At 42.7% G+C, this 72,089-nt stretch overlaps 3 protein-coding genes across 4 annotated transcripts in view; 2 read left to right on the top strand and 1 right to left on the bottom strand.

Moving 5' to 3' along the window:
• The first annotated feature begins 38,896 nt into the window (after positions 1 to 38,896).
• On the top strand, positions 38,897 to 57,437 carry LOC110508789 (uncharacterized). The gene is made up of 23 exons (XM_036966783.2): positions 38,897 to 39,105; positions 39,594 to 39,634; positions 39,969 to 40,216; positions 42,241 to 42,793; positions 42,981 to 43,177; positions 43,324 to 43,704; positions 46,417 to 46,718; positions 46,896 to 47,161; positions 47,556 to 47,609; positions 47,727 to 47,864; positions 48,158 to 48,420; positions 48,532 to 48,616; positions 48,726 to 48,797; positions 48,909 to 49,046; positions 49,588 to 49,850; positions 50,032 to 50,116; positions 50,209 to 51,693; positions 51,909 to 52,117; positions 52,222 to 52,378; positions 52,605 to 52,984; positions 54,470 to 54,599; positions 56,238 to 56,398; positions 56,677 to 57,437. Exons 1-22 carry the CDS (start codon positions 39,029 to 39,031, stop codon positions 56,369 to 56,371), a joined length of 5,658 nt encoding a protein of 1,885 aa, XP_036822678.2. The 5' UTR covers positions 38,897 to 39,028; the 3' UTR covers positions 56,372 to 56,398; positions 56,677 to 57,437.
• Positions 57,438 to 57,660: 223 nt separating this feature from the next.
• LOC149970807 (uncharacterized) lies at positions 57,661 to 66,059 on the top strand. The gene is made up of 7 exons (XM_090224844.1): positions 57,661 to 57,841; positions 59,772 to 59,999; positions 60,151 to 60,285; positions 60,438 to 61,556; positions 62,418 to 62,612; positions 62,757 to 62,845; positions 63,025 to 66,059. The coding sequence occupies exons 1-7, from the start codon at positions 57,766 to 57,768 to the stop codon at positions 63,106 to 63,108; spliced, it is 1,926 nt and encodes a 641-aa protein (XP_090080970.1). The 5' UTR covers positions 57,661 to 57,765; the 3' UTR covers positions 63,109 to 66,059.
• Positions 66,060 to 69,718: 3,659 nt separating this feature from the next.
• LOC110508192 (paired box protein Pax-3) overlaps positions 69,719 to 72,089 on the bottom strand; it is a 44,663-nt gene continuing 42,292 nt past the window's right edge. For both annotated transcript variants that reach the window (XM_036966581.2, XM_036966582.2), the window contains exon 9: positions 69,719 to 72,089. This exon is cut by the window's right edge and continues 433 nt beyond it. The gene's annotated coding sequence lies outside the window, so the exon portion shown is untranslated.

Below are 72,089 nucleotides of genomic sequence, written 5' to 3'. Positions count from 1 at the left end.
GGTAATAAACAGATGATAAGTGAGTCCAGGTGAGTCCAATATCGCTGAAGCGCGTGACGATGGAAGGCAGGTGTGCGTAATTGACGGCAGGAGTGCATGATGCAGGGCAGCTTGGCGCCCTCAAGCTCCAGGGGAGGGAAGAGTGGGAGCAGACGTGACAATTGCAAGGCACATATTTCTTAAACAATTTCTCCAAAATTAAATATAATATTTGATATTTGTTGGTAGGGGTCTTTACATCCACATTATTGTGTTTTGATGTATTCCTGATACCTTTTAAGACTTTTCCTGGTATATGTTTTTCCAGAAATCAAAGCCTTTACTTATACCAAATTTTTAAGATTTAAAATGGTTGAAAAAAGTGTTCGGAAAGCATTCAAACCCCTTGACTTTTTCCACATTTGTTACGTTAAAGCCTTATTCGACAATTGATTCGATCGTTTTTTCCCCTCATCAATCTACACATAAAACCCCATAGTGACAACGCAAAACCGTGTTTTAATACATTTTTCAATAAAATAAATATATATATCACATTTAAGTAAGTACTCAGACCCTATACTCAGTACTTTATCTTCTTGGGTATGACGCTACAAGCTTGGCACACCTGTATTTGGGGAGTTTTTCCCATTCTTCTCTGCAGATCCTGTCAAGGTTGGATGGGAGCGCTGCTGCACAGCTATTTTCAGATCTCTCCAGAGTTAGATTGGGTTCAAGTCCGGGCTCTGGCTGGGCCACTCAGAGACTTGTCCCGAAGCCACTCCTGCGTTGTCTTGGCTGTGTGCTTACGGTTATTGTCCTGCTGGAAGGTGAACCTTCACCCCAGTCTGAGGTCCAGAGTGCTCTGGAGACGGTTTTCATCAAGCATCTCTCTGTACTTTGCTTTGTCAATATTTTCCTCAATCCTGACTAGTCTCCCAGTCTCTGCCACTGAAAAACATCCCCACAATATGATGCTGCCACCACCATGCTTCACCGTAAGGATGGTGCTATGTTTCCTCCAGACGTGACACTCGGCATTCAGGCCAAGGTGTTCAATGTTGGTTTCAGCAGACCAGAGAATCTTGTTTCTCATGGTCTGAGAGTCTTTAGGTGCCTATTGGCAAACTCCAAGCGGGCTGTCATGTGCCTTTTACTAAGGAGTGGCTTCCTTCTGGCCACTCTACCATAAAGGCCTAATTGGTGGGGTGCTGCAGAGATGGTTGTCTTTCTGGAATGTTTTCCCATCTTCACAGAGGAATTCTAGAGCTCTGTCAGAGTGACCATCGGGTTCTTGGTCACCTCCCGGACCAAGGTCCTTCTCCCCCGATTGCTCAGTTTGGGCTGGGCGGCCAGATCTGGCAAGAATCTTGGTGGTTCCACACTTCTTCCATTTAAGAATGATGGAGGCCACTCTCTTCTTGGGGACCTTCAATGCTGCATAATGTTTTTGGTAACCTTCCCCAGATCTGTGCCTCGACACAATCCTGTGTCAGAGCTCTACAGACAATTCCTTTGACCTCATGGCTTGGTTTTTGCTCTGACATGCACTGTCAACTGTGGGAACTTCAATAGGCAGGTGTGTCCCTTTCCAGATCATGCCCAATCAGCTGAATTCACCACAGGTGTACTCCAATCAAGTTCTAGAAACATCTCAAGGATGATCAATGGAAACAGGATGCACCTGAGCTCAGTACTTTCCGAATGCACTGTATGCCTTCATTGCCCAAAATATAAGTCCTTAGCATTCATTTGACACACAGTTTGGAATGCTCTTATGAACTTCACATGTTGGTGCTCATGGGTCCTTTTCGATTGAAATGCCCAACAGTTGGTCAACTAGGAGGATACACAAAAGTTCCTTCCAGTAGGGTTTTCATGAGAACAATCAAAAAGAAAGAAGTATATATGATGGCTATGGCATAGCCTTAGCACCTCGTTATCATATCTGAAAAATATTTCACATTCCCACACAAGTCTTGATTCCCAAAATTGATAGCTCCTTCCAGCAAAGGAATGCTAATGTTGTAAACATGAACATTCTTGTTGTTTAATATTTTACTGCCTACTGCTGGTGTAAATATGTTTAATAAAACATAGTGTCATTGCGGCACTGATTAGTGACACTAGAAAGTTAATAGATTCATTTTCAGTTTGCATAGCTACACAGACAGATATCCATGTCACCTTTTCATGAGGGGTTTCCTCACTTGATGACATGTTGTCAATAAAACATTGATTTAGATTACATTATTCATGACTCTTTTGGAGTAGGAATCATTACCAAGACTTTTTGCAAGCTTTGAGTACCACTCAATGGGATGGAAATGATTCCTTGTGAATATCTGATGAGTGTCGCAGCCTTTTCTCTGTCAGCCCATTCATATCCATATTGACGAATGGGAGTGGCCGAAAGTAGCCACAATAACAATCCGCTCTATAATCCACTCTATGGCTTCCACTAGACTAGAATTACACAATATATCTAAATACTGTATAGATCAATATACTGTATCTCCATCTATGTAGCTACAGTATGTATCTCATTTAGTTCACAGGGACAATTCACCATAAAATGCATACTGTACAAACTGCTAAATGCTGTAACTACCTATCCGTTGATCCTGAGCAGGCTAAGAGATAAACTAGCGTAGCATCAACAACAACTATCAGACAGGGAGAAGACACCGACGTCAAAAACAATACCTGTGCCAGTAGGAGGCCCAAATCCTCTCAGATGTAAAACTGCTTTCATCCAGAAGCCTGAAAGTCTTTGTAGAAAGTGGGTCAGGAAAAAATTCTCAACCTACTGATGCCAAGAAGTTATAATTGGGGCTTGGCGCATCGAACATTTCTTGACATTTTGACAGGGAACAATGTAAAGGCATTATATATAAGCCTACATTTTTCTATAGGTATTTTTTGCAGTGTCTAATGCTAGTACATGGTCATACAATGTTGAAATAACTTATCCTATGGTCTCTTCCATCATGTCACTAAACCAGGTTACTGTACCTGTACTTCGAACTGAAAGAGAACATATTATTACTCAGTAATGTGCTTCTCTTGCCTGTGTGCATGTGTGTATGTTTTCCCATGGCCTCAGCCCACTGCAATAATCCTGGCTGAGACTGTTGTACAGCAGCCCCGTCCTCTGCCTCTCTCTGTCCTGGGGTGGCATCTGTCTGAGGCTGATATGCTGCACAGAGAAGGAGCCTCTCAGGCTGTTTTCATTCGCACTCTGGACACTACTCCCTCTTGTCTGCCTGCCTCCCTGCCTGCCTGGGTTTCTAGCTGAGATGTAGAGTGGGTAGAGAGAGAGAGAGAGAAAGAGAGAGAGAGAGAGAGAGAGAGAGAGAGACAGACAGAGAGAGAGAGAGAGAGAGAGAGAGAAGCTGTGATCGTGTATGCATAAATGAAGGGTAGGCTTTTACTGTTATATACAGTAGTACTATAATGTGTGTGTGTATGCATGTTTATTTGTATTAATTGCTATCCCGCACCAACCTTTGAAGTCAACATAAGTGGATATTTAAAACATCTAACATGACGTGTGCCAATTGTGCAATCAGAAACATTTCATACCAAATAGCTGTATGAATATTCAAACATATTACCTCTGAACATGTCCCCATCCAATTTGATTTGCATAGTCTTTCTGCATTGAGCCACGTGTGGGTATGTTTCCAAGTAATAACAATAACAGATGATGTTCAGTATCCCTATCGGGTGATTACATCTACAATGATGAGCATTTAAAGGGCAAATGGCTTTATGCAACACTGGGCTCTGTGGACACACTGGGGCTCTGAGCATCCACTCAAAAGTGGTTTGGCACGCAGCTGCAGGCAGTACTGTGCTGATTGTCTGTTTATGTGTGTGTGAAAGCCAGTGTTTAAATTAGTTGCTGTTGTCAATAGGTCTGTGATCAGGGAAATAGTCAAATAAAACGTAAACATAACATAAATCAAACCATTGTTTAGCTTTGAGTTATAATTCAGCCCTTGAGGGCCTCCCGAGTGGTGCGGGGTTCTAAGGCATTGCATCGCAGTGCTAGCTGTGCCTCTAGAGATTCTAGGTTCGAGCTCTGTTGCAGCAGGCCGTGACCGGGTGACCCATGGGGCAGCGCACATTTGGCCCAGCGTCGTCTGTGTTAGGGGAGAATTTGGCCGGCATGGATGTCCTTGTCCCATTGCGCACTAGCGACTCCTGTGGTGGGCCGGGTGCAGTGCATGCTGACACAGTCGCCAGGTGTACAGTGTTTCCTCCAACACAATTGGTGCAGCTGGCTTCCGGGTTAAGTGGGCATTGTGTCAAGAAGCAGTGCGGCTTGGTTGGGTTGTGTTTCGGAGAACGCACGGCTCTCGACCTTCGCCTCTCCCGAGTCCGTATGGGAGTTGCAGCAATGAGACAAGATTATAACTACCAATTGGATACCACGAAAAAGGGGTAATTTAGCCCTTGTGTTTTACTATAGACTGAGCAAGTACAGAACGATTCCTTGTGATTTTTTTTAACATAATAATTCACAACTCTGAATTATATTTAGAGCCAGAATCAAAACATTTGAAAGGTCTTTCAAGATAATTATAAACCACATTAAAAATATGTTAATCTAATAACCATTGTGTCCACACTCATACCTGGCACTGTGTTTATTCAAGTGTCGTCTCCAGCCTCCATTTCCATTCAACAGTGCGACCCAACCACTTCTTTGTTTTGGATTTTAAGGACCATGGGGGTAGATCGTGCAAATCAGAAAGAGGTAAAGGCCACCTCATTGTGAATCGAAGGACGGTTTTTGTGTGTTTGTTTTGTTTGAGATGTGATTGCATATGTGCATCATAATGTTCTCACAAAGGAACAAAATCTAACTTTCCATCCCTCACTCCCCTGCATTTGACCCCTGACCTTGGCTCACCGCCTGTCAACACCAACTCTCCCTCAACCGATACCAGCTTGGCTCGTTCTCTCTCTCCATTGATTATGGTCATTTTGTACCTGAAAACATTCATTAATCTGATTAGCATAGCGCCTGGGTCCAGTTCATTAGCCCTGGCCAGCTGACACCCACACAGGCAGGCAGACGTCTGGCCGCCCATAAGGATCCATCACAGAGCCACTGAGCCCTGAAGAGCACCGGGGCAGGCAGGGAGGGAGGGAGGGAGAGTAGACAGGTAAAAAGGTATGTTGGCAGGCAGGCAAGGCCAGACAGGAAGGAATCACCAGCCACAAACACAAGAGTGCATGGATGTAGGAGCAGGTGCATACACACCGTACACACATACACACACACACACGCACGCACACACACATAGTCCAACATAAAAGTTCTGAAAGACTGAGGATCTATGAGGCTCAAAAGAGAACACTCTTGGGGGGGGGGGGGAGATGAAGGGATAGTGGGTGGAGAAGGAGGAGAAGAAGGCCACCCTACAAATAAAAGGCTGTGGCCTGATCAGTCAGAAGGGCTCCCTGGAGACCAGCACCACAGAAGGAGTCAGATTAAACGTGATTGAATTCACAGTCATACAGTCTTCAAAGGCCCAGGTTCATATGAAACACACTGCGCCGAGGACACATGCACTCTCTTTATCTTTCCTTCTCTCTCTCTCTCTCTCTCTCTCTCTTCTCTGCCCTCTCTGTGTCAAATTCAGAGCCTGGATATCAAAGTCAAAACCCAAATATAAAATGGAGAATGAGACACTCACAGACAGTTTTAAGGCATTTATTTGGTCATGAAAACTACAAACTAGAGTTTAGGGTCTTTGTGTTGCTTCTCATCCTTATTTGGATGCTTTTCACACGTTGTGACATTTTCAAACATTTATTTTATTTTAGAGTCCTTGGACTCTGTTTAACACAACCCATAATTTGTGCCTCACTTTTTTTGTATCCGGAACAGAAGGGAACCATCAACAGACCGTTGTGGTCAAATGAGCACATCCTTGAGTCAATAGAACACCACACGCTCTTAATAGCGTTTTATTTGACATTTTTAAAGGGACATGTTTGCTTGGCAAGCAATAGAATGGGGCCTATAGATTGTTTATTGACTCTGGGTTGTGTAACGTCTGCGCCCAACTCACACTCCCAAACACTTAGATCCTCAGAAAGCAGCCCACTTTCCAGCTCACTCTTCAGATCCCAATCATCGGAATTCTAATCACCTGTTCACACACCTGCATGTCATACTCCCACTCTATTCATTTCAGTTCCTTGCACCCCATCACTGTGAGATATTGTTTGTTTTGAGACACACTTTTTCAGGGCTCTGTTTATGCCTCTCCTTTTCTCCTCCTGTGTATGATAGTTTTTGTCTGCCTCACTCACTGCGCTTTTTGCCTATTCCCTGCCTGTACTGTTGCCATTTCTGGACCTACCGTGTATGACCTTCTACCTGCACCTGGACCCAGCTACCTGCCTCGTCCTATAGTCCCTGTCATTAAACATCTGCTGCGCTCTGCGCTTGAAATCAGCTCTCTGTCTCCCTCGTGTTCATTACAGAATATCTCAACCAGAAACGACAGATGGATTCAGCAGAGCTGCAGCTACGTCTAGCCCGACAGGAGGAATGGATTGATAAACTCTGCGACCTCCTTCGCCAGTCCGTTCCTGCTTCACCGATAACAGGTGCCACAGCCTCCTCTCGTTCATCCTCCCCTATATCCATGCCTAATAAATGCGACGGATCCCCAGGGAAATGTAAAGGATTTCTCATGCAGTGTAACCTGTACATAGACCATCACCCCGCTAACTTCACCTCTGACAAAGACAGGGTGGACTGGGTGGATAAAGCAATGCTTTATCTTGGCCAGGTCGCAGTTGTAAATGAGAACTTGTTCTCAACTAGCCTACCTGGTTAAATAAAGGTGAAATAAAAATAAAAATAAATAAAAAATTCCCTACTCACAGGAAAAGCTCTGGAATGGGTCACAGCCCTGTGGGCAACTCAACGTTCTGATCTGTCCTCTGAATCACGTTTCCACGCCCTCTTCAAGGAGATGTTAGACCATTCAGTTTCAGGTCGTCACACCGGGGACCTGTATTTGTGAGCTGCGACAGGGCCATCGCTCCACCAATGAGTAAGCCCTTGAATTCCAGACCATGGCTGCCGACAGTGGATGGAGTGAACCAGCTCTCCTTACAGTCTACCAGAGAGGTCTTAATTGGGAGTTACAGACTGAACTGGCCTGCAGAGGAGATTTAACGGACCTAAACCATTACATCCGGATGTCCATATCCATTGGCAACCTACTGGTGAACCGCAGCCCTATACAGTCGTCCATTTTCCTGTGAGTCTTCCACACCCTTCTCTCATCCAACACGGTCCAATAGCCCTGAACCCATGTAAGCCCGTCTCAAAGCTGGCCGAGAGACAACGTGAAAACCTATGCCTCTATTGTGGAGAGAGTAACCACCTACTCACTAGCTGTCGGATTCGCCCCCCACAAGGGGGTGACCGCAACCCCTCCACTTCCACCCGAGTAAGCACCTCTACGTTTTTGAATATTACCAAAAGGCAGTATGGTATCCCGACTCTTCTTTCTGCTAATGGGGTCACTCAGTTTGTGGAGGGACTAGTGGACTCAGGGGCCGCAGGACATTTCACTGACGAACAAGTGGCACAGCAGTTAAGAGTCAAACTAATCCCTGTTAATCCTCCCCTTAGGATGAGTGGAAGACGGCGTTCATCACCGCTAGGTGTCACTACGAATACCTGGTTTAGCCCTACGGTCTCACCAATGCTCCCGCAGTCTTCCAGTCCTTCATGAATGAAGTTTACCAGCACATGATCAACCAGTTCCTTATCGTATACATTGACAATATCTTGATCTACTCTCACTCCCTTGCAGAACACGTACAGCATGTGTAACAGGTCCTCCAATGGCTACAGGACCACCATCTTTATGTCGATGCTGAGAAGAGAGCCTTTCACATTACTACGGTAACCCTCCTAGGGTTCGTGCTGACACCAGGAGGGGTAAACATGGACGAAGGCAATGTCACGGCCATGCTTAACTGGCCCAAACCTACCACCGTAAAGGAACTAGAACGTTTCTTGGGGTTCTCCAACTACTACCGCCGGTTCATCCGAAACTGCAGCAGCACAACCGCTCCTCTCTCAGCCCTCACCAGCCAAAAAACCTGTACACTCCAATGGACCGACACTGCCCTTACTGCATTTGAGACCTTGAAACGCCTCTTCACCTCTGCACCCATCCTTAGGCAGCCAGATTCCACCCTTCCTTTTGTTCTGGAGGTGGATGCTTCCGAGGTCGGCGTAGGAGCGGTTCTCTCTCAGCGGGTCAGGGCACCTCCGAAATTACACCCATATGGCATCTTCACCAAGACACTGTCACCCGCTGAGAGCAACTATGATGTCGGGAACCGAGAGCTTCTCGCCATGAAGCTGGCTATTGAAGAGTGGAGTCACTGGTAAGAGGGAGCTCATCACCCATTCCTTGTCCTTACTGACCAGCACAATTTGGAGTACTTAAGAAGTTGAGCCTCTTACTCAACCCCAGACATGCTCGCTGGGCACTCTTCTTCACCCGCTTCAACTTCACCGTCACCTATCTGCCCGGCAAGACGAATGTGAAGGCTGATTCCTTATCCGTCTATTTGACTCCCCTTCTTCTAACCCAGCTCCCGACCCCATCCTGCCTCCGTCTTGCGTCGTGGGACCCATACAGTGGGAAATCCAATCAGCCTTCAAAGGGGCCCCTACGCCACGACCCAGCACCTCTCAACGCCCCTGCAGGCAAGACCTACGTTCCGGCGTCCGTCAGGCCCCAACTAATGCAGTGGTGCCATACCTCGCTGACTACTGGCCATCCCGCAATCACCCAGTCCACAGAGCTACTGATACGCTTCTTCTGGTGGTCATCCCTAACAGCAGACGTCTGAGATTACGTTCTCTCCTGTCCCGTCTCTGCATGGGCAAAGATTCCCTCACCAACTACCTACCGGTAAACTCGAGCCTTTACCTACACCACACAGACCATAGTCTCACATCTCCATGGATTTCCTCACGGATCTGCCGGACTCTTCGGGCTTCAGAACTATTTTAGTTGTAGTGGACCTGTTCTACAAGATGTGCTGACTCATCTCCTTTCCGCATTTACCTAATGCCATGAAAATGGCTGAGTGCATGTTCTAACAGGTGTTTCGTCTGTATGGGATCCCGGAAGACATCGTTTTGGATCGGGGACCCCAGTTCATCTCCAGGGTGTGGCGAGCCTTCTGCGCCCGACTGGGGGTATCCTCCGGATACCATCCCCAAACCAACGGGCAGACGGAACGTCTGAATCAGGAAATACGGAAGTACTTTGCACCCATCAACCACATGAGTGGAGTCGCTATCTAGCCTGGGCAAAATACGCACATAACTCCCTGGTGCATTCCTCAGCCCGGAACTGTGCCTGCCATCTATGAGTGGTTTTGACGGAGCGAGCAGGTTTGGGAGACCACACATTGGCACCTCCAACAAGCGTCCCTCTCCCAGAAGCGGTTTGCTGACCAGCGTCACCGACCTACTCCACTCTTCCACCCTGGGCAATGTGTGTGGCTCTCTACCCGGGACATCCGACTCCGTGACCCCTGTAAAAAGTTCAGTCCCCGGTTCATTGGTCCCTTCAAAATAACACACTGCATCAGCCATTACCAGATCTCCTCATCCTTCCATGTGTCCCTCCTGTGTCCCTCTCCATCCTCCTGTGGTACACCTCAGCATTTGACGTCAGCGGTGCACAGGCTTATTCTATTCAAGCCCTCCTTGACTCAAAGCACCCTTGTGGTCGCATCCACTACCTGGTGGATTGGGAGGGGTACGTACCCGAAGAATGATCCTGGGTTCCCGCTCATGACATCCTTGACCCAACCATGACCCTGGCTTTCCACCATAACCATCCTGACCGCCCAGCTCCACGCCCCTAGGCTGTCAAGATCCCCCCCCCCCCCCCTCCACTGTAACGTCTGCGCCACACTCCCAAACACTTAGATCCCCGGAACGCAGCCCACTTTCCAGCTCACTCTCCCAGATCCCGATCATCGGAATTCTAATCACCTGTTCACACACCTGCATGTCATAATCTCACACTATTCAGTTCAGTTCCTTGCACCCCATCACTGTGAGGTATTGTTTGTTTTGAGACACACTTTTCCGGGGCTTTGTTTATGCCTCTCCTTTTCTCCTCCTGTGTATGATAGTTTTTGCCTGCCTCACTCACAACGCTTTTTGCCTATTCCCTCCCTCCCCTACTGTTGCCATTTCTGGACCTACCATGTATGACCTTCTACCTGCACCTGGACCCAGCTACCTGCCTCCTCCTATAGTCCCTGTCATTAAACATCTGCTGCGCTCTGCGCTTCAAATCAGCTCTCTGTCTCCCTCGTGTTCATTACAGGTTGTGTGAAGCCTTTGCCTCTGACGGTGTGGTGAGGCCTCAGGAGAAAATTATGGATTCCTGCTCCTCTGTCAGCATCAGTACATTGGTTAGGTCAGATGTCTGAAGGCCATAACATCATGTGCATTCCCACACGGAGTAGCTTGCATACACAAACAGACACAGAAAACTTGAGAGGAAGTTACTTACCCTCCAAGCAAACTACTTGATGCAAGTATGGAAAGTATGTACATGTCATGATGAAATCAATTGAAAATGTTCTGCATACCACCTCCTCTGGGTTAGACCTGAGGGACAAAGACATTTTGAGCAGTACAATAACACACAATTGTCTTTGAATAAATATTTACAATAAACCATTCCTTAAAATCTGAAAACCGATCTTTAAAATCACTGGAGTCCATTCCACTGGAAAATAGTTCACTGTGTACTTCCCTGTGGCTTCAGTCTGTGTTTTCCGTCAATGATGCAGCTCGAGCTCCACCCCCTTTCCAGTTTCTCTATGTTTGTCTGAGATCCTTCCTCATTGGCTCCTCAAGCCGTCATTCCTTCCTCATTGGCTCCCCACATGCTGCTTCTGCAAGGCTATTGCTGTGTTCAAAACAACTGGGAACTCTATCGCTGACATCCGACTTCAGCGAGTTCAAAACAACTTGTAACGAGCTCCGACTGGGAAAAATTGATTTGAACTGTTTATCCAACTCGGAATTCCAAATCGGGAACTTGGGCCTCTCTCTAGAGCTCAGACCTTCCGACTTGAAGATCACTGACGTATATGATTTGATATCGTATTTTTCAGAGATCCCAGTTGTTTAGAACGTGGCATGTAAATAGAGTAGCACAGTTGAGTCATAATACCCATATGTTTCTAAAATTGCTAGGTTTTTATAGGTATTATGAAACCTCCACTATGAGGCTCTATACAGGTTTTAAAATGCAGTGAACAAACGGGAATACATCTGAATGATTGTACCTGCCCTCTCGCAGGGGTGGGTCTGCCAATCGGGCCTCGAGTTGCTCCGGTTTCCTCCTGTTATTGCACTACAGTGGTTATTGGCAATGCTCCTATGAATCCACATGGTGACACGCCAAAACAAAACGTAAGCAAAATCACACAAAATACATGTCAAAAAGAGTGAGAGAAAGAGATTTCCTGGTAAAATGCATAACATTTTCATTTGATTTAGTCATATCATGACAAAAATGACAAATCAACTCAAACTTTATTTGTCACATGCACCGAATGGAACAAGTTTAGACCTTAACATGAAACGCTTACTTACAAGCCCTTAATTAACCAACAGTGCAGTTCAAGAAGAGTTAAGAAAATATTGGACATGCGCATGCACTCCTTATTCAATCTGTTCAGAAACACTGTAATATTGCTTATTTATCCACATTTTCCCTTGGTAATTAATGTGATGACTTCACTTCACTCTAACCCTTATTTCTTCTTCCTTCCATCAATGTGGGTTACAACAATCTTACTTTATTCACCTACGTTACCATTAGAAGTCTCAACTCTGTTACCATTAGAAGTCTCAACTCTGTTACCTTCAGAAGTATCAACTCTGTTACCATTAGAAGTCTCAACTCTGTTACCTTCAGAAGTATCAACTCTGTTACCATCAGAAGTCACAACTATGTTACCATCAGAAGTATCAACTCTGTTACCATCAGAAGTCTCAACTCTGTTACCATCAGAAGTATCAACTCTGTTACCATTAGAAGTCACAACTCTGTTAAACTCGGAAAACCATTAACTAAAATCTCAAGTAATTGAGTCAGATAATTAATTAAGTTCTTGAGGGAGCTCTATTCTAAAGAGATTCTAGAACGAGGAGTGGAAGCATGGCGGCAGCTCTACCCCCCTCTCTCTGCAAGTTTCGGCTGAGTCTATGGACCAAATGTCCCCTCCCTTTCCAAATGTCAAAGATGTGGACACCTGCTAAATCGTGATTTGTTCAAATAACCAGTGATAAAAATACTGTGCACTTTTAAGGCGGGCACGAGCTCTAGGGGCCTGTCATCAATGAAAAACATGTTATTTTAACTGATTGGCGATATCCCCCTTATACTTTCAAACAAATGCTGTGGTCAAGGCTACGACGGCACCAGTGCAATGAGTGGAGCTTTACTCAGGTGTTCAAAAGCCATTTCAGAACGAGAGCCTAATGCTTCTTATAGTTCTTTATGAGTTTAAGTTTAGAAAACAATCTCTCTGCAGAAGCGATACTTACAGAGGTAAAAGCAGCTTGATTACCGTAGCAACGTCAAGGGAACTAGTCAGAAGGGAGGAGGGTTTCAAATACAGCAGTTCTGCAACATCTTTAATTGAGCCTCTCATTCTCCTTCATTTCCAGCCTAAACACATTATGGAAAGAGATGAACTGCATAGGAAGCTTCGGGGACAGGTAGTCTGGATACTGAACAGTCAATACATTTCCAGATGCAAACAGATTATCATATTTAGCGGACAACAGTTCTTGTCCCTTATCTCTGGTATTTCTTGGCATGCATCCTTCTAGACTAATGCTAAATTGTGTTCATCGCAATGGACATATAAAGCACAATGTCTCAGGAAAGACTGTCTGGGTTGGCAGTACTCAGTATAGAAAACAGACGGGCCTGCAAGCTGGACCTACAGGCCGTTGTGAAAACATTTGCAACAAAAAAAATGGTCAACTTCGGGAGACCAGGGGAGTCTCTCAAGTTAGATTCAGATTGATTCGGCCTAATTTAATTTACCTTGAACATTGCAGCCCATTTATGTAGGCTATTAGCCAGAAAAAACCCGCTGAGTTTAACAATAAATAGTGGCTGAATTTATCGTCAAGCCAACACATTTTTCCTCATTGTTAGGCTATTTGATGTGTAATTAGTTTATTTTTTATTTTAATTTTAAATAGCACCTAAATCGCAGCTAAAGGCGGCATATAGCTTCATATAGTACACTGCATAATGAAACAATCCCTAGTAAGCTAGTGTTTTGAGGGTGTACTGACTATTATTTGGCATTAATAGACTGGTTTTATGCACAGCAACTGTCACACCCTGGTCAAAGTATTTTGTGTTTATCTTTATTTATTTGGTCAGGCCAGGGTGTGGCATGGGTTTTTGTATGTGGTGTGTATGTATGGGGATTGTAGCTAGTGGGGTGTTCTAGCTAAGTCTATGGCTGTCTGAAGTGGTTCTCAATCAGAGGCAGGTGTTTATCGTTGTCTCTGATTGGGAACCATATTTAGGCAGCCATATTCTTTGAGTTTGTCGTGGGTGATTGTCCTTAGTGTCATTGTTCTGTGTTAGGTTACACAAGTATAGGCTGTTTCGGTTTTCGTTAAGTTTATTGTTTTGGTAGTGTTTGTGTTTAGTGTGTTTCTTCATTAAACATGGATTGCAATAGACACGCTGCATTTTGGTCCGACTCTCCTTCACATACAGAAAACCGTTATAGAATCACCCACCACCAACGGACCAAGCAGCGTGTCAACAGGCAGGAGCAGCGCGAGGAGAAGCGCAATAAGGATTTCTGGACATGGGAGGAAATCCTCGACGGGAGAGGACCCTGGGCTAAACCAGGGGAGTGTAGCCGCACTAAGGTGCAGCGGGAGAAGAAACAACAGGAACAGCCCAAGGAGGAGTACAGTATGGAGTATACTACTTGGGAGGAGATCGACAGGTGGGCGGCCGACCCAGGGAGAGTGCCGGAGCCCGCCTGGGATTCGCTGGAGCAGTGCGAGGAAGGTTACCGTAGAATGGAGGCGGTGAAAGCAGAGAGGCGCTGGTATGAGAAGGCAGCACGGCGACGCGGATGGAAGCCTGAGAGGCAGCCCCAAAAATGTCTTGGGGGGGGGGGGCTAACAGGGAGTATGGCTATGCCAGGTAGGAGACCTGGGCAGACTCCCTGTGCTTACCGGGGGGCTAGAGAGACCGGACAGGCACCGTGTTATGCAGTGGTGCGCACGGTGTCTCCAGTGCGGGTGCATAGCCCGGTGCGGTATATTCCAGCTCCACGTGTCTGCCGGGCTAGATTGAGCGTCGAGCCTAATGCCATGAAGCCGGCTCTACGCAGCTGGTCCCCAGTGCGTCTCCTTGGGCCGGTTTACATGGCACCAGCCTTGCGCTCGGTGTCTCCGGTTCGCCTGCATAGTCCAGTGCGGGCTATTCCACCTCCCCGCACTGGCAGGGCGACCGTGAGCATTCAACCAGGTAAGGTTGGGCAGGCTCGGTGCTCAAGAGCTCCAGTGCGCCTGCACGGTCCGGTTTTTCCAGTACCACCTCCACACCCCAGCCCTCCGGTAGCAGCTCCCCGCACCAGGCTTCCTGTGCGTGTCCTCGGCCCAGTACCACCAGTGCCAGCACCACGCATCAGGCCTACAGTGCGCCTCGCCTGTCCAGCGCTGTCGGAGCCCTCCTCCTCTCCAGCGCTGTCGGAGTCTCCCGCCTGTTCAGAACTGCCAGTTAGCATAGAGCTGCCAGTTAGCATAGAGCTGCCAGTTAGCATAGAGCTGCCAGTTAGCATAGAGCTGCCAGTTAGCATAGAGCTGCCAGTTAGCATAGAGCTGCCAGTTAGCATAGAGCTGCCAGTTAGCTTAGAGCTGCCAGTTAGCTTAGAGCTGCCAGTTAGCTTAGAGCTGCCAGTCTGCAAGGAGCTGCCAGTCTGCATAGAGCTGCCAGTCTGCATGGAGCTGCCAGTCTGCAAGGAGCCGCCAGAGCTGCCTGTCTGCAGGATGCCGCCAAAGCTGCCAGTCTGCAAGGAGCCGCCAGAGCCGCCAGTCTGCAAGGAGCCGCCAGGGCCGCCAGTCAGCATGGAGCCGCCAGGGCCGCCAGTCAGCATGGAGCCGCCAGGGCCGCCAGTCAGCATGGAGCCGCCAGGGCCGCCAGTCAGCATGGAGCAGCCAGGGCCGCCAGTCAGCATGGAGCAGCCAGGGCCGCCAGTCAGCATGGAGCAGCCAGGGCCGCCAGTCAGCATGGAGCAGCCAGGGCCGCCAGTCAGCATGGAGCAGCCAGTCAGCATGGAGCAGCCAGAGCAGCCAGTCAGCATGGAGCAGCCAGAGCTGCCAGTCAGCATGGAGCAGCCAGTCAGCATGGAGCAGCCAGAGCTGCCAGTCAGCATGGAGCAGCCAGTCAGCATGGAGCAGCCAGAGCTACCAGTCATCATGGAGCAGCCAGTCAGCATGGAGCAGCCAGAGCTGCCAGTCGACCAGACTCTTCCAGAGCTGCCAGTCGACCAGACTCTTCCAGAGCTGCCAGTCGACCAGACTCTTCCAGAGCTGCCAGTCGACCAGACTCTTCCAGATCTGCCAGTCGACCAGACTCTTCCAGATCTGCCAGTCGACCAGACTCTTCCAGATCTGCCAGTCGACCAGACTCTTCCAGATCTGCCAGTCGACCAGACTCTTCCAGATCTGCCAGTCGACCAGACTCTTCCAGATCTGCCAGTCGACCAGACTCTTCCAGATCTGCCAGTCGACCAGACTCTTCCAGATCTGCCAGTCAGCCAGGATCTGCCAGTCAGCCAGGATCTGCCGAAACCGCCAGCCAGCCAGGATCTGGTAGATTCATCAACCTGCCTGAGCTTCCTCTCACTCCTGAGCTTCCCCTCACTCCTGAGCTTCCTCTCACTCCTGAGCTTCCCCTCAGTTCCGAGCTGCCTCAGTCCCGAGCTGCCCCTCAGTCCCGATCTGCTCCTCAGTCCAGTGGGGTTCTGGGTGAGGACTACTAGGCCATGGTCGGCGGCGAGGGTGGACTATCCAGGGACGCGAGGAGAAGGGACTAAGACATTGATTGAGTGGGGTCCACGTCCCGCGCCGGAGCCGCCACCATGGACAGACGCCCACCCGGACCCTCCCTATTGTTTTGAGGTGCGTTCGGGAGTCCGCACCTTAGGGGGGGGGGTTCTGTCACACCCTGGTCAAAGTATTTTGTGTTTATCTTTTATTTATTTGGTCAGGCCAGGGTGTGGCATGGGTTTTTGTATGTGGTGTGTATGTATGGGGATTGTAGCTAGTGGGGTGTTCTAGCTAAGTCTATGGCTGTCTGAAGTGGTTCTCAATCAGAGGCAGGTGTTTATCGTTGTCTCTGATTGGGAACCATATTTAGGCAGCCATATTCTTTGAGTTTGTCGTGGGTGATTGTCCTTAGTGTCCTTAGTGTCATTGTTCTGTGTTAGGTTACACAAGTATAGGCTGTTTCGGTTTTTGTTAAGTTTATTGTTTTGGTAGTGTTTGTGTTTAGTGTGTTTCTTCATTAAACATGGATTGCAATAGACACGCTGCATTTTGGTCCGACTCTCCTTCACATACAGAAAACCGTTATAGCAACATTTTAGCCAAGCTGGGAGAGAGTGCGTTAATGGCTTGTTCAGGTAGCCTATACAGGAAGCGCTGCTTATTTTTAATTTATTTTTAAATGTAACCTTTATTTAACTCGTCAAGTCAGTTAAGAACAAATTCTTATTTACAATGACGGCCTACCAAAAGGCAAAAGGCCTCCTGCAGGGATGGGGGCTGAGATTTAAAAAATATATATAAATATAGGACAAAACACACATCACGACAAGAGACAACACAACGCTACATAAAAAGAGACCTAAGACAACAACATAGCAAGACAGCAACACATGACAACACAGCATGGTAGCAACACAACACGACAACAACATGGTAGCAACACAACATGGTAGCAACACAAAACAGTACAAACATTATTGGGCACAGACAACAGAACAAAGGGCAAGAAGGTAGAGACAGCAATACATCACGCAAAGCAGCCACAACTGTCATTAAGAATGTCCTTGACTGCGTCTTTGAATGAAGAGATTGTGATAAAACTGTCCAGTTTGAGTGTGTGTTGCAGCTCGTTCCAGTCGCTAGCTGCAATGAACTGAAAAGATGAGCGAACCAGGGATGTGTGTGCTTTGGGGACCTTTAACAGAGTGTGACTGGATGAGGGCTGCAGTAGATATCTCAGATAGGGGGGAGTGAGGCCTAAGAGGGTTTTATAAATAAGCATCAACCAGTGGGTCTTGCAAAGGGTATACAGAGATGACCAGTTTACAGAGTAATATTGGTGGGAAATCTGATGGCCGAATGGTAGAGAACATCTAGCCGCTCGAGAGCACCATTACCTGCCGATCTATAAATGATGTTTCCGTAATCTAGCATGGGTAGGATGGTCATCTGAATCAGGGTAAGTTTGGCAGCTGGGGTGAAAGAGGAGCGATTACAATAGAGGAAACCAAGTCTAGATTTAACTTTAGCCTGCAGCTTTGATATGTGCTGAGAGAAGGACAGTGTACCATCTAGCTATACTCCCAAGTACTTGAATGCGGTGACTACCTCAAGCTCCAAACCTTCAGAGGTAGTAATCACACCTGTGGGGAGAGGGGCTTTCTTCTTACCAAACCACATAAGATTTGTTTTGGAGGTGTTCATAACAAGGTTAAGGGTAGAGAAAGCTTGTTGGACATTAAGAAAGCTTTGTTGTAAAGCATTTAACAAAAAATCTGGGGAGGGCCAGCTGAGTATAAGACTGTATCATCTGCATATAAATGGATGAGAGAGCTTCTTACTGCCTGAGCTATGTTTTTGATGTAAATTGAGAAGAGCGTGGGGCCTAGGATTGAGCCTTGGGGTACTCCCTTGGCGACAGGCAGTGGCTGACACAGTAGATTTTCTGACTTTATACACTGCACTCTGAGAGAGGTAGTTAGCAAACCAGGCCAAAGACCCCTCTGTATATTCTAAAACATCAATTGGTAGCTGATTGGTATTATATTGAATTGAAAATGTATTTGACAATCTACAATATTGAATTTCCAACTTTAATTACTGAAAAAGTTATTACATTATTGCAGGCATTGCTACGCCGTGTATAGCTTCATGAAATGTTCATGAAAGACTTAACCTGAGAAAATGACGGCCAAATAGGCCTAAAACAGAGTAGGATTATTAAAACATACCTCATGCCCAACGCTATTAATCTCCTATGAATTCCATTTATTTTTCATGCAGGCAACAGCAAATTAAAGCAATTCAATTCCCAATATCATAATTAAAATCCACATCTCCCTTCTTCTCCTAATCCCCCTCTACTATTTGAGCAGCTTTTTATATGTTATCAGACTTGTTCTTGGCCTCAGATAATGTGTGTCTTCGTGGCCTCTGACAAGCTTCTTCCCTCTGCCATTTGGAGCTTACTTCTCTGATATTTGACGGTTGACATTCAAAGGTGCTCTTTCTACCTGACTGTGGTAGGCTCTCTCGCTTGCTAATGTTATCTGTTTCGCTCCAGTTTAGAGGCGGAGAGGTGTGGAGGTTGGGGCGCTGGAGGCAGAGAGAGATTTTCAAAGCATAATGACGGTTTTGCTAGGGCGCCAGCCTGCCTTTCTGCCTCTTCCTTTCACAGAGCACAGGGAAAAATTGCTTTCATTCTTTCAGTCAGACTGCAGAGAGCCTTCCTTGGGCTTGAAATTAATGTCCTTAAAGGGCAATTCCACCATTTTTCAACCTCATTTTAATTATATCTAGCACAATACCAGTGTCAACATATGTGAAACAAAATGTAAAGTTCTACATTATAACATAATCAAACATTTCAAAAACAGTGATTTTCAAATACTATGAGATTTGCGGTGACGCTCCCTTGGGATAGAAACTCGTTGCAGGTTTTGAAAATCATTGCTTTTTACTTTTAATCCTACCATGTGATGATACAGAGAAGCATTTTTAAAGACCTTTCTTAGATCATAGAAACACACCATTTTCTCATAAGTAGACACTGGTTTTGTGCTGGAGATAATGAATATGAGGTTAAAAAGTGGCGGTAATGCCCTTTAAGCTAAGCCTCTGTTGTAGGATGAATATATCCATATTACTGCCACAATTAGACTAACAAGGTTTTTCCTCTGTCTTTGCTTTTCTTAGTTTCCATTTAGTCAACTTTCCACACCTCTAGGAAAAGGGTAGGATTTCATGCTGCTTTCGACTTATTGCTAGCATGACTCACACACACATACAGCATATTCCCTTGTTTAACCTTGATTTGGTGTGCAGATGCCTGCCTGTATTTATGCATGTCAGTGTGCTTGAGTGCACGTGTACACATACTGTATCTACATGTGTATGAAAGTCTGCCGGACACAGTTTGTGAGCTCAGTAGCTCAGGTTGCTCCTCTCTGGTCCACTACCCTCTGGTTTTTGGGCAGGCGACCTCTTGGCCCCGCCAACAGCCTGCGGAGCTGGAAGACCTCTCACAGCCCAGTGGCTCGATGCCTCAGCTAAGGTGAATAAGAGTAGATATCCAGCCCTGCGTGAGGTCTGCACCTCATCAAAAACCGGTCTAGGCTGGTTTGTCCAGCGAATCAAATCAGGACCAGCCAGGCCAAACTATTTCAGTTTTTGAGTGGAATCCCTGGATACGCCTCAGTCATTTCAACACTGACTCCATTCCATATGAAATAGAACCTCCAAAACAATGATGTTTGGACATTGTGCATGAAGCCGACAGGCTGTGTGGGAGTCACCACCATATCGTTACGACATCACCTGCCTCCGTGTGTTTGAGAGACAGAAGAACATGGCCATCGATAATATCATCTCTTCATAGTATTTTAAAGCACACATTCAAATACGAACACATATACAAAAGGTGCTTCATACACAATCGATAGAAATACAGTACAGACAGTGAAACCTTTAAAGTGGACACAACAAGCACAGAGACATACTGCACAATAGGACAAACTAGAATAATGACAATAACATCAATGCAGAGCAAACACACACACTCAAAGACCTGCTGACTATTGTAGGCAAGACAGTACATCACCACCCAAAGACATACCACAAAATCCAAACACATTAGGAGAAAAACAACATTAGTCAAAGACGTAGGTGTGTATTCAGGTGATATATATAGTCTTTAAGAAGTATGAATCAGTCAGTCAGAAGCTCTAACTATGCACCCGGAAAGGAGCTCAGGAGAGTTGATGACATCACTGCTCCCGCTGTGCTTATACCCTGGTCTATGAATAAATAATGAGTGTGTTTCTTCTCCGAGCGATCTAAGTAACGCCGAGTCCTCACAGTACTTGGCCTCTCTGCTCTCTCTGCTCGCTCTGCGGGCAGGCACATTTAACATTCATGAGGCTTATGTCATCCTTCTAACATCGCCACGTTACGTTAGACTACATCTGAAGCATCTCACGCTGAAATAGGACTGAGGGGGTGTGACGCAGAGCACGTCATCCAGACACAAACAAAAAAAACTTTTTGAAAGCATTCACCGCAAGTCTAGATATTTACAACAATAATTGATCCTGTGTGTTTTTTGCATATCCCAACTCCACCTGAAACACCCACAGGGAGTGGGGTCACAATTGTCCAGCACCCCTGGAGCAATTGGGGTTAAACGCCTTGCTCAAGGGCACAGCTTGTCAGCTTCAGGATTTGAACCAGTAAACCTTCAGTTACTGGTTCAGCACTTTCACCTCGAGGCTACAAGCCACCCCTCTTTCAGTACCCTTTGAGCTTTGAGTAGAGCCAGGGACACTAAGCAGGTTCTGAGTGAGTGCCTGTTTGCTTGCTTGTTTAGTGTGTATTTGGAGACAGCAGGTGAGTCCACTTCAGAATGATTTCAGTCAGTTAGCTCAGTGAACTGCAGCTACTCTCAGCATCAGTGTGTGAGTGCTGACCTATAAACTGATTGTGAATTAACACAGCCTCCATCCTTGGCCTTTGAAGGTTACAACACTAACACCACTGACTCTACTCACCGCTGCACTACCTGTAAACATCAACCTTGGTGGGGAAGAACAAAAAGGTCTATAGCTTTATGTTCCTCTCCAACACACAACCTCCGTCCATCTCAGCATAGGTATCGGACTCTGGGGCTCTCGCTGTCTCTGTCTCTGTATCTGTGTCTATTTCTCTTCTGCCCCCTCTTCCCTCCTCTCTCTCTCTCTCTCTCTCTCTGTCTCTCTTTGTGCTCCATTGGTTTCCCTTTTCTCATGGCAATGGGCCACAAATATTGCCGCTGTGACCCTCTAACCCCTTCCGATTCCCTTTGGGGCGGGGTCTCCATTTTCCATCAGAACCCCTCTCTGATAGAAAATAGGGATGACAATCAAACTGAAAATGATTAGCAAAACAATTAGAAGTGCTGATGGGACAGTGTGTGGTAATGAGATGGTGCGTGTCATTGTTGTGTATAATGGAGTGCAGTTTAATGCTAGTTGAGGGACACATAGGACACTGGGTGGTCTCTGCCATGGTATTTTGCTAGGGAGCATAGGGATTATCAGGGAAATCACTGAACGCAGTATATTCAATTCCTTATCAGATTTAACCCAAACATAAACCAATATCAATTGGTTTTATAATGAATTGAATATTTCTTTCATTGGTTTAAATATGCGATTATTGGCATGAAGGGTCTTGCTGAGTTAAACTCTTCCTCTGCAGATTGCATGTTTCTAAAGTTTATAATGTAGCTAAAGTACTATACCCTCATTCCAGCTGAAAGGCACCGTTGTAAGACGTGTATATTTATTCAACACATTAAGTTTGTCACTATGCATCTCTACAGTAGCAGGGACAGATCATTTAAGGTTTGTTTCCATTTTGTTGTCAGTGGGATAATTCCCACTGCCAGACTGAGAACTTTTGCAGTCTCATGTCTCGGATTGTTTTCTTTCTGAGAGAGAAAGAGCACCACCCTCTGGCTAAATGATAGAATGACCTCCAAAAAACCCTCTGCTGGTGAGTCATTCTAGAATCCACGTGATATAGTCAGCAAACAGAGAGAAATATGAAAACACAGTGAAAAAATGTATGCATAGAGACACACACACACATACACACACATACATGCACAAGCAGGTACACATCCACACAAATAAGGATGCATGTGACTAGAACACACCATAACCTTCGGTCCACACCACACATACTATCCTATCACGCTTTAGCACCTTAAAAAAGGGCTTGCTTGGCGGGCTGTATTTCCTATTCATGCATGCTAGGCTAGTGGAGAAGGGGAATACATTACATTGTGTTGAGCATGATGAACAGAAGAAGACTCGAGACAGAGCCCTGAGGGGCCCCTCTCCTCCACTCCTCCTCAGAGAGAAGCTCAGTGTTTAAAAAAGACAGTTAAACACTACTACTGTATTGATCATGTCTCCCTGATAGGCAGTGCTGAACCACTGTACCTGTATTCATTACATTACCTGTTCAACTGGGAAGGGGTGATGAGGTAAAGCGCTGATTGTGAAATGAAGTGCCATGAGCCGAACGCCTTAGAATCACCTTAGAATTCAATGGAAAAGTGCCAATGGAGTGCTAAGTCACTAGGGAGGAGAAAGGGTATGTTATGACCTATTTGGAAGAGAAGAGGTGTTTTGGCTGATGACCAGCTGGTAAGAGCCAGTTTCCTATTAATGTGCCATTAATAGGAAACTGGCTCTTACCAGGCTATATATTATTATTGAATGAAAATCAATGTGTTCTAGAGCTTTATTTAAGCAATAAGGCCAATATACCACAGCAAAGGACTGTTCTTAGCACGACGCAACGCGGAGTGCCTGGATACAGCCCTTAACTGTGGTATATTGGCCATACACCACAAACCCCCGAGTTGCCTTATTTCTATTATAAGTGGTTACCAACATAATTAACCTCGATTTGCCTTATTGCTATTATAAGTGGTTACCAACATAATTAAAGCCGTAAAAACAAATGTTTTGTCATACCCGTGGTATACAGTCTTCATAGCTCGAACCACCCAGTTTGTAATGCTTTATAACCGCCAAATAACGTATTCACCTTCGGCACTTCAAACTGTTGACACAGTCAGACCTGTGGAATAGAATACAATTGTCTTGTCTAATAGTAAGATGAATAGTCAATAAAATAAGTTAAAAGCTTAATGACTTTTCATTTGTAATTATTGAATAGTCTGACTTTATTTATGTTACCGCCGATTTAAACTGTTTTGTGATTAGTTGACTTGGTCTACACTTCTACATTCTAGAGAGGTGCAGTCTGTCATCCTCCCTGGGCAGTGTTTTCTGATATGAGCAACTGCTCTCTTTTTTTCAAAATGAGTCTTTCATTGAAAAATAGGCCATTTCTGCAGTAGTAGAAGGATATTAAATGGTGAGTTCTGCAATATGTCCTTATAAATGTTGCAGTAACTTTAAACTTTTACTGTAGGGGGCTAAATAAACAGTCCATCTATCTACCTCATCCCCATACTGTGTTTATTTATTTATCTTGCTCCTTTGCACCCCAGTATCTCTACTTGCACATTCATCTTCTGCACATCTACCATTCCAGTGTTTAATTGCCATATTGTAATAATTTTGCCACCATGGCCTATGTATTGCCTTAACTCCCTTATCTTACCTCATTTGCACTCACTGTATATAGACTTTTGTTTTCTTTTTTTCTACTGTATTATTGACTGTATGTTTTGTTTATTCCATGTGTAACTCTGTGTTGTTGTTGTGTCAAATTGCTATGCTTTATCTTGGCCAGGACGTAGTTGCAAATGAGAACTTGTTCTCAACTAGCCTACCTGGCTAAATAAAGGTGAAATAAAAAATAAATAAAATAAATTAGGGTCACACAGTGTTTCTTGGTAGACAAATCTACTCTATACTGTATGACAAAAAGTATGTGGACACCTGCTCGTCAGACATCTCATTCTAAAATCATGGGCATTAATATGGAGTTGGTCGACCCTTTTCTGCTAAAACAGCCTCCACTCTCCTTGCAAGGCTTTCCACTAGATGTTGGAACATTGCTGAGGGGACTTGCTTCCATTCAGCCACAAGAGTATTAGTGAGGTCTGGCACTGATGATGGATGATTAGGTCTGGCTCGCAATCGGCATTCCAATTCATCCCAAAGGTGTTCGATGGGGTTGAGGTCAGGGCAATGTGCAGGCCAATCAAGTTCTTCCACACTGATCTCTTCCACACAAACCATTTCTGTATGGACCTTGCTTTGTGCACAAGGGCATTGACATGCTGAAACAGGAAAGGGCCTTCCCCAAGTTGGAAGCACAGAATCATCTAGAATGTCATTGTATGATGTAGCGTTAAGATTTCCCTTCACTGGAACTAAGGAGCCTGAACCATGAAAAACAGCCCCAGACTATTAATCCTCCGCCAAACTTTACAGTTGGCACTATGCATTGGGGCAGGTAGCGTTCTCCTGGCATCTACCAAACCCAGATTTGTCCGTCGGACTGCCAGATGGTGAAGTGTGATTAATCACTCCAGAGAATATATTTCCACTGCTCCAGAGTCCAATGGCAGCGAGCTTTACACCACTCCAGACGACGCTTGGGATTGCTCATGGTGATCTTAGGCTTGTGTGCGGCTGCTCGGCCATGGAAACCCATTGCATGAAGCTCCCGACCATCAGTTCTTGTGCTGGCATTGCTTCCAGACGCAGTTTGGAACTCGGTAGTCAGCGTTGCAACCGAGGAGATGCGTGAGCTGTGAGCTAGTGTGGCCTACCACTTTGCGGCTGAGCCGTTGTTGCTCCTAGACATTTCCACTTCACAATAACAGCACGTTATAGTTGACCGGGGCAGCTCTAGCAGGGCAGAAATTTGATGAATTGACTTGTTGGAAAGGTAGCATCCTATGACGGTGCCACATAGAAAGTCACTGAGCTCTTCAGTAGGCTATTCTACTGCCAAAGTTTTACCTATGGAGATTGCTTGGCTGTGTGCTTGATTTTCTATACCTGTCAGCAACGGCAGTTGCTGAAATAGCCAAAAATACTAATTTGAAGAGATGTCCACATACTTTTTTATATATAGTATACTTTGAAACAAAGTATACCCCTCACACATATGATTATGGCTTAAAAAAAGAAGACACCTACCTGTACCATGTCAGATACAGAGTTGAAACATGTTCAAATTTGAATTTGCATCCCAATATTACCCTTTATACACATCACGGAAGACTGAAATATAACAAAACAATTTGACATATAAACACTTGATTTTCAGCGTGAATTTTTAAATGATGTTTATTAAGTATGAAATTAAGAAAAATGTTAATAACATTCCACCCATGAGGCCACTAGAAGGCGTTTGGTAATTTGACTGCAGAAAAGGGCTCCAACCATAATGCTATGGATCCACTTTAGCAGTTATGCTAGGCTCAAACATAAATCTGCTGGTGCCTGGGTACAAATATTTGCCTCTCGTAGTGTATAGTAAGGAGCACAAGCCCTCACGTGTCAATATTGGGCTCTTTTACTAAGAGCTTTGGGAGTTTTAAGGAATTCTAAATTTGTGAATCATAATATCCAGAAAAAGATGTAGACAAAACAGGAGAAACAAAGCTATCAACATACTGCTTTTAAGTCTTCCCAAACGTCTCCATTTATTCCACTATTTTGTCTTAGACATAGGGAATAGGGACGAGAATAAGAGAGAAACAAAAAGTCAATAGAGCCAACTAGTAATGTCTGTGACATGAGGGAGAGCTCAACGTCTGCCCTAGAGAACCCACTGTTATCCATCACTCGTGACCTTGACCTGGCAGTGTTCTGTAGGAGTGGGTGTCCCGAGCCCTCTGGAGACTGGAGTCAGCGAAGAGAGAAGAGGGTTGAAGATATCCATATGCCACGCTTGACCTATCCCCAGATGAAAGTATGCTGTCTGGATTGATTTCTTAACAGAGGTGACCTTTTGGGTCTTCGCCTCATCAGGGGGGGAGAGAGGAGAGAGATAGGGCGGAGGTGTGTCCATTAATGGGCTTGGAGTTTTAGAGAGAGGAGATGATAGAAAGAAGGGGGAGGGCACACAGACTTATTATGTTGACACAGGTGAAAATTCACTAGAAATAGACCCCAGAGAACCAGATAAACGACTGTATAATGGTGCCTTCAGCTCAGACAAATACATTCTGTATGGTTTGGATGAGTAATTTCTTATATACAGTATATAAATGCAAAGAGCACTTTACATTTTATAAGGGAAAGTGGGGAAAGTCACGCCATCCACTACCTATGAATAGCAACTGTTTTCAACATTAACCCTAACATTAAACTAGCTATGGAGTACAGCAAGGATAACATAAATGTTTTGGACCTCGACATTAGTAAAAATGACAAAGGTTGTTTGCACACATCAATCTCTAGGAAGCCTACAGATGGGAATACCATTCTGAGGGCAGACAGCTTTCACCCCAAAAGGCTAAAAGAGAATATTTCATATGGCCAATTCCAAAGTGTCCGCAGAATTTGCGATCAGGAAACAGACTACAGTGTCAAATCTGCTGAATTGGAGAATCGCTTCTTGAATCGAGGCTACAGCGTTCAGGTCCTGAAAGATGCAGGTATAAGGGCTGGATTACTTGACAGAGAGAACTTGTTGCGAAGGGGAATGCCTTGTGATACATCGGAGAGAGTGTATTTTGTTACAAAATATAGCACTGAAGCAGAGAACATTAAAAGAATCATTAAAAATAATTGGGGAATCATCCAAAGTGATACGCTTCTACGCCAAGTCTTTCCTGAGCCACCAGTCATAAGCTTTAAGAGATGTCCTACCCTAAATGACAAATTAGTCCACAGTTATCTTCCGGGTGACTCTCAAAAAACTTGTCTTGACCACAAACCCAAGGGCTCTTTTAAATGTAACCATTGTAACCATTGCAGAAATATTGCACAGAAGAAGTATTTTGTTGACACAAATTCCAAAATGAAGTATTACGTCAAGCATTTCATTAACTGCAAAACCACTCATGTCATCTATAGATTGGAATGTCCACAGTGCAAGGTGTTCTACATTGGTATGTCCACAGTGCAAGGTGTTCTACATTGGACGGACAAAGCGACACCTTCAAGACCACTTAGCAGAACACAAGTATGCCATACGGGTAGGAAATGAAGACGACCCCATGGCAAGGCACTACAAGTCCTTACACCATGGCAACCCTGCCTCTCTACAAGCTATGGGTATTGATCATGTTCCAGCCTCTATTAGAAAAGGGGACCGTCTTAAACAGTTAAATCAAATGGAAAGTTTTGGGATTTACAAACTACAGGCCACTAAATACCCTGGTTTAAATGAAGATATGGATTTCTCACCCTTCCTGAAGGGTCGTGATAGGTCCATTTGCTGTCATCTAGTGGACATTTTGCTCAATTGCCCTCAGCTATGTTTAGACTGTTGTTGTTCATGTTTTGCTGTGTTCTAGTGTACTAGGGAATATATTGCTTTCTTATTCTTGACACTTCTCCCAGTCATATTTAAGGTTAGAACTACCTTTCTAAGTGGTCTGATACTTCTAGCTTGGAGTTGTATCTTTATGATAACATAGCTACAGCATTTCGCCTTTTAATGTGTATATTATTGCTTACTAGGTGTGTCCAATACATTTTGTAACCACTCCTTCTTTAAATTAGGGTTAATTGGAAAAGCTGTTCAAAAGAGGACATTGTATTCCTTTTTTTTTGTACTCCCTGATGAAGGCCATGCAGCCGAAACGCGTCAGTTTTTAAAAACTTTGTTTCTATTGAACATGCCATACTAATAAAGGCATTTTAATTAATTATATGAAGAGTGTCTTGGTCCTCCTTTCTTTTTGATGACCAATTTACCCCTTTTACCAAAGGTAAAATGTACTATTGTGTACCTTAGTAGTGCTTCCCTCCCTCCTATTTCTACTAGCACCTGTTTTCTGTTGTTTTGATTTTTATTGACTGAGTGGAATATGTTAAATTATATATTGCATCTCAAGTGGGTCCAATTCATAGACTTATATAAGGTCCCATTACATTGAACAGCATGTTGTGTGGCCTTAGGGTGCCTTGTAAAGGAACGAGACATGTGGTACTCTTATCGTTCTGTTTCAATATCTTGTGCGTTCCATTTATGTGTGTTTGAAAAGCCACATTCCAATGCCTGCTCGGGTGTTCTACTTTAAGCCTGGGTTGACACATTGTCACCAATGAGGAACAGGTAAATCAAATCAAAGTGTATTTGTCATGTGCGCCAAATACAACAGGTGGAGATAGACCTTACAGTGAAATCCTTACTTACAGGCTCTAACCAATAGTGCAAAAAAGGTATTAGGTGAACAATAGGTAAGTAAAGAAATAACAGTAAAAAGACAGGCTAAAGACAGTAGCGTGGCTATAAAAAGTAGCGAGGTAGTATGTACATGTAGATATGGTTAAAGTGACTATGCATACATGATGAACAGAGAGTAGCAGGTGCGTAAAAGAGGGGTTGGCGGGTGGTGGGTGCGGGGTGCGGGACACAATGCAGATTAGAAGTCGACCGATTATGATTTTTCAACGCCGATACCGATTATTGGAGGACCAAAAAAAGCCGATGGACCAAAAAAAGCCGATGCCGATTAATCGGACAATTTATTTTTATTTTATTTTTTTATTTTTTTTGTAATAATGACAATTACAACAATACTGAATGAACACTTTTATTTTAACTTAATATAATACATCAATAAAATCAATTTAGCCTCATAAATAATGAAACGTTAAATTTGGTTTAAATAATGCAAAAAAACAGTTGGAGAAGAAAGTAAAAGTGCATTATGTGCCATGTAAGAAAGCTAACGTTTCAGTTCCTTGCTCAGAACATGAGAACATATGAAAGCTGTTGGTTCCTTTTAACATGAGTCTTCAATATTCCCAGGTAAGAAGTTTTAGGTTGTAGTTAATATAGTATTTATAGGACTATTTCTCTCTATACCATTTGTATTTCATATACATATACATTCATATACATTGGCTGTTCTTATAGGCACTTTAGTATTGCCAGTGTAACAGTATAGCTTCCGTCCCTCTCCTCGCCGACAACAGCCACACTCGAACCATCGTTACCCATCTCTCCACAAAAGCCGCGGCCCTTGCAGAGCAAGGGGAACAACTACTTCAAGGTCTTAGAGCGAGTGACGTCACCGATTGAAACGCTATTAGCGCGCACCCCGCTAACTAGCTAGCCATTTCACATCGGTTACACCAGCCTAATCTCGGGAGTTGATAGGCTTGAAGTCATAAACAGCTCAATGCTTGAAGCACAGCAAAGAGCTGCTGGCAAACGCACAAAAGTGCTGTTTGAATTAATGCTTACGAGCCTGCTGCTGCCTACCATCACTCAGTCAGACTGCTCTATCACATTTGAAATCATAGACTTAATTATAACATAACACAGAAATACGAGCCTTATGGTCAAATCCGGAAACTATCATTTCGAAAACAAAACCTTTATTCTTTCAGTGAAATGCGGAACCGTTCCGTATTTTATCTAACGGTGGCATCCATAAGTCTAAATATTGCTATTACATTGCACAACCTTCAATGTTATGTCATAATTACGTACAATTCTGGCAAATTAGTTCGCAACGAGCCAGGCGGCCCAAACTGTTGCATATACCTTGACTCTATATGCACTGGACGCAAGAGAAGTGACACAATTTCCCTAGTTTAATATTGCCTGCTAACCTGGATTTCTTTTAACTAGATATGTACACTTCTGTGTATTGATTTTAAGAAAGTCATTGATGGTTATGGTTAGGTACATTCGTGCAACGATTGTGCTTTAGTTAAATCATCCCCCGTTTGGCAAAGTTGGCTGTCTTTGTTAGGAACAAGTAGTCTTCAAACAGTTCGCAACGAGCCAGGCGGCCCAAACTGCTGCATATAACCTGACTCTGTTGCACAGAACGCAAGAGAAGTGACACAATTTCCCTAGTTAAAATAAATTAATATTAGCAGGCAATCTTAACTAAATATGCAGGTTTAAAAAGATATACTTGTGTATTGATTTTAAGAAAGGCGTTGATGTTTTGGTTAGGTACACATTGGTGCAACGGCAGTGCTTTTTTCGCGAATGCGCTTGTTACATCACCCATTTGGCGAAGTAGGCTATGATTCAATGATAAATTAACAGGCACCGCAACGATTATATGCAACGCAGGACAAGCTAGATAAACTAGTAATATCATCAACCATGTGTAGTTAACTAGTGATTATGTTAAGATTGATTGTTTTTTATAAGATAGGTTTAATGCTAGCTAGCACCTTACCTTGGCTCCTTGCTGCACTCACATAACAGGTAGTCAGTCTGCCACGCAGTCTCCTCGTGGAGTGCAATGTAATCGGCCATGATCGGTGTCCAAAAATGCAGATTACCAATTGTTATGAAAACTTGAAATCGGCCCTAATTAATCTTTAATTAACCTCTAATGCAGATAGCCCGGTTAGCCAATGTGCGGGAGCACTGGTTGGTCGGCCCAATTGAGGTAGCATGTACATGAGTGTATAGTTAAAGTGACTATGCATATAAGATAAACACCTTGCGGTCAGAGGCCGAGCAATTGCCGTACCAGGCAGTGATGCAACCAATCAGGATGCTCTCGAAGTTACAGTTGTAGAACCTTTTGAGGATCTCAGGACCCATGCCAAATCTTTGTAGTTTCCTGAGGGGGAATAGGCTTTGTCGTGCCCTCTGCACGAATGTCTTGGTGTGTTTGGACCATTCTAGTTTGTTGTTGATGTGGACACCAAGGAACTTGAAGCTCTCAACCTGCTCCACTACAGCCCCGTCGATGAGAATGGGGGCGTGCTCGGTCCTCCTTTTCCTGTAGTCCACAATCATCTCCTTAGTCTTGGTTACATTGAGGGATAGGTTGTTATTCTGGCACCACCCGGCCAGGTCTCTGACCTCCTCCCTATAGGCTGTCTCGTCGTTGTCGGTGATCAGGCATACTGGTGTTGGAGTCGTGCCTTGCCATGCAGTCGTGGGTGAACAGGGAATACAGGAGGGGACTGAGCATGCACCCCTGTGGAGCTCCGAGGATCAGCATGGCAGATGTGTTTCTACCTACCCTCACCACCTGGGGGCGGCCTGTCAGGAAGTCCAGGATCCAGTTGCAGAGGGAGGTGTTTAGTCCCAGGATCCTTAGCTTAGTGATGAGCTTTGAGGGTACTATGGTGAGCTGAGCTGTAGTCAATGAATAGCATTCTCACATAAGTGTTAATTTTGTCCAGGTGGGAAAGAGCCGTGTGAAGTGCAATAGAGATTGCATCATCTGTGGATCTGTTTGGGCGGTATGCAAATTGGAATGGGTCTAGGGTTTCTGGGATAATGGTGTTGATGTGAGCCATTACCAACCTTAAAAAGCACTTCATGGCTACAGACATGAGTGCTACGGGTCTGTAGTCATTTAGGCAGGTTGTCTTTGTGCTCTTGGGAACAGAGACTGTGGTGGTCTGCTTGAAACATGTTGGTATTACAGACTCAATTAGGGACATGTTGAAAATATCAGTGAAGACACCTGCCAGTTGGTCAGCACATGCCCGGAGCACACGTCCTGGTAATCCGTCTGGCCCCGCAGCCTTGTGTATGTTGACCTGTTTAAACGCCTTACTCATGTCAGCTACGGAGAGCGTGATCACACAGTCATCCAGAACAGCTGATGCTCTCATGTATGCCTCAGTTTTGTTTGCCTCGAAACAAGCATAGAAGTGATTTAACTCGTCTGGTAGGCTCATGTTACTGGGCAGCTCGCGGCTGTGCTTCCCTTTGTAGTCTGCAATAGTTTGCAAGCCCTGTCACATAAGACGAGTGTCAAAGCCGGTGTAGTGTAATTCAGTCTTAGCCCTGTATTGATGTTTTGCCTGTTTGATGGTTCGTCGCAGGGCATACCAGGATTTCTTGTAAGCCTTCGGGTTAGAGTTCCGGACCTTGAAAGCGGCAGCTCTACCCTTTAGCTCAGTGCGAATGTTGCTTGTAATCCATGGCTTCTGGTTGGGGTATGTACGTACAGTCACTGTGGGGACGACGTCCTCGATGCACTTATTGATAAAGCCAGTGACTGATGTGGTGTACTCCTCAATGCCATCGGAAGAATCCTGGAACATGTTCCAGTCTGTGATAGCAAAACAGTACTGTAGTTTAGCATCTGCTTTATCTGACCACTTTTTTATAGACAGAGTCACTGGTGCTTCCTGCTCTAATTGTAGCTTGTAAGCAGGAATCAGGAGAATACAGTTGTGGTCGGATTTACCAAATGGAGGGTGAGGGAGAGCTTTGTACGCGTCTCTGTGTGTGGAGTACAGGTGATCTAGAATTTTTTTTCCCTCTGGTTGCACATTTAACCTGTTGATAGAAATTTGGTAGAACTGATTTAAGTTTCCCTGCATTAAAGTCTCCAGCCACTAGGAGTGCCGCCACTGGGTGAGTGGTTTCCTGTTTGCTTACTTCCTTATACAGCTGACTGAGTGCGGTCTTAGTGCCAGCATCTGTCTGTGGTGGTAAATAAACAGCCACGAAAAGTATAGCTGAAAACTTTCTAGGCAAGTAGTGTGGCAGCAATTTAGCACAATATACTCTACTTCAGGCGAGCAAAATCTAGAGACTTGTTTAGATTTCGTACACCAGCTGTTGTTTACAAATATGCACAGACCCCCCCCACCCCCCCACCCCCCACCCCTCGTCTTACTGGAGTGCACTGTTCTATCTTCTGACATCACATTGTTGTTTTTAGATTATGCATTTACAAGGTTTTCAGTATTTTTTATGTTTTCAGACAATGCGATTAATCACGATTAAGGGCTGGATTCAATCCGTATTGCAGAAATATTGCAGAAGATCCACGTTAAAATGTATAGGTAATTTCCAATTGAGCATGCAGTGTTAACCGGGAATGAACGCCATTGCCATTACATTTCTATTGAGTTGTAACGCTGATATTCCTCGATGGATTGAATCCAGCCCTAATACAAAAATAGTGCACTAAAATTACAAAATGTAAACACAAATTAACTGATCAATATGATCATGATGAGACTTCATTTTGGGTTATCAATTGATTCGATATTCAGTTTCACACTTACATAACAGTAATTGTATCTTAAACATTTTTATTCAGAGGAATAGATTCAGATTAATGGGCAGAATCATTTGTAAGATATTATAAAAACAGTATGTACTTTTGAGCTTTCATTTAATTTCATATCAGAAACTATGAATGTTTGCTAGAGGGACTAATTAATCAGAGACAGTATAATTAATACAAATAATTTCGGTACGCATACCTCACAATTATATTTCAAAGACTGTAACCCCATCTAAAACCATACCACGCAGCAGAAACATACTGTATCTGTACAGTCAAAGCTTTCCTTACATTTCTGTGCTGCACCAATTAGTAATGGATAAGAAATGTAGCTCACATTAGTGGCTCACTTCCTGACACCAATAACAATAATAATAACAATAATCAATTATCCTTATTTCCAGTCTGGTCCACACTTCATGCATGAGAATTTGCGTCATACAGTCATCAGAGTGCCCTCCACCTGATTTGCTAGGTCGACTTTATAACTTGATAAAGAGACTGAGAAGACGGTTCAAGACCCATATCGATTGACAGCCAACACCCTTCCAAGGCATTAAGACTGGGCAAAGGGCAAGATTTGTCCGTTTTACCGTCAATCCATGGCCCAAATCCAGTAGTAAAATAGGAGGTGAATAATTAATTGGCTATATTGACAATATCATAATTACAAAATAGAAACTAAATTGTTACGTGGTTCCAATGACCAACAGATCTAAGTGGTCTCATGCAGGTAGAACACAGTCAAACGAGAATGTTCTAGATTTAAAATATCATGCTCTCTTGCTGTACTATTTTAACATGCTACTGTTCCTTACAACCAACAATGTGTTGGCATGCCTTAGCAACCATTAGGCTCCAAACTACAGAAAAATGCAGCCAGGCCCCATTAAGATGCTGGAATGTATTCTGATAAATTCCTGAGGAGGACACACCTAAAAGTGATGTGTAGATAATCTGTGATCCATCTGTTGAGAACCATTATAGATTTCATTGATTCTTATACTGTACATACAGTCAAATCAGACTCTCTCTCTCTCTGAGACGCCAACACACACATGTTATCAATGGAGCAGTTAAGAACAGTGTCAATATTTGTTTGTATTGAGAGAGAGAGAGAGAGAGAGAGAGAGAGAGAGAGAGAGAGAGAGAGAGAGAGCGAGCGAGAGAGAGAGAGAGAGAGAGAGAGAGAGAGAGAGAGAGAGAGAGAGAGAGAGAGAGAGAGAGAGAGAGAGAATAATTAGAGGGAGCATACTTAAGTTGACACAGGACACCAGATAAGACAGGAGAATTTCACCAGATAAAACAGACCGACCCTAGCCCCCCGGGAATAGACTATTGCAGCATTGATACTGGAGGCTGAGACAGGGGGGGTTGGGGGACACTGTGGCAGGACCAACCAGGCAGGATATAACCCCACCCACTTTGCAATAGCACAGCCCCCACAACTACAGGGATATCAACAGACCACCAACTTACTACCCTGAGACATGGCTGAGTATAGCCCACGAAGATCTCTGTCACCGCACAAGCCTGAGAGGCCGCAAAACAGAACAGGAAGATCACGTCAGTGATTCAACTCACTCAAGCCGAGTATAGCGGAAAATGCCTGGCACAACATGACGCACCCCTCCTAGGGACGGCTTGGAAGAGCACTAGTAAGCCAGCCCCCATAATAGGGTCAGAGGCAAAGAATCCCAGTGGAGACCGGGGAGAGAGAGGAGCCTTTCAGGCAGAGACAGCAAGGACATTTCGTCACTCCAGTGTCTTGCCATTCACTTTCGCACCCCTGGGCCAGACTACACTTAATCATAGGACCTACTGAAGTGATGAATCTTCAGTAAAGTCTTAAAAGTAGAGACTTTTAAGTCTTTACTGAATTTAGCTCTGTAGGAGAAAGCCCTGCCTCCAGCTGTTTGCTTTAGGGACTATTAGGAGGCCAGCGTTGTGTGACCGTAGCGTACGTGTAGGTATGTACGTCAGGACCAAATCGCATAGATACGTAGTCCATGTTATGCTTTGTAGGTTAGCAGTAAAACCTTAAAATCAGCCCTAGCCTTAACAGGAAGCCAGTGTAGAGAGGCTAGGACGGTAGTAATATGTTCACATTTTTTCTTTCTGGTCAAGATTCTAGCAGCCGAATTTTAGCACTAACTGAAGTATATTTAATGCTTTATCCGGGTAGCCAGAGAGTAGAGCATTGCAGTAGTATAATCTAGAAGCGACAAAAGCACAGATTCGCTTTTCTGCATCATTATTGGACAAAATGTTTTAGATTTTTGCAATGTTACGAAGAATAAAAAAAAGCTGTCTGAAACACAAACTTGCAGGGTAGGAAATTTTGGAGCTTCAACATGTTTCATTGAAATGTATAGCTGTGTGTCGTCCGCATAGCAGTGAAAGTTGACATTATGTTTCCAAATTACACCATCAAGAGATAGAATATATAGTGAAAACAATAATGGTCCTAAAATGAAACCTTGGAATACCAAAACTTACCATTGATTTGTCAGAGGACAAACCATCCACAGAGACAAACTGATATATTTTGGACAGATAAGATCTAAACCAGGCAAGAACTTGTCCGTGTAGACCAATTAAGGTTTCCAATCTCTCCAAAATAATTTGGTGATTGATGGTGTTGAAAGCAGCACTAAGGTTAAGGAACATGAGGACAGATGCAGAGCCTTGGTCTGACGCCATCAAAAGATAATTTACCACAGTGCAGTCTCAATACCTATGATGGGGTATAAAACCAGACTGGAGCGTGTTGTATACATTATTTGTATTCAGGAAGGCAGTGAGTTACTGCACAACAACTTTCTCTAAAATATTTGAGATGAATAGGCCGATAGTTCGATATAGGCCAATAGCTTTTTTAAATTTTCTGTGTCAAGGTTTGGCTTTTTCAGGAGAGGCTTTATTACTGCCACTTTTAGTGAGTTTGGTGCACATAGGAGGGCCAAGCACAGAAGTAGCTCTTTCAGTAATTAAGTTGGAATAGGGTCCAGTAGGCAGCTGGAAGGTTTAGAGGCCATGACTATTTTAGTGAATGTGTCGAGAGATACAGGATTAAAAAAAACTTGAGGGTCTCCATTGATCCATCTCTATCGTTCTGCTGTCTTTGACTTTCGCTTATAGCGCATTTTCTATATTTGCGTGTTAGGGTTGGGTACGGGCCTCAGATTTTCACTTTATCAAATGCAGTCGGGCGGTTGCGGATGGGTTATTAGTGATTGCGGGTGAACAAACAGCTGACCCGTGCACCACTATTGCACATAACCGGTGGAGAGACCTGCAAAGGCTCGGGCTCTGACTTCAACTCGTTGCTTAGTGGGGGACATCGGCTGACAGTTTCTATCCGCTGAATGAGCTACACCGGTTGAGCGTGCAGACAGCATTTCTTTCCAGAAGCCATGAGAAAATTGTCGGACTTCAGGGACTGTGCACTACTACCTGTATTTACTGGTGTCACAGACGCTTTATCATCCTTTCCTACACTTAAATTGCCTCCGGGGGGGGGGGGGGGGGGGCTGGAGGAGGTCCTGCAGATTTATGTCCAGATAACGCGTCCAGGGTGAAAAAGTATTGGGAAACTTGTTAGATACAGATATTCATTAAATAGTTATTAAGAGTAAACATCGAAAACATTTGGCAAGTAGCCAAGTAGCAACAAACAGTACAATAGTACAAAGACAATGCGTACAAAGACAAAGACAATGCGTACAAAGACAATGCGGAAGTACGTTGAGTCACCAGTCACTTTAGATGGGGGGGAAAAGTAGGCTTTTATATTATTACAGGCAAACACTTGGTAACTTTGTTCATTGTGCATGTGATATTGATATAGCCCTATGTGTAAGTACCATATGGATAAATATATGGATAAATTCATGTATAAATATGTAATGACACACGTTAGAAAATAGTATTTTGACCAAGTGTTTAAATGTCCATTGCCATTTTGTCGATATAAAATGAATGATTTCCAACAGTAATCTGCTTTTATAGCTTACAGATCTTCAGCCTAACCCGTATGCTCAGGACATTTCGTCAAGAGAGTTATTGATACTCCACGAATACTTTACTACATGACATATGGGAACATATTATCAATCAGATTAGTCCCTTACATAAAAGTATGAAACTGCAGTAAAAGTACACTGACTGCAGTCGACTGGGGTATTTTGGACGCAGTAATTGCAGAACAACAGCAATTATACTGCAATCTTTTTTCGTAAGGTGTGCCATTATTCATTTCATATCACAGTTCCCTTAATGTGCTTTTGTTGTAATTGTAATCCCTTATGGGTGCATTGTTATCTGGCTAGCAGCAGGTTTGCATGGTTTTAAAGGGTAGTGCCACCCTCTTCAGATAGATAAGAATGCATAGATCAATAGAGTAGTAAGAGCCTTGCATCAACAGATTTTTCACCCTGTCGGTTCAGATATTCAAACCAGCGACCTTCCGGTTACTGGCACAACACTCTTAGCCGCCGCTAGGCCACCTGCCACCCTAATGATTGTCATGAATGCTCTCTAGACACACACTCTGTCACATAATATTATTCCTCCTAGAAGTCACTGAACTTTACTTTGCTTTACTCTTACTTGACTCGACTTTAATGAATGCACATGTATCTTCTGTAAATGTGCAATTTAGCTTAAAGGCTCATTTCCATTTGTAGTCCCTGGATTACAGATTAAGTTTTCATTGAGGAGGAAGTGGCTAATATGATACATGTTATAGTGCATGTCAACAACCTGGAGTATTTCACATTCGGAACTGTTATATAGTACAGATGTAGGATCCTAATTTGAGCCAGTTTGCTAGAGCAGAAAAATTATCCTGCAGCAACGGGAAATGTAAATTATTATGTGGATTATAATAAATTGACATTTTTATAGGCGTTGATACATTTTTTGTTAGGGAAAATCAAGTCTGACATTTCTAAATGGAAATGACCAATTTTAGAAGCCTTTTCTAAACCTCAAATACACTGCAAGTTTGCAGGTGTCCGAAATAAGCAAATAAACTAACTTTAGCAATGTAGTTTTCCAATAGAAAAATGTCTAAGCCAGGCGTGGAAATGGGGGGGGGATCACTCTGGGAACCCACCAATGTATAATCCTTGAATTTACCTTAAAAAGCACAATTTTACTACCGTAAATTCACTCCCAGAACCCGATTCCCCTGAATTTCCCCTCACTTCCACTCTTGATCTTATCAATAAGTACATTTTTAATTAATTCTATAAAAAATGTATCTCAGTGATTGTCCTCACTTTTTCCTTGTGATTTTTATATGGTCCTATCTCCTAAGAAGTGGAAAAAAAGCATAATAAAACAGCATCTTTTGATTATCATCAATCTCTAATCAGCGTGGCGTAGTCTACTAGCCATGTCATAGCTTTGATCCTATACTAAATCCCTGACCTGGAGACTGACACACTTTATAGTAACTGTTTCTCAATCAATTTGTCAATTCAATGTCTGTTTGACGCCATACACCTGACCACCCCCATTTTCTACTTTACCCGCCCACTGCTCTGGGTTTTACCTTATCAGGTGTGTGCTTCCCCCTTATAAAAGCCTGCCTGCTCTCCTCTTCCCAGTCAGAATCCGACTAAGACCTGACAAAACTCGGAGACTCAGTACTCTCCACTCTCTCTGTACAACGAGTGCAAACTGTGTTTTATCTCTAGCCTCCATAAGGGACCACAGCAAGGAGAACAGCCATGCTAGGAGGCACCTACACTGGGTTGGTGGCTACAGCAGCTCTCCTCTGCCTGCTACAGGCAGGAACCAACGCAAGGTGGGTCTCACTATCATACTGTATCTCTTGGTCTAATGTCTAGCATCTAACATACTTTTAGTTACTCTCTCTCACTCTATCACTTTCCCTTCTCCTACAACACACTCCCTTCCTCCCTCCCTCCCTTCCTCCCTCCCTCCCTTCCTCCATCCATCCATCCATCCATCTGCCTTGGCATAGGTATCGGACACTGGGGCTCTATGTGTTTGTGTGTCTCTTTTCTGCTCCCTCTTCCCTCCCCTCTCTCTCTCTCTCTGGCTGCATCTCAGTCTTCTCACTTCTATGATTACTGTCTAAGTCCTTATTATGTCCACGTTAGTATTAATAATACTAATGCTGAACTTTTGTTTGCAACTTGTTCTCTGATAGCACCATGACATCGAGGTTAGGATGTTGATGTATTGACAGGCAAACAACGTGTTCTACTTTGATATCCATTTCTCTTCCAATGTTTTGATTTGATCCTGATGTTGTTTTTCTTCCTTCAGCATTGAAGGTGACAGCTCATCAGTTACCAGGACAGATGCAGGTGCGAAATAGTTTTAAAAACAAATAATGCTTAGCATTGTTTTGCTGTTTTTTTTTCAAACAACACAATGATTGCAAAAGGAGAAATGGGTTTTGTCAGTAGAACTAGCAACCTATTCATCAGTCTGGCTTATAGGCTACACTTGTGTGCAGTTCACGTCCTTAATTCCAGTGTCATCCACACCCCCAATTTCTTGCTACAGTAACTTTGGAGAAAGACACACCTTTATTAAAAGCCAAAACACAGAATAGTGTATTAAAATTTTTACATTTTCTCTCTCTCTCTCTCTCTCTCTCTCTCTCTCTCTCTCTCTCTCTCTCTCTCTCTCTCTCAGGGACCTGTACTGTCCACAGCAACCCCCACTACAGCACCTTTGACGGGGCCAACTTCCGCTTTGTGGGACCCTGTACCTACGTCCTGACCCGGGTGTGTGCGCCCTCTGAGACACCCCTGTCCCACTTCAGTGTGGAGGTGAAGAATGAGCTGAGAGGGAACTCCTCCGTGTCTGCTGTTCAGCAGGTCAAGGTGGAAGTGGAGAACCTCAGGGTCTCCCTGTACAAGAGACAAAACCACCGGGTCATGGTGAGTACCTTGTAGGTTGTTACATTGAAGTTATAATGGTTTATTGGTTATAATCAATTACAATTACAATAACAAGGTTGTAGGTTGGTGGAAATCCCCATCGACTGAGGATGAGGGGTCACCATTATGTAGATGTATAAAAATTATCCAACCATTAAGTAGAAATTCTGTTTAATAATACTAAACTACAGTCATCATTCTGACTCCAATATGATGTGAATGAATGCAACAGGCCCTGTGGGTCTCTGGAGGAAATAGCAAGATAGCGAATCATTGCATCACCGACTCAGTATGACTATAATGTCTAACTTGCACCGTTATGCAATTATTATGACTAGATTCAAATAGCTAATCCTGGCAACCAATGTTCTAGCATTAAGTTATTGAGGCCAGCAGATCGGGGATGTCAACGTGGTACCCAAGCATGTGATATGTGTTTAGTTTATATAACCACTATCAATAGACCTATTACATTATAGGCTTATAGTCAATCAAAGAATTACTCTGTAAAATGAGGAATGCATTTACTCAATTCAACAATTAGAATGTATTAGTCACAAAATAATTGACAATCCAACAATTACAGTGTAAATGAAATACATGATACATTAGAGAATAACACAGAGTAAGTAACTATCACCAATAGGTTAAGACTTAAAGTTGTTACACGTGTCTTCAGGTCAGAATAACCCATAAGAGAAGAAATGATGTGTATCTGATACACACAGGAGCTTGGTAGCAAGTTCTCAAAGTATGAGCGAATTCACTGCCCTTTTAACCAAATTCAAGCGGGAACGCATCCCCAGCCTTAATTAACATTTCTGAGCTCTTTGCTAGTGAAAACAAAATACAGGAACAACACACCCAGATTCTAATCTAATCAATTGAATTGGAATGTTCTGACCAGACAACAGGAATGTGCCTGATAACCAATCAACCCAACATACAATTTCAATCCAGTCACTTTAAAAATGCATCAACCAGAAAACATACAATGCAGTTAGACATATCCAAATGTGCAGCCCTTTATGAGCTCTTGAAACAAACCAAACATGACAATTTAATTCACACAGTAACATTCATTTAGTCAATTCACATTTTCATCAGTCATCACACGTCTCCTTGTGTCAGTGACCCCAGGACTTCTGGGGGAACATCTCTTCATTGAGATTGCCACAGATAAGGTGTGTTTCTCTCCTGGGAAATGCAAATATGCAGCCATTTATGCAAATAATGCCAATGACCATCTCAATCATCATTATTCACGATTCATTCAGGAATATCTGTAATCATGGTAGCATCCACAATGTAGAATGTAGAAATGTATAGAAACATATTATATTACTATTTACAATATAAGTGACTCCAAAATAACACAATACATTATTTACCATTAATTTCTATTGGGCACAAAATCATCTGAAACACAATCAAAACAAACAGCAAAAGCATCCAACAAATGTTTACAGTCACAAGCTTGATGTAGTCATTGTGTGCTATGAATATAGGACCAAATACTTCACTTTTTACTACCCTAAAATACATAGAAGTGAATTTGTCCCAATACTTTTGGTCCCCTAAAATATGGGGACTATGTACAAAAAGTGCTGTAATTTCTAAACAGTTAATCCCATATTGATGAAATACCCTCATAACCATTATATTATTGCAAATCCAAACTGCTGAAGTACAGAGCCGAAACAATAAAACATTTCACTGTCACTGTCCCAATTCTTTTGGAGCTCACTGTATCTGCTGTTTCCATTGACTGATATCTTTAAAAGTATTTACAATACAACTAAGTTCAGATGAGTTCAAAGTTCTGTTACACAATAATGTACAATAATATGAAACCTTATCAGGTTTTCAAAGTTTTATGGGCCATTAGGGCATTAATTTGTCCCCTATTCCAAAGTATTGAACACCTTGATCCAGTAAATATTTACTACATACTAACATAGATGTGGGAACGGCAAAGAAAGACCAAAGTCTTTCAAGCACACTAATCTGTATCATGTTTCCAGGTCAATGGCATTTGGAGGAAACTCCCTCTGAGCCTCAATGGTGGCACTGTCAACATCCAAGGCAACGCCGCTTCAGTCGCTGTGGAGACAAACTTCAACCTTTTTGTATCCTACGACGACGCCGGTGCTGTCCATATCACCGTTCCCGTATCGTACTCCGGTAAAGTCTGTGGCATGTGTGGGAACTTCAACTACCTGAGAGATGATGATTACAACACACCTGGCAGTTCCGAGGCCGAAGACTCTGCCACATTCGGACAGAACTGGCAGAGCGAGGCCTGTGACTTGACCGTCCTCCCCCTTGAGTGTCAACCAACTGAGGAGGCGGAGTATGCCAGCGAGCCATACTGTGGGTCCCTGGTCTCCAGGCATGGGCCTTTCTCTGGCTGCCAGTCTGTTCTGGGAGCAGAGAGCTACTTCCGGAGCTGTGTGGTGGAGATGTGTGGAGCAGATGGTGACCCAGAGGTGCTGTGTGAAGCCCTGCAGTCCTACTCCGATATGTGTCTCAAGGCCGGGGTGCTCGTACCAGCCTGGAGGACCTCGACTATGTGTCGTAAGTTGTTTTATGGTTTCCTCTTTTCACCTTCCTGTTGTAGTAAACAGTTTGCTCTTATTAACTGGTGAAGTTGGAGAGAACTTGATGACGATGATGATAATGATGATGTTGGTGGTGGTGATAGCCCTCTTTTACACCATGACCAGACTTTTGTCTCATATCTCTCTCTCTCTTCCTCCCCCAGCCCTGGAGTGTGGTGCGAACAGCCACTACAATGCCTGTGCTAAGGGCTGCCCTGAGGTCTGCTCCAGCATGGATAATCAAGGGGTGTGTGGGAGGTGTGAGGAGAGGTGTGTGTGTGACCCAGGCTTCAAGCTCAGCGGGGGGAGTTGTGTACCTGCAGAGGACTGCGGCTGCTGGATAAAGGGAGAACACTATGAAGTAGGGAATGTTAACACACACACACACACACACACACACACACACAGACAGACAGACAGACAGACAGACAGACAGACAGACAGACAGACAGACAGCACACACAGAGAATGTTGGTGTTCATCACTCTTTTCTTCACCCTTTTCTAGAGAGGAGAGACGTTCATGGGAGGTGAGTGTAATCATGTGTGCCAGTGTATGGGTGGGGACAGACTCCAGTGTGCTGCTTCCTCCTGCGCGGCCGACGAGGTGTGCAAGGTCAAGGAGGGGGTCAACGGTTGCTTCCTCTCCAGCCCGGCCACCTGCCACGTCTACGGAGACCCTCACTACATCACCTTTGACGGCAAGGCATACACCTTCCAGGGGGGCTGCAGCTATACCTTGGCCAAGACTTGCGGCGGGGACACACTTGTCCAGTTCTCAGTGACGGGCCAGAACTGGAACCCCAGAAACGAGAGCAGTGCCAAGCTGGGCGCAGTGGTTCTGGAGACAAGCGGTCTGCATGTGAAAATGCAAAACTACAGTGCCACAGTAAGCATGAAAACTACAACATTGTGAATAATCTTTCTTTACTTGTTGTGATTACATTAGCATGCATTGCTGACCCACTGGATTCCCACTAGCCTTCCCCACTGTTCTGTATTGCTTTGGCATGACAGGTCAAATAAACGTTATGCAGACTAGTAGTGCAGAATCTAACTATGCCTATCCATTATATGTCTTCATTTGTATTTGTGACAATTCAGTGTACTTTAGTGTCTACAATTTGTCCTGTGAGATGGTGGAGACATACAGTACCAGTCAAAAGTTTGGACACACCTACTCATTCAAAGGCTTTTCATTATTTTGACTATTTTCTACATTGTAGAATAATAGTGAACTGGAATTGTGATACAGTGAATTATATGTGAAATAATATGTCTGTAAACAACTGTTGGAAAAATTACTTGTGTCATGCACAAAGTAGATGTCCTAACCGACTTGCCAAAACCATAGTTTGTTAACTAGAAATTTGTGGAGTGGTTGAAAAACAATGTTTTAATGACTCCAGTCTAGGTGCATTTCAACTTCCCACTTCAACTGTATGAACATTCATACATATACACATATATGCACAGACACATGTACATATATACATATACTCACTTTTTCTAAGAATATAGCTTCCTTTATTATTCCCTGCAAATCCTACCACCCCTCCCCCAATTGGAGTCAACTAACCAACAATAACACTTAGGCTTCTACTTCCAGCTCATTCATACTATATACATTTTACAGACACAATCTATTTTTACAGTAGTTATATTTTCTTTGTTTTTAGTCCTGACCTTCCTCTATTTCTGATGTCCATCCAGTTTGATTTCTATTTGCCATATATTTGTAACTGTGCTATTTCACAAAAGTTCTGAACCTATATACATTTTACATACCCCGTATGTTTTACATTGGTTATCTTGTTGTTATTAGTCCCACCCATCAGCTCCATTCAGCCCCTCCCATATATCTCTTAAAACATATATTTATCAACTGTGCTGTGATGTTTCACAAAATTACTGAACTTTTCTATTCTCATAGTTTCTACAGATTGTAAATTAAAGATAAACATTTTTGCTAAAATATTGATTATATTATTGATCGATTGACTATGACTTTTCAAATCACCCAGTATTGCTATCTGCAGCGTTAGCTCTTGGTAAATGTTGCAATTCTTCAGCCATTCCTGGACCTGTGACCAAAAACGAGCTACATATGGACAGTACCAAAATGAATGATCTAATGACTCTGCATCCTCGCAGCAAAATCTGAAGACCTGGGAAGATTGTATCCCCCATATATAACACACTCTTGGCATTCTCTCAACCAGCTTCACCTGGAATGCTTTTCCAACAGTCTTGAAGGCGTTCCCACATATGCTGCTTTTCCTTCACTCTGCGGTCCAACTCCAACTTGAAGTCGGGTGATTGTGGAGGCCATGTCATCTGATGCAGCACTCCACCACTCTCCTTCTTGGTCAAATAGCCATTACACAGCCTGGAGGTGTGTTGGGTCATTGTTCCGTTAAAAACAAATGATAGTCCCACTAAGCTCTAACCAGATAGGATGGCAAATCGCTGCAGAATGTTGTGGTAGCCATGCTGGTTAAGTGTGCCTTGAATTCTAAATAAATCACTGACAGTGTCACCAGTAAAGCACCCCCAAACCATCACACCTCCTCCATGCTTCACGGTGGGAACCACACATGCAGAGATCATCCGTTCATCTACTCTGCATCTCACAAAGACAAGGCGGTTGGAATCAAAAATAGCAAATTTGGACTCATTGGACCAAAGGACAGATTTCCACCCGTCTAATGTCCTTTGCTCGTGTTTCTTGGCCCAAGCAAGTCTCTTCTTGTTATTGGTGTCGCTTATTAGTGGTTTCTTTGCAGCAATTCAACCATGAAGGCCTGATTCTCCTCTGAACAGTTGATGTTGAGATATGTCTGTTACTTGAACTCTGTGAAGCATTTATTTGTGCTGCAATTTCTGAGGCTGGTAACTCTAATGAACTTATCCTCTGCAGCACAGGTAACTCTGGGTCTTCCTTTCCTGTGGCGGTCCTCATGAGAGCCAGTTTCATCATAGCACTTGATGGTTTTTGCGCCTGCACTTGAAGAAACTTTAAAAATTATTGAAATGTTATGGATTGAATGACCTTCATGCCTTGAAGTAATGATGAGCTGTTCTTGCCATATTTGAGCTGTTCTTGCCATAATATGGACTTGGTCTTTTACCAAATATGGCTATCTTCTGTATAACACCCCAACCTTGTCACAACACAACTGATTGTCCCAAACGCATGAATTAACTTTTAACTAGGCACACCTGTTAATTGAAATGCATTCCTACCTCATGAAGCTGGTTGAGAGAATGGCAAGTGTGTGCAAAGCTGTCATCAAGGCAAATGGTGGCTACTTTGAATAATTTAAAATATATTTTGATTTGTTTAACAGTTTTTGGGTTACTACATGATTCCATATGTGTTATTTCATAGTTTTGATGTCTTCACTATTTTTCTACAATGTAGAAAATAGTAAAAAATAAAGAAAACCCCTTGAATGAGTAGGTGTGTCCTAACTTTTGACTGGTACTGTACATTACTCCAACAACAATTCAATTTAATTCAGTTCAGTTCTACTGTCATCTATTTTACTTGGCTCTACTCTACCTTACTCTACTCTACCCTCCCTACTCTCCACTGTAGGTGAACCATGTTTGGCAGCATCTTCCTGTTACAGTAAATGGCACATACGGCGAGGTGAAGCTGTACAAGAAGAAGCAGTACACTGTCATGGAGACGACTTTTGGCCTTCGGATGCTGCTGGACGACCAGAGCAGGCTTTTCCTGCAGCTGGACGAGCGCTACAAGGGTAAGATGTGCGGCCTTTGTGGTACCTACTCCGATGACCAGGGGGATGACTTCCTGACCCCTAACGGCACCAAACCCGAGACCAACGTGGTCACGTTCGCCAACAGCTGGAGAGTGAATAGTCCGGAAGACGATCGGTGAGTGGGTTAATTGTTTTAAACCATAACGGTAACGTACAATGGTCATTTGGTTCGTAGTTAATGACCATATCCGGTGCATAATATGAAATGCGGAACCATGGTTGTGTCATCAACACTATTCTATGAACAAATCCAGTCCACCACTGATCTCCTCTCCTTTCCCTTCTACCCTAGATGTGTTGCCTCCCCCCCTGCCCCCCAACCATGTGACTCTCATTTGGACGAACAGGGCTACCGGGAGTGTTCCAAACTGCTGCGCGAAGCCTTCAAGCCCTGCCACCCCTTCGTCCACCCCACACCCTACATCGACAGCTGTATGTCCGACCACTGTGCCTCCGGCGGGAACATGCATGTGACATGTGACTCCCTGAGGTCCTATGTGACCACCTGCGAAGTGGCCAATGTGACCCTGCCTCCCTGGTGGAACAACACCGCCTGTGGTGAGTGTTTTTTGATGGTGTTGTTTTCGTAATGATGATGATGTATTGAGTTTAGAGGCCATCTTCAGGTTTTAATGTAATTTATATTTGGTTATGGACCCACTACTACGGTGAGGCTATCCTAATAGGAACACCGTACCATGATTGGATGGAGTTTGCTCACCTCATCCATCATCGTACACTTAGCTTTTTTGCTGTAGTCTTCAACTTGGATCCTTCATTCCTTACTCCATTTTTATTTTCCTTCCCCTTTTTCATCCCTAATTCCTGCCCTTTTTTCCCTCCTCCCCTCCGCCCTACTTCTCTTACATTGCCCTCCCTCACATCCACTTGAACCTGAGGCTTGTCCAATGTGTTCCTGTGAAAAACTTTGCTGTCTGTCTTATCTTTGTAGATAGTCTCCCTGGCCCTCCCACAATACCACCAGTTACTACACCTGACAAGGAACGTAAGAACCTTGACCATATTATTTTTGTATCAAATTGATCAATGGCAGCGTTTCCATGCCTTTTATACCATCTGGTTCATTTGATGACAGCTTTTTCTATGGTTCTGCCTCCTACAGTTTGTCCTCTAGACTGCAACTTTGACAAGAGCGAGTGTGGGTGGGAGCAAATTATTCAGGACAGTTTTGATTGGAGGAGACTGAGAGGCCCAACCCCATCTGACCTCACAGGGCCAACCCAAGACCATACCACAGGAGGTGAGAGGTTACATGGTTGTGAGAAAAAAATATCTGAAACGACCAATATCTTACACACCCAGATCCAATCTCAATGTTCAAATGTGCATCAGTCACTGTTATTCAATGAATGCATTATTCAATGAATGCGTCAATACATGGTTGTAGCCTATCGACTTGTACAGATAGTTATATATATATATAAATACCTGTCTACATAGAAGATACCATAGACACCATGGAAGCAAGCCATTTCAGAGCTAATATGCTGTGAGTCGTGATGTTAAAGTGTGTCTGCGGTGTTTGTTGGTCAGGTGGCTCCTACATGTACATTGAGGGTGACGGTGTTTACCACGGAGACTCTGCCCGTATGATGAGCCCTAAGTGCCAAAACGGGCCGGGCAAATACTGCCTGCGCTTCTGGTACCACATGTACGGACAGGCCACAGCCATGGCTCTCAATGTCTACCAGCTTGACCAGCACAACAGAAACAAAAAACTGTGGTCCAAAGCCAACAACCAGGGCTCCACATGGTATCCGGCAGAAGTGGATATTATAATCGATGGGTCATTCAAGGTAGGAGAAAGTCACAGAGGTTTAAGAGGGTTAACTAGTGTGAAAAGATTGTGATTTTTATAAAGAGAGGGGGGATTGTTTTTCATCCAACACAAAATGTCTCTGTTTCAGATCATCATGGAGGGAATACGAGGCTCTGACCCTCGGTCTGATGTGGCATTTGATGACGTCTCCATCCACTATGAATCATGCTCAGGTGAGTTTTTAATTATCATAGGGACACATACTTTATCTAATCCCTGAATGTCAGATAAGAAAACGTTCACCCTTTATGACCAATGTCACTCCTTTTCTTCCTCTGGCAGGTTCTTCGATTGGTGGTATTAGTGGAGCTTCAGTTCCTTCCTCAGTTGATGGAGGAGTTGCCCCACACCCAGGTACATAACATCTATAGACACATTTTCTTATGGAAAGATATTTCAGAATGATATGTTAACATTTTAGACTCATGTTGACATTTACAAATGTTCCTAATGTTCCCCGTTCAGTCTGCAACCTTGATTGCGCTTTCGAGCAGGACCTCTGCGGTTTTACCCAGCTTATGACAGACGTTTTTGATTGGACAAGGCACAGTGGCTCCACCCCCACTGCCATGACTGGGCCATCAGCTGACCACACAAAAGGAAGTAGGTGTTCGTAGGATGTGTTTGGCTTGACAGTCACTGGACCCAGGTTTCAGTCCCGGTCGGGGCTACCGCCTGAATGTGCGCCAATATGCTTATTGTTGGACATTGCAATGCTTTTTAATGCATTGTAATGGTTGCTAAATCTCCGAAACTCAAACAACGGACCTGAAAGTCCAAATTGGATTGAAAGACTCAACTATTCTTTTTGCTCAATTAACCTCAATGGCTATATCGTTAGACCTACACCCTTACATAAACAAGCTGACCTGTCCCATTGCTGTTAGAACCCCTAATTAAATCTAAAGGAATTTCATGTGACCCCACCTCTTTTTTTATTTTTTTACCCCCTTTTTCAATCTTGTCTCATCGCTGCAACTTCCCAATGGGCTCGTGAGGCAAAGGTTGGGTCAATGGTCCTCTGAAACATGACCCGCCTAACCGCTTCTTAGCACCCGGGATCAAACCCGGGTCTGCGCCACTCAGGAGGCCCTGTGACCCCATCTCTAATCTTATCTAATCTATTCTCACCTATAATCGGCAGGTCCATTTGGTCACTACTTATACATCGAGGCCAACAGTGTGTCTAACGGAGACACGGCTCGCCTCCTCAGCTCTGAGTGTTCTGACCCCGGTCCTCAGTGTCTGCAGTTCTGGTACCACATGTCTGGCTCGGCCGAGACCATGGGTCTGCACGTCTACCTGCTCCAAGGCCGCTATGTGGATGAGGTGTGGGGGAAGAAGAACAACCAGGGAGACTCATGGCAACGGGCTCAGGTGGATCTGATGACCACTGGACCTTTCCAGGTAGTGGTGTGACCTTGGTCTTGGTGTAGCCCCTGGCCTTTTCCACCCTGTATGTTGTAATTTAAAGACTAGCTCGTTCATCCAGAGGTCCTTTTGACAAAATGTGTTTACTTTACCTGTTTGTTATATATCAATTTTCTATTATGAATTTTTCCCCTGAATTAATTTACTTTGATCTCAGATCATCTTCGAGGGCCACAGAGGCACCACTGATCAGTCCGATGTAACTATAGATGATGTATCTCTGCATCGTGGGCGATGTGCAGGTAAGGGTCACTCCCTCTATAGTTCATATTGGTCAAAAACACAACCATGTTTAGGGTCATTGTCATAATATAGATATTATTTTATCTTCTAGACTTGATTAAGCCACCAACACCAACAGAGAAACCTGTTCTCCCTCCAGTGGACAAGTCCACCACTGCACCAGCTCCAACTACTACAAGACCTGAACCACCCACAACAACTAGGCTACAACCACCAGCAACTGATAGACCAGAAACACCAAGACCAACAACTGAAAGACCAGAAACACAAAGACCAACAACTGAAAGACCACAACCACCTAGACCAACAAATGAAAGACGAAGACCACCTAGACCAACAACTGAAAGATCACGACCACCTAGCCCAACAACTGATAGACCAGAAACACCAAGACCAACAACTGAAAGACCAGAAACACCAAGACCAACAACTGCAAGACCAGAAACACCAAGACCAACAACTGCAAGACCAGAAACACCAAGACCAACAACTGCAAGATCAGAAACACCAAGACCAACAACTGAAAGACAAGAAACACCAAGACCAACAACTGCTAAACCAGAAACACCAAGACCAACAACTGAAAGACCAGAAACACCAAGACCAAGAACTGCAAGACCAAAAACACCAAAACCAACAACTGCTAGACCAGAAACACCAAGACCAACAACTGAAAGACCACAACCACCTAGACCAACAACTGAAATACGAAGACCACCTAGACCAACAACTGAAAGATCACAATCACCTAGACCAACAACTGATAGACCAGAAACACCAAGACCAACAACTGAAAGACCAGAAACACCAAGACCAACAACTGAAAGACCACAACCACCTAGACCAACAAATGAAAGACGAAGACCACCTAGACCAACAACTGAAAGATCACGACCACTTAGACAAACAACTGATAGACCAGAAACACCAAGACCAACAACTGAAAGACCAGAAACACCAAGACCAACAACTGCAAGACCAGAAACACCAAGACCAACAACTGCAAGATCACAAACACCAAGACCAAGAACTGAAAGACCAGAAACACCAAGACCAACAACTGCTAGACCAGAAACACCAAGACCAACAACTGAAAGACCAGAAACACCAAGACCAAGAACTGCAAGACCAGAAACACCAAGACCAACAACTGCTAGACCAGAAACACCAAGACCAACAACTGAAAGACCACAACCACCTAGACCAACAACTGAAAGACCACAACCACCAATGCCAACAACTGATAGATCACAACCTCTAAGACCAACAACTGAAAGACCACGACAACATAGACCAACAACTGAAAGACCACGACTACCAAGACCAACAACTGAAAGACCACGACTACCAAGACCAACAACTGAAAGACCACAACCCCCAAGACCAACAACTGAAAGACTACGACCACTAAGACCAACAACTGAAAGACTACGACCACCAAGACCAACAACTGAAAGACCAAGACCACCTAGACCAACAACAGAAAGACCACAAACCCTACAACCAACAACTGAAAGACCACGACCACCAAGACCAACAAATGCAAGACCACAACCGCCCACCACAGCAAGACCAAGTAAGTCTTTGTGTCCTTCGATAGCACAAAGTTACAATCTTCATTCATCACATACCCCTCCTTTAAAACAAGTTTTATACAATCTGTCTTTTCAAAACGGAAAAACACTAAGTACAAGGGAAATGTAATCTCTGTACTTATACTTGCAGTCAGTGTGATACATATGTGATACATATTCTTTACACTCAACATCGTATTTGTTATTTTCTCTCTAGCGCCATCTTGCCTAAAGAACAGCCATTACATCTCCTGCATCTCCGCCTGCCAGCCCACCTGTAAGCACCTCCACGGCCCTCCTGACTGCCGTGCTGATGAGCCCTGTGTACAGGGTTGTGTATGTGACGACGGCTTTGTTCTCAAACAGAGGGTGTGTGTGCCCATCCAGCAGTGTGGCTGTGTAGGCAGCAATGGCAACAGTCATAATGTGAGTAACCCAGCACAAAATTCTAAACTGTTTTTAGATGTAGCTACCTAGTTATATGTGTAACATGTGCAGTGTAATTACTTTAATGATCTATTTGATTTCAGTTTAAAGAGAACTGGTACACTGAGCACTGCCATCAAAAGTGTGAGTGTGATGAAGGCGACGGTGTGGGGGAGATTGACTGCGACGATGAAAATGGGTGTGATGAGGATACTGTCTGTTTTCAGAATGAAGCCGGACAGTATTTCTGCAAGTCAACAGGTATAGGCCACACTTGACCTGCTCAATGCGCTGTACAAATGTTTTCCCATGCTACAGATGGCTATATCTTACTCCAGGCCCAGTGCACTACTTCTGGGATTCTTTTTTTTTTTTTTAAGTTATATTTATATATTTAATTGTTTTTATTGTGATTTTTAGGGGGCTGCACCCCTACTTCCCGCGGCTATGCCTATGCACTAATGATGTCCCTACTGTTGCCTTCCAGACTTCAGTGAGTGCTCTATCAATGGAGAGCCAGAGTACAGAACTTTTGACAACATGAAGCATGACTTTGACAGCAGAAACTCCTACATTCTGGTCCAGACCACAGGCCTGTCCAAGAACCAGCAAGATGTCTACATCGAGGCCATCATTGAGATCGTCAACCAGGATGGTGTTGACAGTCATGGGGACAGTAGACATGGTGGCAGTCGTCATGGTAACAGCAAGGATGAGGATGACAAGCATAAAGACAGCAAGGAAAGGGACAGCAATGAAGACAGCCATGATCACAGCAAAGAGAACGACAACCGTCTGCGATTCAGAGGACTGAAGATCAGAGTCTATAACCACACAGTGGAGTTCAGAAACAACAGGAAACTTGTTGTAAGTATTCTGGACATATACATTACGTAACATGACAAGTACAGTATAAGGCAATTCATAGCCTGTACTTCTCTTTATACATTATTTATAGCGGTCTTTCTAGGGTTTTTCATCCTCAGTGTTTTGTAATCAGTTGCCCCATGTCATATTGAACACCTCTCTAAAACATTATCTCTGTCTAGGTGTTAGAATTGTTACAAATCAAAGTGTATTGGTCACACACACATGATTAGCAGATATTATTCCTGTTGTAGCGAAATGCTTGTGCTTCTAGCTCCAACAGTGCAGGTAACAGGTAATATCTAACAAATTACACAACATACGTCAGCATTATTAAGTGAATGAGATAGCGTAGAATAGTATAGAAAACTGTAAATACACATGAGATGTGTGAGCTCGTGTGGCAAAACCATGCACAGCCCATTGGGAGGGCAGATGCTCAAAATAAAGAAAGGCAAACAAAAACTACATTTGATTTGATTTCATTTAAGTTTGTTCTGTTGCTGACATCTATCGCTGAAGTTGAAGACTTTTATCTCCCTCACCAACTTTAAACATCTGCTATCTGAGCAGCTAACCAATCGAATCAGCTGTACATAGTCCATCGGTAAATAGCCCAACCAATTTACCTACCTCATCCCCATACTGTTTTTATTTATTTACTTTTCTGGTCTTTTGCACACCAGTATCTCTACCTGCACATGACCATCTGATCATTTATCACTCCAGTGTTAATCTGCTAAATTGTAATTATTTGCCTACCTCCTCATGCCTTTTGCACACAATGTATATAGACTCTTTTTTTTCTTTTTTTCTACTGTGTTAATGACTTGTTAATTGTTTACTCCATGTGTAACTCTGTGTTGTCTGTTCACACTGCTTTGCTTTATCTTGGCCAGGTCGCAGTTGTAAATTAGAACTTGTTCTCAACTAGCCTACCTGGTTAAATAAAGGTGAAATAAATAATAATAATAATCTGCCTCTTACTAACAAGCAGTCAGATTGCCCCATTCTTTGTCCCTAACAGTGGGAAACAGACCCAACTCTAAAGTAGCCTCCTACCAGTATTCAAGTCTCCCCGTCTGGTGCCTGCAGCCGGTAGCCACTGCATGCAAGTCAGACGAGTGCAATCTGGGGCGGGAGGGCGGGGAGGGGTATAATATTCTGAGATTCAAGAGTTTAAGAAATTATCTAGATTGATGTGCAATCTGTTGCATTTAACAATGTTACTAAAAATGAAGAGATTCAAAATATAATTCAAAAGTAATTCCTAAAATTCCAAAAATCCACAAGCTGCAAGGGCACTTTTTCATAGGAGGGCAAAAGAGCAGTCGCTCGGGCACTGGTTGAGCCTTATCTGTGCAGTATCAAATAAATGGTTCATGACAGGGTTGTAGTACACTCTGAACTTCAGAGGAATGCATATTATTTTGTTTACTAATATTGTCACTTCTTCGCTTGTTCTCTTTCTCTCCCTCTCTCTAGCTGGACGGTAGGAGCACCCGTGCCCCTGTCTCACCAGCAGGTGGTCTGAGGATTCTGGAGCGTTCCTCTCGTATCTACCTGAAGACAGACTTTGGCCTCTCCGTGGAGTTTGATGGAGACAGCAGAGCAGGTAACACCACTGTTATAGTACAGCCATCTCAGTAGTCTCTCTTATGATAGGACAGTAAGACAGCTGTACAGACCACACAATATGGCTTTATCTGTGGACAGATAATATAATCATACTATTATCATAGCTGACACCTTTTTTCATATTTTGGTGAAAATGTGGTAACAAGACAACATATCAATCCAAACACATCTGTGTAATGTTTACGATATGCTATAGATGTGCAATGTATGCTTTATGATATGCAGTAAACTGCATTATGATATACAGTAAACTGCTTTATGATATACCGTAAACTGCTTTATGATATACAGTAAACTGCTTTATGATATGCAGTAAACTGCTTTATGATATACAGTAAACTGCTTTATGATATGCAGTAAACTGCATTATGATATACAGTAAACTGCTTTATGATATACAGTAAACTGCTTTATGATATGCAGTAAACTGCTTTATGATATGCAGTAAACTGCTTTATGATATACAGTAAACTGCATTATGATATACAGTAAACTGCTTTATTGTCATGCGTAGGTGTAATAGGTGGCAGGGAAGTCAGGCGCAGGAGAGTCAAATGGAGTGTAAAATGGAGTCTTTTAATAAAGTCCACGGAGTATGCTCCATAACACTAAATGTACATAAACACACAAACATGGGTACGAGGACCCGACGCGCACCTATACAACAATCACACTACACTGACAATAAAACAATCTCTGACAAAGACATGAGGGGAAACAGAGGGTTAAATACACAACAGGTAATGAATGGGATTGAAAACAGGTGTGTGGGAAGACAAGACAAAACCAATGGAAAATGAAAAAAGGATAAATGATGGCTAGAAGACCGGTGACGTCGAACGCCGAGCACCGCCCGAACAAGGAGAGGCAACGACTTCGGCAGAAGTCGTGACGTCTATGATATACAGTAAACTGCTTTATGATATGCAGTAAACTGCTTTATGATATACAGTAAACTGCTTTATGATATGCATTAAACTGCCTTATGATATGCAGTAAACTGCTTTATGATATACAGTAAACTGCTTTATGATATGCATTAAACTGCCTTATGATATGCAGTAAACTGCTTTATGGTATGCAGTAAACTGCTTTATGATAGGGGTGGCAGGGTGGCCGGGTGGCCTAGTGGTTAGAGCGTTGGACTAGTAACCACAAGGTTGCAAGTTCAAATCCCCAAGCTGACAAGGTACAAATCTGTCGTTCTGCCCCACTGTTCCTAGGCCGTTGAAACTAAGAATTTGTTCTTAACTGACTTGCCTAGTTAAATAAAGGTGAAATATAGTAAACTGCTTTATGATATGCATTAAATGGCTTTATGATGTAAACTGCTTTATGATATGCATTCTGGTTTAAACTGCTTTATGACATGCGGTTAACCTCTTTATGATATAAACTGCTTTTACTATACAGTAAACTTCTTTATGATATACAGTAAACTGCTTTATTATATACAGTAAACTACTTTATGATATACAGTAAACTGCTTTATGATATGCAGTTTAAACAGTAAACTGCTTTATGGTATTCAGTCAGCAGCAAACTGCTTCATGACATACAGCAAACTGGTTTATGTATTGCAGTAAACTGATATCCATGTGCTTACTTTCTGTAGAGATCATCCTGCCCCACACCTACAAGAGGAGGGTGGGCGGCCTGTGTGGCAACTTTGACGGCAACAAGAAGAACGATATGATGAAGCCCGACAGTAACCAGGCCAAGAGCATCAAGGAGTTCAGAGAGAGCTAGAGAGGACAGACTGAGCATAACATGGAAGTATGTAGTCACAGAAACCAGTACTAGCTACCACTGCCATGTTATTGTCTGCCATATCGTGTGTGGAGTGTAAAGTACGGCATCCATATTAGGAACTCCCCTCCTTATTTAACTTTTTTAGAATTTCAAGTTCCACTTTAATTATCTCTCTACCAAGCAGAGAGATTTGATTTATTGGGGAACAATGCTAGTCATTCTTATTTTTTATTGATTGCATATGTTTCATATTTAAAGAGCACCAACACCAAGACTGACTGCTCGTTCTTTTATGTTTTCAGAGGATCATCTTCCCTTCGTAACGTTGTCTATGGCCAGTGACCTGACCTCCATGCATCAAGACCATTGATTGCGTAATATTCTTCTCATAGGCGGACACTTTCCTTCCTACAATGGACACAGCTTATTTGAAATTACTTGGGTTAAACAAAAAAAAGCTTGGGTTTTTGTGGACTGTATGGAGAGGAGATCAATGAAGTATTCTACTTCTTCTATATGACTGTTGGTTTAAATCCTGTTGTTACTGCGGCTTATGACCCACCTGCGTGCCTTCTGAGATCTCTTTCAGTCTTACTGTAGGTTCTTTGCACAGTTCACCTAATGTATGAATCAATGTACACAAGTTACATATTTGTGTATTACTGCTAATGTGTACTATATATTCAAAAGCCCACATTCCTTTAGCTTTAGGCTGATGTCCAATAGTTCAGTGACTGTAATGTGCCATATTACTGTATGATAATAGAAAACGAGGTAAACAAAGGATGCAGGTGTTTTAGCTGATGTTTTATCCCACTGAATGTATGTTTTATTTCTTGAATTATGTATCTAGGATTGATAGGAATTTTATGAGATCTTCTAAATAATAAATAATGATTCACACTGCACCGATTCTGTATGTGTTGAAAGCAGTAGGGAAGTCCAGTTTAAAGAAGGGATAACAAAGAAGCAATGGTTGTAACTCACGTGGCTTGAAAAACTCGAAAAACTCTGGCCCCTGGTTATGGTGTATTATTTATTTCCTTATTAATCAGTCTGGTCATGTGTGTCTCCATTGGTCTAGTCAGAGGAAATACACACCATTCCTTATATGTCAAACATTAACCAATAATGAAAAGAATGTTCTTGTTACTAAACGATTAGACGCCACTGTGACTTTTAGGTGAACAGATACGACTGTGGTGTCAAGTCTGAGGTAATAGGATATTTCCAAACTTGAAGGAAAATATGTGTTTGTGCACCTAGCAAACCATGGGATTACTCACTCTGTGTTTGTCTGCATACGTGTGTGGCCGTGTGTATGATTGCCAGTGTATTCATTCATACCCACATAAATGAATGTTCACCACATTTGGCTGTAAGACAGTAGGATGGATTGGTCTACAGTACAAATCGTGCTTCTGATGCTGTTTCTGCTTCCCTGTACACAGGGGACCTTGTCAACAGGTAAGGAACAAAGAGAAAGGACAGTTATTGACATACAATCTATTTGATGTTGTTTTTATTTAGAATATTGGGTTATGTTCGACATCATTTTGAAATGTTTATTGTTGGGTTGATGGATCCTCCTAAAGATCTGATGGGTGTGGGCAGAAAGTATGATTTAATTTGATAGCCAATGTTGAAATTCTAAAAAGATTGATATGAACCTTACAATGTTTCAAAGTCCAAGATATACGATAATCACAAATCAAAAGTGTAGTCCATTATTGCATGACGTAAGATGATATCGTTTTGTGTTATAACAATAATATATCACTTTTCTCTTACTGATCAGATTTATCTGTCACCATATCTATATAATTTACTAGGCAAACATCTACAGTGCTGTGAAAAAGTATTTGCCCTCTTCCTGATTTCTTATTTTTTTCTTCACATTTGTCACACTTAAATGTTTCAGATCATCAAACACATTTTAATTACACAAAGGAAACCCAAGTAAACACAAAATGCAGTTTTTAAGTGTTCATTTAATTTATTAAGGGAAAATAGCTATCTGAACCTTCATGGCCCTATGTGAAAAGTAATTGCCCCCCTTTGTTAAATCATGAATTTACTGTGGTTAATCACATTTTTTGGAAAGCTGAGTCCAATTTCACAAGCCACACCCAGGCCTGATTACTGCCAGACCTGTTGACTCAGGAAATCACTTCAATAGAAGCTGTCTGATAAAGTGAAGTAGGCCAAAAGATCTCAAAAAGCAAGACATCATGCCGCGATCCAAAGAAATTCAGGAACAGATGAGAAACAAAGTAATTGACATCTATCAGTCTGGAAAGGATTACAAAGCCAGTTCTAAAATTTTGGGACTCCAGCGAATCACGGTGAGAGCCATTATCCACAAATGGAGAAAATTTGTAATAGTGGTGAACCTTCCCAGGAGTGGCCAGCCTACCAAAATTACCCCAAGAGCGCAGCGACGACTCATCCAAGAGGTCACAAAATAATCCACAACAACATCTAAAGAACTGCATGCCTTACTTGCCTCAGTTAAGGTCCGTGTTCATGACTCAACCATAAGAAAGAGACTGGGCAAAAATGGCATCCGTGGCAGAGTTCCAAGGCGAAAACCACTGCTGACCAAAAAGAACACAAAGGCTCGTCTCACTTTTGGGAAAAAAAGATCTTGATCCCCAAGACTTTTGGGAAATATTCTGTGGACTGACGAGACACAAGTTTAACTTTTTGGAAGGTGTGTGTCCCATTACATCTGGAGTAAAAGCAACACAGCATTTCAGAAAAATAACATCATACCAACAGTCAAATATGGTGGTGGTGGTGTGATGGTCTGGGGCTGCTTTGCTGCTTCAGGGCCTGGACAACTTGCTGTGATTGATGGAACCATGAATTCTGCACTCGACCAACAAATCCGGAAGGAGAATGTCCAGCCATCAGTTTGTGACCAGTTTTGTGTTTACTTGGGTTATCTTTGTGTAATATTTACATTTATTTGATGATCTGAAACATTTAAGTGTGAGAAATGTGCAAAAAAATAAGAAATCAGGAAGGGGGCAAATACTTTTTCACAGCACTGAATGTTCAGTCCATTTTTCATCTTCAAAATATGACATCATAGTGAAGGTACAAATCAGTGTAAAGAATGTTGACTAGTGAATAGCTTGATACTTGAGACCTTACGTCTAGACGGAAGAATGACACTATAACACTGAACTTGTTGTTGTCACATCTCTTTAATATCGCTTGTGTTGTGTGGGTGTCTGTCTGGATGTCAGCCCATCTGTCAGTCAACTGCCTTACTATACAATGGGCACACACTACTAACACAAGATATGGTTTAAAGGGATGTGTCATCATTTAGATTGTGTTCACTGTCTTCTCTCTTTAGTTACAGCTATCTCTCCAACCCATACGACAGGTACTCAGACTGACTACAGCCCACTGAACGCATCCCACCCAACTACCCCTTCTATCCCCAACTCTGCTCGACCCAACATGGCTACTTCCACCCAGGACCCCAGCAGTAGTCTGACCAGCCATGTTTCAGGCACCACAGCCAGGCCCCAAGAGGGTGACTCCACCTCTAATACCACCATCAACACCTCAAGCCTACCTACCACACCAGCCCAATCGACCCTGTCACAGGGTGAGTAAATACCCCACTTGCCTGTTCAACGGGAGTCCCTAAGTGATATTAACGCAATAAGAAGGCCTGCAGTATAATGATCACTTGTAAGAAGTGTGGCTAGCTTTTTACAAGGTGAAGCATCCGTGTTCACTATTCCATTGTTTTTCAGACAGATGCTCGTCCCCTCCAGTTCTGTGTTGTTTGGGGCAGAGTAGCAGCTGTAGAAGAAGAGGCTGTTTCTGTGACCAGGCCTGTGTGCTGTATGGAGACTGCTGCCATGACTACAGGACCACCTGCACACAATGTGAGGGACAGATTGAATACCAGTCCTATCAGAACATACAAAAGCAACCAGTTGAAATTATACTTATTTCATAACATATGGCATGTTTTCTCAACAGTCGGTTGTTTGAATTGTGACTTTCTAACTGCCATCATTTTCCTTGTTTTCTAAAGCGTTCACCCCTCCAAAGCCAGTCACACAAGAGCCAAGAACAGTAGACAGCAATACTACACCTAAACCATCTATCACATTAGACAGCAATACTACACCTAAACCATCTAACACAGTAGACAGCAATACTACACCTAAACCATCTAACACAGTAGACAGAAGTTCTACACCTAAACCATCTAACACAGTAGACAGCAATACTACACCTAAACCATCTAACACAGTAGACAGAAGTACTACACCTAAACCATCTAACACAGTAGACAGCAATACTACACCTAAACCATCTAACACAGTAGACAGAAGTACTACACCTAAACCATCTAACACAGTAGACAGCAATACTACACCTAAACCATCTAACACAGTAGACAGAAGTACTACACCTAAACCATCTAACACAGTAGACAGCAATACTACACCTAAACCATCTAACACAGTAGACAGAAGTACTACACTTTCACCATCTAACACAGTAGACAGAAGTACTACACCTTCACCATCTAACACAGTAGACAGAAGTACTACACCTAAACCATCTAACACAGTAGACAGAAGTACTACACTTTCACCATCTAACACAGTAGACAGAAGTACTACACCTAAACCATCTAACACAGTAGACAGCAATACTACACCTAAACCATCTAACACAGTAGACAGCAATACTACACCTAAACCATCTAACACAGTAGACAGAAGTACTACACCTAAACCATCTAACACAGTAGACAGAAGTACTACACTTTCACCATCTAACACAGTAGACAGCAATACTACACCTAAACCATCTAACACAGTAGACAGAAGTACTACACCTAAACCATCTAACACAGTAGACAGCAATACTACACCTAAACCATCTAACACAGTAGACAGAAGTACTACACTTTCACCATCTAACACAGTAGACAGAAGTACTACACCTAAACCATCTAACACTGGAGACAGAAGTACTACACTTTCACCATCTAACACAGTAGACAGAACTACTACACCTTCACCATCTAACACAGTAGACAGAAGTACTACACCTTCACCATCTAGCACAGTAGACAGCAGTACTACACCTTCACCAGAAGATGGCAGCACACTGGAAGTCGCAACATCCACTCCTGTTGGTGAGTGTATGATGATATCCAAGTATTCTATTCTGGCAAAAAACGACAGACACAACAGCGCCAATAACAGGAGACAGCAATACTACACCGTCACCAGTAGAGGGCAGTAAAGTCACAAAAGTCCCAGCCTTCACTACTCTGGGTTAGTATCAGTACTGAAAAAAACAACCAATTGTCATACTTGAGTAAAAGTAAAGATACCTTAATAGAAAATGACTCAAGTAAAAGTGAAAGTCACCCAGTAAAATACTACTTGAGTAAAAGTCTATTGGTGTTCAGTTTTAAATATGTAATTGCTAAAATATACTTAAGTATCAAAAGTAAAAGTAAAAGTACAAATAATTTAAAATTCCTTATATTAAGCAAAACAGACAGCACAATTTTCTTGTTTTTTTAAATGGATGGATAGCCAGGGGCACACTCCAACACTCAGACATAATTTACAAACAAAGCATTTGTGTTGAGTGAGTCCGCCAGATCAGAGGCATTATGGATGACCAGGGACGTTCTTTTGGTAAGTTTATGAATTAGACCATTTTCTGTCCTGCTAAGCAATTAAAATGTAAAGAGTACCTTTGGGTGTCAGGGAAAATGTATGGAGTTAAAAGTACATTGTTTTCTTTAGGAATGTAGTGGAGTAAAAGTAAAAGTAATCAAAAATATAAATAGTAAAATACAGATACCCCCCAAAACTGACTTAAGTAGCACTTTAAAGTATTTTTACTCAAGTACTTTACACCACTGTTTAGTATCTGAACTGTCAAACAACATCTAGTCACACCTATCCCCTAGTTGTTTGGACCAAGAATGAATACAGCAGTTTCATGACAAGGTGTTAATCATATACATGGTTTATTTCAGAACTTGGATCAACATCGAATCTTCAAGCCACACATACCGTCCCTGCTGTGTCTAACCTAGTACAGACCATTACCAGTCATTCTGACGACACAACTGGTAACACAACACCACCAGTCACAACAACCTTAATCCAGAATACTGTCTCCAAGGAAACAACTGAGACAGACCATAAAAACATCATAACCTCTCACAAAGGTTGGCTATAGTTCCCACTGCCAAGTTGCTCAAGAATCATGGCATTAACATGATTGATTTTGTAAAGGGCATCATTTACAGCTCAGTATGGCTAGGATCATCATCTCAAAATGGATCATGTTACATTGTGATTTTTCCAATCAGATACCCGAACTCTGATCGCCCATTTGAGGGTCTCTATAGTTTCGGCTGGGGACATAAGTAAGGAGGAGATCATTGAGGCGTTGCATCATGTAAGTGAAGCTCACAATTATCAACTCACACTTTTACACGGCTTAATGTTTCTAAAACATTACTACATGACCAGTATCAACCATTTAGAAGTAGGCTTCTAGGCTATATTATATCAACCTGTTGAGATAACAGGCAGGAGAGACTTTATTCCTTGCCTGATTCTACTCTTCCTCTCCAGTTTGCAGCGCAGGTCCAAGCCTTTCTACAGAGAGAGTACTGTAACAACTGCACACTGCGCATCAGAAACGTCAGAGGAATATGAGACCAACATTTAATCCAAAACATGTCTCTACACTAACCCAACGAATCCTATGAGATTCCTGGAACTAACCCTCTTCATATAACCCTAATATAGTCTGGACCCCACAGAAAAACCTACATCTGAAAATCAACAATGCCAGTTTAAGCTTTTCAGTCATTTTGATTTTGGTTCAGTCTTTTTCAGAAGAATTAAATCTATGGCCTATTAATTGTAGCCTATATTTATATTTAACCTTATTTAGGAATGTTGGTCAGTTTAGCATATGGACATATTGTATTATAGATTTAGAATGCTGTTCAGTCATTTGTCACAAGGAGGCAGTATAACTGTTTCATTTTCCAACAAGAAGCACAGTAAAAGAGGCTTTCCAACACTGTCAAAAATGCACTTTCGTAAGTGACTTTCAAAAGATTTGTCTTTACCCCTTTTTGTCACAATAATATTTTCCATCTAAAAACACCCAAAAAGCTGTAATACAACAGCTATTTCCAATTTGTATACTAGACATTGTTTAAAAACAAATAGGTAAAGATGCCTCTAAGGGGCACTATACACCCATTGGCTGCAAAACAAAAGTTATTTTGGAAAATCTGCGCAACAATTGGATTGTCAATATATATCCTGTATATACTGTGTGTGTGTGTTTATATATTAGTGTATATATATATATATATATATATATATATATATATATATACACAAGTATTTGATACACTGTCGATTTTGCAGTTTTTCCTACTTACAAAGCATGTAGAGGTCTGTAATTTTTATCATAGGTACACTTCAACTGAGAGAGACGGAATCTAAAACAAAAATCCAGAAAATCACATTGTGTGATTTTTAAGTAATTCATTTGCATTTCACTAATCACCTTAATAATGTTTACATATTTTGCATTACTCATCTCATATGTATATATTGTATTCTATTCTACTGTATTTTAGTCTATGCCACTCCGACATTGTTCGTCCAAATATATTCTTAATTCCATTCCTTTACTTTGGATGTGTGTGTATTGTGTGTATTGTTGTGAAATTGTTATATATTACTTGTTAGCTATTACTGCACTGTTGGAGCTAGAAACACAAGCATTTCCCTACACCCACAATAACATCTGCTAAACATGTGTATGTGACCAATCACATTTGATTTGATTTGATTTGAGAAAGTGATATTGACTCAGAAAAGGTTGGTGACCACTGGCTGACAGGGTAAGACAGCCAACATGTAACTTGAGTGAACTATCCCATGAACACATGATGGGGGGGTCTTTAAAAAGTAATCACCTAATAGCAGGAACAGCACCATCTAGTGGTCAGAACTTGGTAACATTAGGATGTGGAATGGGACATAAATCCAACAACTTCAATGACTCATTTCTCTGAACAGGGGAAAAAAAAACATCACCAAATTCACTGAGAATACATTACACAGGATGAAGAGACAATACTCTGAGCCGCAGCTCCATACTACTTGTCAAAAATAGAGAACTGATACTCATTGTTTGGGTGGGATTGGCTTGGGGGATTCCGTGGGGGGCTTTTGACAATTTCTTTGGATTCCTCCTGTCTAACTCATTGTTAGAGAAAAGTTTGGCCCAAATCAGATGTTACATATTATATTTATTCAATATGATATGAATCCTGTAAATTAAAATGGCTAATTTGGGTGCAGTCTATTAGTTTAATTTCTCATAGATTAAATTATATTTCAACAAAATAATGTTGTTGCAATGCTAATCTTATCTGTTTCTAACAACAGAAACGCTTTCAGAACAATCTGAGATGTAGGGTGTTGAAATCATCTTTCTTGTGCTTTTTCAGGTGAAACGACCCCTGTATGATTTGACACCTCAAATGCAATCACTCTTTATGTCTCTATTGTTCTTTATTTCATATGCACATATTAATTGCTGTATAATGATAGCAAACTGTGACATAACTGTCCAACTCATACAAACCTCATCATATTGTTGAATAAAATTCCCAAAACATTGTTTCTTTACCCATGCTTGTCTTCATAATATTCAAGATTATATATACAATTATTTAATGGTTTGTCTCTGGAATTTATCCTGATAGGGCCTCACAGGAGAAGATTCTGAATTGTGATGACCCACAGTTCCCCCCACCCCCCTACTGCTCCCCCCTGATCCCCCTCCTGCTTTCAGTTTCTCATTTTTGAATGGTGGAGAAAAAAATAACTTTGCAGCTAAAGGTTTTGCAAAATCACTAGCAGGTCCGTGAAAAGTTTGTATTGACATTTTCCTGGCTTTGGCAACTGTCAAAACATCTGCATGCAGCATTGCCTCACAGCCAGCCCACCAGCCAACCCAACTTCAGGACTCAGAGTCCGCTCTCCTCCTCTGCTCTACTCTTCAAAGTTAAACCGCCCCATTGTCGTTCAAATTCAAGTCAAAATCATCTGCACTCAATTTTTCCTTCCCTCCTCCTCCTTCGCCCATGAACTCCTCATAAGGGTCCTTCTTCTGTGAACTGTTGACGAAGCTCTTGAAGAGGGCGATAGCCAGGAAGGAGTAGAAACCCATGACAAAGAGGATGTAGAAGTAAGCATTGTCGTAGGAAGTCCTGGGATCCACAGCCGGCTGGCTGGGGGTCAGGATGGGCATTGGGAGGGATGATGACGATGTGGTGTTGGTGTTGAGGTGGTGGACACTGTTGCCACTGTTGGATTCCAGTTCTTCTAGGATGGTCTTCCTGCATCGGGAGAGTAGTGCAAGAAGCAGGGTTCGGTTCATGGCGAAACAGATAAAGAGGAGTTTGGAATGAGGCAGAGAGAGAAATGCAGATGAGGGAGAGGAGACGGAGAAAATAAAGATGGTATCCAAAAGTATTCAGCGATGGAATGAGAGAGACGATGAAGAAATAGAGTTCTAGAGAGAGAAAGACATTGGAGAAAGATGTGTAGAGCCAGATTGGGAAAGGGAAAAATGGAGCCAGAGAGAGAGGGAGAAGTGACGACACTGAGCCGCATTGGGAAAGGAATGTTGTCCCTAACCTAGCAACTATCTGACAATGGATAAAGAGACATTGCTGAGATAAAGACCACTTACCACCCTTACCAGTAAAAGGCCATGGCAGCTACAGAGCAAAGATACTCTCTGCAAAATATCAGAGAGAGTTCAGTCTCTCAACGAAGTTATAAACATGGTTGAAATGTCATACTGATAAAGTTAATGTCACCAGGCTAAAATAACATACATGCACCATTGTCTATGCAGACAAATCATGTAAGCTCAATTCATCCTTTTCAACATTTTGCCTTGAATCAAAGCTGTGCATTACCCAAAACATATTTTATCTTTTGCCCTCTTCTCTAAAATCAACCATTTTTCACACCTCTCTCACTCCTTTTCTCTCTCCCTCCCTCTCTCCTGAAACACCTCCTCCCCTTCCTTCACTTTCTATTGGAGGGCTTGGAGGCTGCAAGAGACTGGGGTTGTTGTCAGCTCTGGTCAAGTAGTCTACTCATTTCAAAGAGTGTTGGGTCAAGGGTTAAGTTGTCTCCAGTTTGTGGCTGCTTGAGTGGCACTTTGCTTCAGAGGAGGCTTTTTTCTCCTACTTCCATTGTGTTCAACAAGTTAAGCACTTTAAAAGGAGTTTGCTGAAAGACTTAGAAAACAGTGAAATGATATCTGGCCTTGATCTCTCAACGTTTACCTCAGAGCTCAGACACACAAGCAAACATCAACACACAATCATACAAACACTATTGCAAGTAAATACACAATGTAGGAACACATGCACACATATAGAGGAAGATGTATGAACCAGTGGAGGCTCCTCATAGGAGGAAGGTGAAGACCATCCTCCTCAGTGAATTTCATTATTTTTTAAGTTAAACATTAAGAAAGTTATCCTTTTTAGATAACAATCTACCAAATATATTCACCTCACCAAATTATTGATTAAAACACACTGTTTTGCAATGAAGGTCAACAGTTGCCTCAACAACACTATGTAGGGTAGCACCATGGTGTAGCTGGAGGGCAGCTAGCTCCCTTCCTCCTCTGGGTACATTAACTTCAATACAAAACGTAGGAGGCTTGTGGTTCTCACCCCCTTCCATAGACCTGCCCAGTAACTATGACAACTTCCGGAAGACGTCCTCCAAACTATCAGAGTTCTAGCAGCATGAACTGACATGTTGTCCACCCAAGTCAAAGAATCAGAGAATGAATCTAGTAATGAAAGCATAATCTACAGCTAGCTAGCAAGGCAGTGCATAAAATATGGTGAGTAGTTGTCTCAAAGAGAGAGAAAGACAAATTTATATCTTCAAAAATGGAGAAGCAAGAGAGAGAGAGAGATTTTGTCTTTTTTTTTCAGTTTCAGTTTCACTTACTTAGCTAGAAAATGCAGCTAGCTAGTTTATCCCACTCAAATGCCCTGCTCAAACAGAGGGATGCTATGTTAGCTAGCTGGCTATGACTATCCAACACAAAACTGGAACACTTCCAAGTCAAGGTAAGCTTTTGGTTTTACAAATTTATTGCCACCGGGGCCCGCTTGTGTAACTGCTAAACTGCTTACTGACTTTACACTGTAACATTACTGCAGGAATTAAGCAGGTTTACTATGGCGCTAGTTTTATTAGCTGTGTTGACTATGACCGTACTTTAGCTAATATGGTGACATCTATGTAGGCTGTGTGTAGAGGTTATGATATGGTTTGTTTGGAATGTATTTTTTCTCCTGGTCACATACAACTGATGGGTTGTGAATTGAAGTACCCAAACGAAAGGAAAAGGTGAGAGGGGGATAGCACATAGATGCGAGAAGGAATATAACGTGGCTGCTATAAAAGTGAACTGTGTTTATACGTGATCGAAAGTGTAATTACTCTGCCGATTCTGTTGAAAAATGTTTCTAAAACAGAATCAAATGGAATGAAACGGGGATAAACACCTGAATTTGTCACATAGAAACTCTTGTTTGCAACTGTTGGACTAATGATTACACCCTAGATCAGCTAGATGCAGGCAAGAGTGTTCAAGGCAGTATTGAATGTGTCACTGTCTGTCCACGTGTCACTGTCTGTCACCTGTGCACCTATGTTGTAAACTTTCATTTATAGGCTAGGTTGTGCAACCTCATGATGTGTACAGAGAAAATGAGAGTGTCGTGTAGTAGTCTAAACCTATCGATGTTATATTGAACTGGGTGAATGGAATATGAATGACAGTCCTCCCTCATCTATAAATAATAAGACCATGCTTATGGAGAAAGAAAATAGTCCTCCCTCATCTTAAACGGCACCGACCGCCACTGGTATGAATTTATACATGGACACACACACACACACACACTTACACACACCATATAAAATGAGTGACACTACCAGCTGCAAACACCTGATCCCCAGATTCCTCCCTTCACAGAGAGAAAAAAAATAAGGAAAGAAGAAGAGAAGAATGAGAGAGTGATAAAAACACAGATACCCATAACTTGTGAAGTGTCAGACAACTGGCTGAGTGTTTTTCTTTCTGCCGGGGCGCTGGGATCGGAACGTTTAGCCCTCTGAACCCCATGTGTGTCACAAATGGTGCCCTATTCCCTACATAGTGCACTACTATTGACCAGAGCCCTTTGGGCCCTGGTCAAAAGTAGTGCACAATATAGAGAATAGGGTGCTTTTTGGGAAGCAATTCCAGTCTGAACCCCAGAGAGACAGTGGCAGTGACTAATGTCCCAATGTGTCTGTGGTGTGTTTAGATCGTTTACAGGGAGATCTGCTTTAATCATTACGGGTTTGAAGGGTCCCCCGGGGAGCAGGAATTTGTCTGGAAACAGTGTTTATGAAAAAGGATATATTTATGAATGAGTCTTTAAAGTGTTGGGGAGCTGCTGGGCTGCAGCGAGAGAATACATGAGAGGATGAGAGCACCAACAATCCACCGTCAGTCATGGCAAATGCTTGTTCTTAGGAAGACCACAATATGGTTTACTTCCTGAAATGACTGGAACTGAAATTGAATTGACCCCAACCCTGGTGAGTGCATGAGTGTGTGCTTACAGTGATGGGGTTGGTGGATGGCAGATTCTTTCAGTTATTCTCTTGGAAAACAAACATATCCTATTGCAGGGAAAACATTTAACCTTAAACATGGATCTTTGATTGGAAATTTGAAAAGAAAGAAATATTATCTTTGTTCTGAATTTGGGTAAAGATGTGTCATTTTCCAGTAAGTCATCCAGTGGATGGTCACTTGGGACATTGCCATCTTGTCTTGTCTGTGTCATTGCTCTTTTGGCTGCCTTTCCCTTTCCCTTTGTTTAATGCAATTACGGTATCTAAATTAGATGTAACTAATGTCCATGTCCTGAATGAGCTAGTAATCTGCTCTCATCAAGTATATTTCCCCAAGTTCCGAACTGGTTCATAACTTATCCTAACTCAAAGTTAACTCATAGCTAACATTTTCCATTTACATTTTTCCATTTCAGTAATTTAGCAGACACTCTTATCTAGAGCGACTTACATTACTCTTAAGATTAAAAAAAAAAAGTACGTGTCAGTACATAATCAAGATTTTACAGACAGACACACATTGGTTTTAAATCAATTAAAACACTTCAGCCTGTACACATTTTTTTATATATTTTATTATAAATAGTAAATAGTGCTGCATTTGACACAAGACATATTCCAACAAAAATAATTTTATGCAGTCATAAATGAAAATGATATATGTTTACAAAAGAAACAAGGCAGAAAAATATAGGTGTACAGATGTAGGATCTTAATTTGAGCCAGTTTGATACAGTTGGAAAATACTGCTGCAGCAACTGCAAATGTGAATTATTATGTGGATTATAATGAATAGACATTTATGTAGGGGTTGATTCATTTTTCGTAATGAAAAACAAGTCTGAAGTTTCAAAGTGGAAATTATAAACTTCAGAAGCTTTTTAAAAAACAAAAATACCCTACAATTTCCTGTGTTTAAGATCCTATATCTGTCATCTCCATCGCTGTTTAAGGTTTACGGGTCAGCACCACTGAGTATTAAGACCAGGGATGCTAACATTGGTGGACTGAATAAATACTAAATGAACAGGAGTGGTATGTTTCATCAGGTCCAATTAACACTTGACTGGACTATGTGACTGGTAGCCTGGTCCCAGATATGTATGGGCAGAATCTTAACTTGAGTGTATATAACTCAGATTTATACTCAAATCTCCCATCTGCAAAAATCGAAGTTACCTGTACATGCATGGATCTTGTGTTAGGATTCTTATTGCTTTAAAAGTGATCCGAGCCTTCCAGTCTCCAAAGTGCCCTTTTCAGTGGTGGTATATATTATTATTTTTGTATACATTTTTTGTCGTTGTTGTTCTGAGTGCGCTCAAATCGGTGGTAAATTCTCATATATGCTTCAGAACCAAAAAGTTGTGCTTCTTGATTTTTGACCAATGACCAGTCATCAATCAGCAGTGGCGCGCAAAGGCAGGCGCGCATATCCAGATTAATGACCAGAACACTTGTTTCATTTCCTCCAATTCTACGTGCCAAATACAGAGTAGGCCTACGTTTATCATCTATATAAAATACAGTTTAGCAATCTACTACTGACTCACATTTGCCCGAACAATAGGCTAGGTGGCGATTTGATTGGTCATTTCCAAATTTCAGACAGGGCTAATTTGGGTGGCTACTGCTGGCTATATGTCTAAAGATAAGCAGCTGTAACGTCGCACTGCTTTCAATATTATGGAGTGAAGATGTAACATTTTCTGGTGAATTTGTTACAATAGTTGTAAGGAAGAACCGGGCTACAGGGCTGACAAAGAGCACTTTGCAGGCAGGTTGCCCTCCAAAGTGGCATAATTTTCCATACGATCCTGCAACCTCCTCTACAAGTAGGCCGTTTGACTTTGCTTGCTCTGGACTCCAGAGAAGTGACATGATATATCCCTAGTACATATTGGCTGCAAACATGAATGACTTTCAGACCCAAATTCAGCTGTAAAGTTTATTTCTGTAGACTTGCGTTTTGAAAATGCGTCACCATTTATGGCTGTAATGACATGCTACATTTGTGCACACGTGCATGTGCGTGCGCCGGGGTTTACATGTTTTGTAGGCTGACCACTCCTTTTTGGGGGTCGCGGGTCAACAAATATGAAAAACCCTGGGATACATGATCGTGGCAACAAATGGAGTTGTTTTGGATTTAGTAACGGTAGGCAACAGTATTTCTTACCATCTTCTATTTTGACTGGAATTGTGTGGGTCATTCATTTTAATAAGTGCAGCATTAATTCCAGTTCAAAATAGTTTAGGAAAATACTTTACTCATCAGATTGTGCTGCTTTCGCCTCTTGTAAAAATTGCAGCTGCTGCGGGAATTTCTTTGAGGGGGCACCCTACTTTTTGTTTGAGCACATGCCCCCCAAAAGGTCTGTGCACTGCCCTGCAAGCAACCCAGCTATCTTTGTTTTTCTCAATACAATATAGATTACAAAAATAATGTAGTAGGCTAGTTGAGGAAATGTGTCAGTTAATTTCATCTGAGGCACTTCTTTGGGTTGAAGCAGCTTCCATCTACGACTGTATGTCTCTATCTCTCTACTATCAACCGAGATGGGTGAAAGACTGAGTCCACTGTCCAGACCTTTACTTTACTTTAACCCTACAGTCATGTTACGAATCAAATTGATGGCGGTTTTTCTTCTCCTGATAGAACCAATTTCATTTCCCCAATTCATGTGAAATAATACATAGTATCAGTGTACAGTATAAGACATTTCCCTAAGACATTGTGAATGCCATAAATAAAGCATTGTGGCTGAGTGAGCGGTGTGCCTATTGCAGGTCCATAGATAGATCACCGTTAGCCTCAGGATCGTGCCTTAAAAACGTATTTTCCTCCCATCACATTGGCCTCGAAGGCGCATCCATGGAAGAAAAACAGCTTACAAGTCCTCTCCCACTCTCTCCCACTTATTACAAAT

This window comes from Oncorhynchus mykiss, chromosome 28 (assembly GCF_057628025.1).
Source record: "Oncorhynchus mykiss isolate SJ-2025 chromosome 28, ASM5762802v1, whole genome shotgun sequence".
Classification (NCBI taxonomy): Eukaryota; Metazoa; Chordata; class Actinopteri; order Salmoniformes; family Salmonidae; genus Oncorhynchus; species Oncorhynchus mykiss.
This window is presented reverse-complemented; position numbering and strand designations above follow the sequence as displayed.

What these genes read in the sequence shown, in the direction of transcription:
- LOC110508789 (XM_036966783.2), top strand. Translation starts at nt 39,029, where the DNA reads ATGCTAGGAGGCACCTACACTGGGTTGGTGGCTACAGCAGCTCTCCTC. An exon ending in GCCCACCACAGCAAGACCAA is followed by an intron (nt 51,694 to 51,908) that starts GTAAGTCTTTGT and finishes TTTTCTCTCTAG; the next exon opens with CGCCATCTTGCCTAAAGAAC. An exon ending in GTATTTCTGCAAGTCAACAG is followed by an intron (nt 52,379 to 52,604) that starts GTATAGGCCACA and finishes GTTGCCTTCCAG; the next exon opens with ACTTCAGTGAGTGCTCTATC.
- LOC149970807 (XM_090224844.1), top strand. Translation starts at nt 57,766, where the DNA reads ATGGATTGGTCTACAGTACAAATCGTGCTTCTGATGCTGTTTCTGCTT. An exon ending in ACAGGGGACCTTGTCAACAG is followed by an intron (nt 57,842 to 59,771) that starts GTAAGGAACAAA and finishes CCCATACGACAG; the next exon opens with GTACTCAGACTGACTACAGC. An exon ending in CCAATCGACCCTGTCACAGG is followed by an intron (nt 60,000 to 60,150) that starts GTGAGTAAATAC and finishes ATTGTTTTTCAG; the next exon opens with ACAGATGCTCGTCCCCTCCA.